Source organism: Artemia sp. Qi Xiang Cuo, chromosome 2 (genome assembly GCF_049724085.1).
Source record: "Artemia sp. Qi Xiang Cuo chromosome 2, ASM4972408v1, whole genome shotgun sequence".
Lineage (NCBI taxonomy): Eukaryota > Metazoa > Arthropoda > Branchiopoda > Anostraca > Artemiidae > Artemia > Artemia sp. Qi Xiang Cuo.
This window is the reverse complement of record NC_142795.1, coordinates 60,759,082-60,831,170: the sequence shown is the minus strand read 5'-3', so window position 1 is coordinate 60,831,170 and position 72,089 is coordinate 60,759,082. Positions and strand designations below refer to the sequence as shown.

General features: G+C 34.9%; 2 protein-coding genes across 2 annotated transcripts; both read left to right on the top strand.

Annotated features, from left to right (window-relative positions):
- Nucleotides 1-12,318: 12,318 nt before the first annotated feature.
- LOC148955465 (kinesin-like protein KIF18A) lies at nt 12,319-23,236 on the top strand. Its single transcript, XM_089107402.1, has 4 exons — nt 12,319-12,469; nt 17,202-17,395; nt 20,222-20,381; nt 23,058-23,236. The coding sequence occupies exons 1-4, from the start codon at nt 12,319-12,321 to the stop codon at nt 23,105-23,107; spliced, it is 555 nt and encodes a 184-aa protein (XP_088963528.1). The 3' UTR covers nt 23,108-23,236.
- Nucleotides 23,165-62,820, top strand: LOC148955464 (uncharacterized). The gene is made up of 11 exons (XM_089107399.1): nt 23,165-23,257; nt 24,515-24,709; nt 27,835-27,990; nt 29,739-29,936; nt 32,664-32,815; nt 35,001-35,611; nt 39,596-39,913; nt 49,476-49,553; nt 51,695-51,945; nt 55,164-55,291; nt 60,267-62,820. The coding sequence occupies exons 1-11, from the start codon at nt 23,165-23,167 to the stop codon at nt 60,313-60,315; spliced, it is 2,229 nt and encodes a 742-aa protein (XP_088963525.1). The 3' UTR covers nt 60,316-62,820.
- The last annotated feature ends 9,269 nt before the right edge of the window (nt 62,821-72,089 follow it).

Here is a 72,089-nt window from a genome sequence, read left to right as displayed (position 1 = left end):
CTATATATTGCTGAGATGTCTTATTGGCAACCATAAACACAATGCTTTTTATTTATTTTAAAGTAATATTTAGTTTTAAAGCATAATGGGCCAATTGTATAATTGGCGGAGGGGGGTTTACATGACTAATAACCCTAAGGAAATAGTAGCTGAATCATTCTACTATGCTGAACAAAATGGATGTCTCAAAATTTTAACTGGACGCGTTTGGAAAATCAAGGGGCTTGAAAGAAGAGCAGCTCACCAATCTCTTGTTACTCTTAAAAAGGGCACCGAAACTTTTGTTTGTGAATTGTATTAGCTCCTTTAAAAGTTTCACTGATACTTCTAGCTATTACAGAGTGTGTGCTGTCTATGATACTGCTTATATGCCCTTTTGAAAACCTGCAGGTATACAGTTTTTTCGTTTAATTGAAACTCCTAAACGTTCCCTATAAGTTTCATCTTAATACCTATAGCTTCATTAGTTACATTAACTGTAGGGGTGGAATTAAAAGTATATATATAGTGCCTCCTGGCTAGTTCAAAATCCCCCACAACTGACCCTTAAAGGTCTAGACTAATAATGTAAGCTATTCTTTATATATTGCTTTATCACCTTTTTGAAAGTCCACATGCTTTTTTTTTTTTTTTTTTTTTTTACTTAGTTCAAAATTCCGCCTAAATATTCCATAAAAGTTTCACCTTCATATCCTAAGCTTGCGCAGTAGCAGTAGTTGTAGCAGTATTAGTAGTAGTATGCGCATAGCACCTTTGGTTTCTTCAACACAAGCTGAAAGTATCAGCTTAATACATACCAATAACCATTCCTTAAGTCTATCTAATGCTTCCTGTTAATAACTTGAGCGGGCATAGTGTTTTTCGATGTGATTTCGAATACTTTCTATCTAACCCAAATTTATCGTCTAAACTCACAGGGTTTTAATAGCAGTAACAGCATTGGTAGCAGAATCAATTTTAAGAGCTTTGGACCTAGTGGCGGCAGTTGTGATAAAAGACCCTACACCAGTAACAATACTAGCAGCAGGAGTTGAAACAGAAGGATTAGGATGAAAATATTTTCTTTTGGTTAGCTCGGAACGCCTCACAACAAGCCCTGTTAGTTTCAACTTCACACACCAAACTCTTTCAAAGATTTTGCTGTTACACCTTTTCGACAGCCTGCATACAGAGGGCACGTTCTGAGTCAGTTCGTCTTTCACCCTCAAGATTTCTTAACAATTTCACCTTCCTGCCCATTGGCATAGTTGTAATAGTAGTCACTATAGTAGTATTGATATTACTAGCAATAGTATTGAATAGCGGTAGTACTAATAGCAGTAGTAGTATTAACCTATTGCATTTTGGTCAGTTGAAGATCCTTCTCAATCAAGTCCTGGAAGTTTCAACTTAATACAATTAGCCATTGCTGTGACATTACGGATATGTCCTTTTGATAACCAGTATGTTTATATACTTCTTTAAATTTTCATCTCAACGCTGTTAGCCCTACACGTATTTGCAATAGAAGTAGTAGTAGTAGTAAATTTAGCAGTAACAGTAGTATTAGCAGTAGTGTGCACATATTGCCTTTTGCTGACAGGATCTTCCCCTTTAAGTATTCTCTGAAACTACTACTACTACTACTAACAACTCACCGCAGCACCAAGCCGCCTGAGGCCAACACAGCTATTCTCTGAAAGTTTCATCTTAATACCCGAATCAATTCTTGAGATACGTTATTTTGACAATGTCTATGCATATAGCGTCTTTTGATATAGTTCAAATATCCCCTTAATACTGTAAATGGAGTAAGTAGTGTGATAGCAGTAGTGGTGGTAGTTGTAGTAGTAATGATAGCATGCAAATATTCCCTTTTTTATCATCTCCCTTATCATTTCCTGAATTTTCCAAATTAATATACTCAGCTATTCCTGTGCTGTACCAAAGTTCGAACCACTGCCCATAGTAACCAAAAACTTAAAAATCATTGAAAAAAACTGCATTGTAAGTAAACATTGCCATTTCTAGCTGATATAGGAATGGTAACTGTTATGTCGATTAGCCTCAATAATGAAGGTTCGTTATGAAATCTAATATATGCAAATTTTAGAAAATAGTCTTAAACCCCTTATAAATACCGTCGAATTAAAAAAAAATTCACCCCTAATTGTTTGCGTAATTTACAATATTTGGGTTCTTTGTACATTTATTTAATACATTTTGACAGAAACAAAAGAACAGAACATTTAATTTGAAATAGTTCATTCGACAGAATTTCGTTCTGGAGATAGACTCCTGTCATCAACATCAGCAAGTGTTTGGTGATAGTTTTGAAAATACTCCTTTTTAAAACCTTTAGTTCCATCTGGCCCTCTTGGCTGCCTAATTACAATGACTCTGGGACCAGTATACGGCTCTTCTTTTTTGTAGTTCGCACCTCTTCTACACGGTGGCACATATACATTTGAATTTGCCATTTCGTCTAGGTTATCATTATTGACAATTGATTTTTCCATTAAACTGTCCTTTTCTGTGACAGCATCTATTTTTACGTGATTTTTTGCATTTGAGCTGTTGGGCCCAGCACCTTTTTCACCACTGGAAGGAGGCTCTTTTTCTGAGCAAGGCTTTGTGCCCTGCCTCCACCAACTATCTGAAGATGAGCCTTGGGTAGAATTTTGTCGCGCTTTTGCTGAAATATTTCTTCTGCGTTTTTTTTATTTTGAGCTGCTGGCACTCTCATCATTTCCATCACTAGAAGAAGGCTCTTTCCTTGAGCACAGCCTTATACCATACTGCAACCAATTATCTGAAGGTGCTTCTTGATCCTGGCTCACTTTGTTCTGACTCCATGGGTCAATTTTATTCTGGCTTAAAGGTAAAACTTCTTCTAGAGCCTCATTTCTGTTGGAATTCTCGTACAAATTGTAGCCTTTGGTACACTTGAATTTCTTTATATTCAAGTTTGAGTTACCACCGTTATTTTTCTTGGCTTCATCAGAATTCTCTTTTTCTTGGGTTTCATTTTGTTCTTCCTGGCTAATTTCGTTCTTAAGAAGTTCTATGTCCGAAATCAACTTGTTCACTTTTGCTGCTTGCGAATCACGAAGTGTTGATAATGTCCTCAGAATATTATCAATCCTAATGTTGTAATTCAGGTCACTTCCAGCAGTCTCTTTCTGAGTATTATCATCCTTTTTAGAATTAGTCACTGTTTGCTCGGATTGAAACAAGTTTTTTGTTGGTACACATTCTTTTTGTTGCATCTTTTCTACTTCTTTTTCCATGTTGTTTATGGTTGAAATCAGTTTACCAACTTGAGTGTAAAAGCTGGATAAGACTCCATCTAAATCACGTTTTCCAATTCGGTTTTGGAATCTTTTCAATTTTTCAGTAAGTGAGTTTGTCCGTCGTATAGGATCCATGATTTCCTTCCGTACTCTGAATTTTTTCTTCACTTCTGGGTATCTATAAAACATGGATGGTCTTTCGGCAATTGTGGTAATCTCTTTGTCTAGTTTTCCGAACGGATCAGTCCATTTACTACCGGCCATGATGGCCTTTTTGTCCGTCTGACCTGAATTGTCATTTTCCAAGTCCACTTTTTTGTTATCAGATCCCAGTCTAGAAATTCTAGAAGATTTAAAGATTTTCACCTTCTTCACTATTGATCTTTTCTCTCCTGCAGGACAGCATACATTTTTTCTCTTCACAAAGTTTGCAGCTTTGCTAAGAACTTTAGTTGACATGATAGATTGTTTGCTTTTCAGTAATTTGATATAGATTAATTAATAAGAAAATCACTGGAAACAGTCACTTATATGAAAGAAGTGACGTCATTTATGACGTGTGGTATACAGCTAGGCTGATCTCATTCAATATCATTTTTCATTTTATCTATCAATTTAGAAAATTGATTTGTCATTACGTCATGTAAATTGAATTGCCAAAGGCCCCTGTCCATTTTTTTAATATCTCAAGTACACCCAATCTTTGATTTCTAAAGAAAACAGAAAAACTTTAGTTGTGAAATTTAATCTAACTGTTCGTGGTAACGAACTTTAAGTAAGGATTAACCCGGCTCAATAGTAACCGAAACAAAAAAAAACGGAATTTTGATGCCAATAATTATAGCAAAAGAATTTGTTTTTTTATCCTGATTCAAATATATAAGTTTCATTTAGTTTTGTTGTACCCATCAAAGGTTACGAGCCTGAGAAAATTTGCCTGATTTTCGAAAAAAGGGGCAAACACCCCCAAAACGTCATAGAATCTGAATAAAAATCACACCATCAGATTCAGCGTATCAGAGAACCTTACTGTAGAGGTTTCAAGGTCTATCTGCAAAAATGTGCAATTTTGTATTTTTTTTTGTCCGAAGAAAAATCACGGATGTGTATTTATTTGTTTGTTGTTTTTTTTTAGGGATGATCATATCCGACCCAATGGGTCTAGAAAATCGGGAGAGGGCTCATTCTAACGAAAATTAAAACTTCTAGTGCCCTTTTTAAATGACCAAAAAATTTGAAATAGGGTAACTACGCCGCCTCCCACGCCACTTTTTTCCCAAAAATCATCTGATCAAAATTTGTAGATAGCTATTTTGTTCAGCATAGTTGAAAGGCCCAATAACTATGTCTTTGAAGATAGTATGACCCCCCACAGCCCCTGGGGAAATGTCTTTAAGTTGTTTCCAGGCGGTGAACTTTTCAGGGGAAATTTTATACTGAGGGAATTCGCCAGAATTCTTATACGAAATTTCTTTATATGGCTTGCTTTCTCTTTAATGACTCAATTTTACGCGTGAATAAGTTAAGGGTATAGTCCGGGGTAAATTTTCACCAGGATTGAATTGTCCAGAGGATATTTCAATGGAGAGGGGGATTTTTTCCGCCAGATTTCCTGGCGTTATTTAAAACGATCAGAAATTGAATATAAAAAACAAGTTTTTCAGCTGAAAGTAAGGAATATTAAAACTTAAAACGAACAAAAATTATTACGGATATGAGGGGGGTTTCCCCCTCCTCAAGGCCACCGCCTGTTTACGCCACCGCCTCCCACGCCATTTTTTTTCCAAAATCATCTGATCAAAATTTTTAGATAGCTTTTTTGTTCAGCACAATCGGAAGGCCTAATAACTATGCCTTTGGAGATAACATGACCCCCCACAGCCCCTGGGGAAATGTCTAAGTTAAAAAATTTGCCTATTGTTTACGTATAGTATTTGTTATTCGAAAGTGTGCATGCATTTTTGAGGTGGGAAGCAGAGGATGAATTTTTTGCTGGGGGATTTCGCATGTGGGAAATTTACCAAGGAGATGGAAGTTCCGAGAGGGTGAACTTTTCAGGGGAAATTTTATAATGGGGGAATTCGCCAGAGTTCTTATACGAAATTTCTTTATATGTCTTGCTTTCTCTTTAACGACTTAATTTTACGCGTGGGTAAGTTAAGGGTAATTGTCCGGGGTAAATTTTCACCAGGATTTAATTGTCCAGAGGATATTTTCCTGGGAAGGGGAATTTTTCAACCAGATTTCCTGGCGTCATTTAAACCGATCGGAAATTAAATAGAGCAAACAAGTTTTTCAGCTCAAAGTAAGGAGCAACATTAAACCTTAAAACGGAAAAAAATTATAACGTATATGAGGGGGGTTTCCCGCTCCTCAAGGCCTTGCTCTTTACGCCAAAATTTAAATTTTCTTCCAATTCTTTAAAAACCACTCCTGAAAGCCAAGGGTCGTTTAATTAGAACAATAAGTAACTTTTTTAAAAGTGTTGACAAACTTTAGCGTAAATAGAGAAATGTTGAGGAGGGGAAACCCTCCCAATATACGTAATAATTTCTGTTCATTTTAAGTTTTAATGTTGCTCCTTACTTTGAGCTGGAATAACTTGTTTGTTTATTTAATAACATAATAGCAAGTCTTAAAAAATAGCAAACATAAACTATGTTTTCAGGTACTTGTAGCCACCGCATTATCCTATATGTTGTTTATGATAATTTAAAAAATGTTCTTAACAATTTTGCACAACCCTCAAATTACGTCTGATGAACATACTTCCAACAAAAAGGTGCAGCCAAAGGGGAGATGTAAAAATGGGGCACTCTACAGGAAACTACATCCATCTAGTGATGATTTGACGCTGACTTATATTTAACCTCATGGGGAATTTTTATAAGAAAAACACATTTTTACATTCCGAGTCCCATCTAAGCCACCAAAAATCCTTTCTACTTTCTGCTTGCTATTTTTTTAGGCTTGAAATGTACACGTCAATTGAAATTGTACATGTTTCTTTGTTTTGTTATTAAATTTCACAAGTAAAGTGTTTCTATCTTCTTTAGAAATTAAAGATTAGTCCTTTATAAACAGGGGTAATTATAATCTTATAAACATCTGCACATCCTTTAAGCATATTCTTAAGTTGCCTTAGGTATAATGTTTTAAGTAAATACTTGCCATTGTGTATTCGTTGAGCAGTCCTTTAAGTACATGATATTATTCTGCCAATGCCTTTATACCTGTTTCCAGTTTTTTTTCTTATTAGTTAATCTATATCAAGTTACTGAAAAGGAAACAATCTATCATGTCAACTAAATTTCTTAGCAAAGCTGAAAATTTTGAGAGGGTAAAAAATGTATGCTGTCCTGAAGGAGAGAAAAGATCAGTAGTGAAAAAGTTTAATATCTTTAAATATGCTAGAATTTCTAAACAGGGATGTGGTGCCAAAAAAGTGGACTTGAAAAATGACTATTCAGGTCAGATTGACAAAAAGGCCATCATGGCTGGTAGTAAACAGACTGATCCGTTCGGAAAACTGGACAAAAAGATTGCAACAATTGCCGGAAGGCTATGCATGTTTTATATATCCCCAGAAGTGAAGAAAAGATTTAGATTACGGAAGGAAATCATGGACTCTATACGACGGACATGCTCACTTACTGAAAAATTGACAAGATTCCAAAGCCGAATTGGAAAACGTGATTTAGATGGAATCTTATCCAGCTTTTACATTCAAGTTGATAAACTGATTTCAACCGTAAACAACTTGGAAAAAGAAGTGGAAAAGATGCAACAAATATAATGTGTAGCAACAAAAAACTTGTTTCAATCCGAGCAAACGGTGATTAATTCTAAAAAAGATGATAATACTCAGAAAGAGACTACTGGAAGTGACCTGAATTTCAACATTAGGATTGATACCATTCTTAGGACATTATCAACGCTTCGTGATTCGCAAGCAGCAAAAGTGAACAAGATGATTTCGGACGTAGAACGTCTCAAGAACGAAATGAGCCAGGAAGAACAAAATGAAACTCCACGAAAAGAGAATTCTGATGAAGCTAAGAAAAATAACGGTGGAAACTCAAACTTGAATATAAAGAAATTGAAGCATACCAAAAGCCACAATTTGTCAGAGAATTCCAACAGAAATGAGGCTCAAGGAGAAGGTTTACCTTTAAGCCAGAATAAAATTGACGACAGGGGTCAGAACACAGTGAGTCAGGATCAAGAAGCACCCTCATATCATTGGTTGTAGCATGGTACAAAGCTGTGCTCAAGGAAAGAGCCTTCTTCTAAGGATGAAAAGGATGAGAGTGCCAGCACCTCAAATTAAAAAAAACACAGAAGAAATATTTCAGGAAAAACACGAAAAGATTCTACCCAATGCTCATCTTCAGATAGTTGGTGGAGGCAGGGTACAAAGCCTTGCTAAGAAAAAGAACCTCCTTCCAGTGATGATAAAAGGTGTTGGGCCCAACAGTTCAATTGCAGAAAACCACGTAAAAATAGATGCTGTCACAAAAACAGACAGTTTAATGGAAAAATCAATCGTCAATAATGATAACCTAGACGAAATCGCAAATTCAAATGTATATGTGCCACCGTGTAGAAGAGGTGCGAACTACAAAAAAGAAGAGCCGTATACTGGTCCCAGAGTCATTGTAATTAGGCAGCCAAGAGGGCCAGATGGAACTAAAGGTTTTAAAAAGGAGTATTTTCAAAACTATCACCAAACACTTGCTGATGTTGATGACAGGAGTTTATCTCCAGAACGAAATTCTGTCGAATGAATTAGTTCCAATTAAATGTTCTGTTCTTTTGTTTCTGTCAAAATGTATTAAATAAATGTACTAAGAACCCAAATATTGTAAATTATACAAACAATGAGGGGTAGCAAGAGCGAGACTCATAAGAGTTAGAAGGTCAGATGTCAGGTGCTTCAAAGAAGCAAATTTTTCGGTAAAACTCAAGTCAATTCTTCGGTGCCTAGGTTGGGCCCCTTAGCGGTGGCCTTAATTTACGAATATTTAGGGAAGGACACACAAATGTTTAAAATCAAGGGGTTATTGTTTTGTTCAATCATTTTTGTTGTTCATTGTAAATACCAGACAAAACATTTTCCAATTAAAATACCCGAAAAAAGTATTTTTCAAAATCTAGGGCGGAGGGGGGAAAAATTGAGAGGTGGTAAAACTCATCCTATTCGCCGCCAAACTGGCGCCATTAATTAGGTAAATATCAGGGCGATAAACCTAATTAGAGGCAAAACATTCAAGGGGAGTCTTGCGTATAAAAGTCACCTGACATTTTATTTATTTATGGTGATCCGAGATGGCAGTAGAATCTCTGAAATAGAATTAATTTAACTGCCGTAGCTTAAGGTTTTCTTTTAATGACCAATATTTTCTTTGTATACTTAAGGTCTATTCATTTTTATTAGTTAACTAAAGTTGACATAATTTCTTAATAAAACCCTCTTATACTAGAAGCTATTAGGAAATATTCATCTAAAACCCTGTTTTAATGAAAAATCGGTATCCCACTTCATTTCTCATCTTCTATGTTTTATTAAGAAATTATGTTAACTTTAGTGCTATGATGTAGAACAGTTGCGCTTGCCTACGTTACGCAATGACGAATCCTCTAGAGTCTAGATCTGAAGAAGAACCCTTTCACCACTATACTGCAGGGTTGCCACATGTAGCACATACTCAGGGTTGCCGTCTAATGCACGAAATTGTTCTTTCAGCACTATTAAAGTCAATTCTTTTTTTACTTTAGCACCGAAAATTGCTATGTAGCACTTAATTTTGGGCAATTGTAGCACTTCAAGAACTGACCGTGGTGGCAACCCTGATGTACTGTAACAACTGATTAGATAAAAAATACCATTTAATTGATGGTATGTAGGATGTGGTATCCAACAGTTCGCAAGTAAGGAGCAACTCGGAACAATAGTAGGCCAAACTCTAAATAAAGGAATTTTGATAACAAATAATATACATATAAAGAATTGGCTTTTTATATTGACCCAAAATACATGAAATTCTTTAGTAAGTTCAATTTTACCCATCAAAAGCTACGAGCCTGAGAAAAATTTGTCTGATTTTTGAAAAAGGGAGGAAACACCCAAAAATCTGAGTGTCTTAATGAAAAAGAAAATTAACTTGTCGCTTGGGTAGCAATGGTGTCTTATTTTTAATTCTTCGCCCGTCTCTTCCTCTTCTCTGCTTTTTTCTGTCGCCACTAGTGGGGCACTGAAACATCATAGAGAGATGTTTAAGGGCTCATTCGAAAATAAATTGCTACATCCAGCGCCTTTTGTAAGTAATATATATCAAGCACAGCTGGATCTAGTAAAGAAAGTTCCCTAGGAAATCAGGCAGCAGAGTCACACAAATAAGATATCATAGCCCAGAGAAGCAACTTCTCAAAGTATAAGGGTTTTATATTTTCTTTATGATATCATGTTAATTATGATTCTTTACGATATCCTAAAAAACATAATTTCAGAATAAAGAAAATATATAGTTTTATTTCCTTGGTTGGCAGAAGAAAGACTATCCATCTTAGGAGTCAGAAATTTTCTTAAGAAAACCTTTGCGATTCTCTTTGCAATAATATCGATTAGCAAGATAATAACATGACGTCTACAAGTGATTAAACAAAAAAAAACAAGTTTTTTCAACTGAAAGTAAGTAGCAACATTAAAACTTAAAAACGAACAGAAATTATTACTTATATAAAGGGGATCGCCCCCTCTTCAACACCTCGCTCTTTACGCTAAATTTCTTTAGTACTTTTAAAAAAGCGTCTTATTGTTTTAAATAAATGGCCCTTGTGTTTCTGTAGTCATTCTTAAAGAATAGGGACAAAATTCAAACTTTAACGTAAAGAGCGAGGTTTTGAGGAGGGGGCAACCCCCTTTATATACGTTATAATGTCTGTTCGTTTTAAGTTTTAATGTTGCTCCTTACTTTCAGTTGAGCAAACTTTTTTTTAGTATTTAATTTCTGATTGTTTTTGAAATAATGCCGGGAAATCTGGCTCCACCTCTACGGTGAAGCCCCCTCCCCACAGAAATATCCTCTTGACAATTAAATCCCGGTGAAAATTTACCTCGGACAATTGCTCTTATCCACTCCGCGCGTAAAATTGAGACGGAAAAGAAAAAGCAAGACAAATAAAAAGAATTTTGTATAAGAATTCTGGCAAATTCTTCAAGTGTATAATTTCACCTGACAATTTCACTCCCTGGGAACTTCCCTCCCCATGGACGATTCCCCCGTGGAAAAGCCCCAGCAGAAAATTTGTCCCCCCCCCCACCTAAAAATGCAAGGCTACATTCGAACAACAAATACTATTCGCAACCAATGGGAAAATTTTATAACTTAAAGACCTTTCCCCTGGGGCTTGGGGAGGGGGGGGGGGTCATTTTATACCCAAAGGTATAGTTATTGGACCTTTCAACTATGATGAACAAAATGGCTATCGTAAAATTTTGATCAGATGATTTTGGGGAAAGGGGGGTGGGAGGTGGCCTAATGGCCCTCCAATTGTTTTGGTCAGTCACTTAAAAAGGGCACTAGAACTTTTAATTTCCGTGGCCGATATTCTGGGACCACTGGGACGATACGAGCACCCCTGGAAAAAAAACAACGAATAAATACGCATCCGGGGTCTTTCTTCTGGCAAAAAATACAAAATTCCACTTTTTTTGCAGATAGGAGCTTGAAACATGTACAGTAGGGTTCTCTGATACGCTGAATCTGATGGTGTGATTTTCATTAAGATCACTTGGCTTGTAGGAGCTGTTTTCCCCTTTTTAAAAATGACGGAAATTTTCTCAGACGTGTAACCCTTGATGGGTAAGACTAAGCCTAATGAAATATATATATATATTTGAAATCAGCATAGAAAGTCGATTCTTTTGATATATCTATTGGTGTAAAAATCAGGTCCTGGTTGAGTCCTGGTTGAACTTCGCTGAAGTAAGGATGCTAGGACTGCTTTGAAAAAAAAATTTCATTTTTGGTTTTATTGGTTGCATGTTGTACACGGCCCTTGGACATAGGGCCGAAATATTCATTAAAATTATCTCCACTGTCTTGCAGAAAGATTTCCCTTTGGTTCTTCGTGCTTTTGTTGTTTGAATGAGCCCTCAAAAATTCGTACAGTGAGCCCTCATAAATTTATGCAAATCAAAAACAAACGACAAAAATTAATTTAACAGACCATTTAAACAAAAACTTAATATAAGTTGGATAAATCAAACTTGAAACAAACAGAAATTACTATGAATGAATAAATGAAATGGAAAACGAACAGAAATTAAAATGAATAATCCAATCAAATTTATAAGGGACATAAATTTCTGCAAATAAGAGTAAGACTAACACCTCTTTAAACCCTCTAAAGGCCTCTAAACGCCATTTGCACTTGCTGAAAACGCAATATTTTAAACAGTTTCTCGCTCATTTTTGCAACATTGAGAAATCAGACACTGCTGAAACTTTCAAGAATTAGTATCATTGTATTTTAAACAATCAATCTAGTGACAAAAATAATGAAAAAACTTGATTTCCACATTGCCTTTAAGCTTTCAAAGATTGTTGCCTAGGATAGCGGACCACACATTTTTGTTTTGGACGTGGGGGGGGGTGCTAATGTGTCTGGAAATTTGCTAAAAAAAAAAACCGTGGCGAAGAGAAGCCTATCATAAAAAATTATTTTTGGGCAGGTTCCCCCCCCCCCCGAAATGGGGCACACAAAGGGCTAAAACCTTCATTCTGATCAGCCCAAAACTTATATCCTTAAATTGCTAGGCCAAGGGAACCCAAATGAACAAAGAAAACTAAAAAAATATAAAAAAAAATATTAGCTTCCCCGAAATTTTAGGGTATTTATTAGTAGTGGGGGCATAATTACTTACATTACACCCATAGCAGATTCCCATAGGATTTCCATGACACCCCTGTTTCCATGACACATCTGGCAAGATTCCCATAAGAGCCCCTGTCTCCTTGACACAAGGTGGCAAGATTCTCATATGATTCCACCGGCCAGTACCCCCGGAATACAACCAGTCCCTGTTTCTACCGGCCAGCTGGTCTTACGTCTCATGACATACCCCTGTTTTAAAGGGTCATGTGTAATATGGATGACGCAATCCTACTTCAGAATTAGAAGAAACAGAGCTGGCAAGATTCCCACATCACCCAGGATTTTAAAGGTGCTCTGCTTTTAAATGGTCAGCAGGTATTTAGTAATTGGAAATGACACAATCGTGCGTGGCAATGACACAATCGTGCGTGACTTCAGGAACCAGAGGGGAATCCCAAATTGTAACTGAGCACGGCACACACGTGGGTCTTTCTTAATGACAGCGCAAACGTGGGTATTACGTAAAGACAGCGCATACGTGGGTATTACGTAAGGACAGCGGATACATAGGGTATTATGCAATTGCAGGGCACATCTTACGTAATGATAGCGCAAATCTCACGCAATGACAGCGCACACATCACTGTCACATAATACTTTTTTGAGATTTCATTTCTCGTCGAGACGTTCAACGCATTTTTTTTCTTTCAAGCCGTTTTCTTTAAAGCGTTTCCCTTTTTTTAATTTAATTCTTGTGTAATGAGGAATGCTTATGAATGATGCATTCTCACGTGAACCGTTTCTTCAGAGTCCGTGGGGGAATCCCCCGCTTTTAATTGAGGAGGACACATACGCGGGTTGTTACATAATACTTAGTTTTTCTTTCAATGCTTTTTTCTCAAAGGATCATTATATCCTAATGATTCTTAACCCCGTTATGACTCGGAAAGACCATTTACATCCAACGGAACAACGCCCCAAAGGCCAGGACCAGCAGGCTATTTCTAAAATTCTCTATCGAGAAATACTTTCTACATGATAGCCAATTACACGGCAATAAGAATCTCCCATGTTTGTTTTGTCTCAATTCAGACAAAGGTACCAGGATTCGCATAATATGCCCTGTTTCCGTGACCAGATGTTACATCAATGTTTACCTAAAAAACACGACAAAACATGAAAGGGCTTACTTATAAAAGGATAAATTATAAACAAAAAGCATCCATAAATTAAAGAAAGATGGGGAGCTCCTAGATTGCAATTCCAGGGGGGTTAATATTAGAGGTAACTTTAAGTCTTATTAGGATACTTTAAGGCCTTTTAGCGAAAATGTCTCGTTTCTTTGGGCCAGGACTATGCACCCCCGGTTGACATGCGCACATTTGAATAATATTTTCTCTTCAAATTTCACATAATCTGGCTAGAGCTAAACTTAAGCTCTATTAAGATATTTTTGAGGCCTTTTAGCGAAAATATCCTGTTTCTAAGGGGCAAGACTATGCACCCCCACTTGACAAGCGCACATTTGAATAATATTTTCTCTTAGAATTTTACATAATCTCGATAGAGCTAAATTTAAGCCCTATTAAGATATTTTTTAGGCCTTTTAATGAAAATATACTGTTTATTTGGGGCAAGATAGTGCACCCCCACTTGACAAGCGCACATTTGAATAATATTTTCTCTTCAAATTTCACATAAGCTCGTTAGAGACAAATTTAAATTATACTAAGAGGTATTTCTGAAGGGCTTTTAATGAAAATGCATCGTTTCTTTGACTGAATGTTAGATTTTTCAACCCCCCCCCCTCCCTCCCTCCACGGAAAAAATTCTTTTAACACCTCCACCTTAATTTTAAGCCGTAGACCGTGTTACTCCAAACAATTCACACCACAGTGACATTATTTGACTCCCCTCTAACAGCCCCTTCATCATTCTTAAGACATTTTCAGACATTTCAAGTTAAAAATTACGCATTCAATCCGATGATTCAAGTTTTTGCAAGCCAAGCCTATCACGACGCTCCTCAAAACACCCCCACACCATCATGTCATTACGCACCTGCCCCTCTGTCATCCACGTGGCACCCCCTTCATCATCCCCAAGACATTTTCAGACATTTCATGTTAAAAATTACACATTCAATCCTGTGATTCAAGTTTTCGCAAGCCAAGTCTATCACGACGCTTTTCTTGTTAAAAATTACATTCAATCTGGTGGTTCAAGTTTTTGCAAGCCAAGCCTATCACGATGCTCCTCAAAACACATCACATCACCACGACATTAAGCGTCAGCCCCTCTGTCATTCACGTGGCACCCCCTCGTCACTCCCTAGGACATTTTTCTACCCTTTTCCTCTGAAAATAAGCTCATGAATCTAAATTAAACACTGTTTTTGATTGAGCAGCGGGAACTCGGCATTTCATTTTTAGAGTGTGATACTCAAAGCAATTCATGCCACAGTGCCACACTATTACCGCTGTGCGGTACCTTCTGACACTCCTCTCATCATTCCTAAGACATTTTCAGACATTTCTTGTTAAAAATTACACATTCAATCCGGTGATTCAAGTTTTTGCCAGCCAAACCTATCACGGCGCTCCTCAAAAACAGCCCCACAGTACCATGATCGTTACGTGCCTGCCCCTCTTTCATCCACGTGGCACCCCTTTCACTGCCCCCTAGGACATTTTTCAACCCTTTCCCTCCGAAAATAAGCTCATGAATCTAATTTCAACAGTGTTTTTATTTGAACAGCGGGAACTCGTCATTTCATTGCTAGATCGTGATACTCCAAGCAATTCACGTCACAGTGCCACACTATTACCGCTCTGCGGCTCCCTCTGACATCATATTATCATCCCCAAGATATTTTCAGACATTTTATGCTAAAAATCACACATTCAATCCGGTAATTTAAGCTTTGCAAGCCAAGCCTATCCCGACGCTACATTTCAACCCATTGATTGAAGTTCTCGCAAACCAACCCTCTCATTATGCCTCCAAGTTCCACCAACCCCAAGATTTCTGTATACGGCTGCCCCAGTGGTAATCCATGGCTTTTCGTCGATAATAGCTAGTTTATTATAAGTTTTCCATCAGTATCATTTGTAAATTGGAAGGATAAACATCTACATCATATATTAAAAAGTGACCTATAAACTTCACGACATTGTTCATCTAACAATAAGAATGCCGCTTCAAAAATGACACCCCATGATAAATGTTTCCATCCAATATACTCTGAGTCAATTACACCGAACATTATAATAGCTCTTGAAAAAAATCGATGTTGACACACTGAACTCATTTCTAATACTGAAGCAAGCGTATCGTAAGATCTATGAATTTACATGTCGTTGGCCTTCAAAACCTTTTTTTTATAAAGCCCCTTCAGAAACAAAACAAATCGTGCAAGATTATACCATCATGACAAGTGAATACTGAACCATCTAAACTAACCCCGGATACCTGCAGCCAACATTCAACTACCTTGAATTTTTTTTCAATGTCAGAAACAAATGAGCGTGAATTAAAGGGCAACTATTACCATTCATTCCACTATAGTTATAGATGGCAGGACATCTGAATACGTTAGGTTACATTATGTTAACTGTTATTAAGTTAGGTTACTTCAGGCTAGGTTAGCTTGGCCGATCACGCTAACTTAACCTGAAGGAACTTAACTTAAAAGTAGTTAACTTAATGTAACCTAACCTGTTCAGATATGCTGTCATCTATAACTATAGTAGAATGGATGGCAATAGTTGAGTTGTAATTCACACTCATGTGTCTCTGACATTGAAAAAAAAATCCAAGTTGGAGTTGAATGTTGACTGCAGGTACCCAGGGGTAGGTTAGATGGTCCAGTATTTACATGTCATGATGGTATAATCTGGCACCATTTGTTTTGGTTCCGGTATGATAATGGAGCAACCTGTTCCAAGTCTTTCTAGCATTGACCCATAATGACCCCTGCACTCGTGATTTTGGAAATGCTGGAACAGTATTTTGGCAATAACTGTTCTACTGCCTAATGTTAATAACCTACTCGTCTCATTTGGACCTTCAACACCTAAAGCCAAAATCCTTACACTAGAGTTATTGGGGTTAGTGGTGACAGGACTACTAACTGTCCTGTCAGTCATCACAAATAAAATAAATCCCAAAGGGTTAGAAATAAACAGGTAAATCAATCAAATCAAATCACAAAAAATAAATGAATTGTCAAATAAATAAAATAAGTAGGCTAAAAGCACCCTCAGTCAATAGTAAATTAACCAAGCAAAATAAATCAAAAGCATGCATACCACCAATTTTCAAAGCAGGGTAAAAAAAAAAGGGGGGGGGGGCTGATAAGCACTCTCAAGCAATTTGATAGTTGCAATATTCAGGAATCTGGGAAAATGTGCAGCAAGCACATTAACAGTCAAAGCAAGCCAAATGCCAAAAAATGCACAACAAAACGAGTGTACAGGGGTTAGGGACCCCTAGGGCAGAGCCCCTTGTGTTTTAATCAACAAACCATGGCACAGAGCTATCCCCACTACAGAAATAACAATTTTTTATGTATTTGGTTTATTTCAATTTCAGTTCCAAACAATAGTTAGGTGTTGTTCACATTCGTATATCCAATATGTCCCTAAGGTCTTTTTTAGTCAATGATAATTGCTTTTCATTTAGCTAAATTCCCTTTCAATTCAGTTTACACTGAATTGTATTGAGTGATCTTGTATTAACAATACCTGAATGTTTTTTCTTCTTTCTGACTATCATTTTTGTTTTACTTTCAGCCCTGATTTTATTACCAGTTATGATTTTTGTTTGTGCTAACCTTTGGGTTTAATAAATAGTGCTCAATCATTTAGAATAAACCGTCTTTGTTTTTTCAGGAGCTGGAAAAACATTGACAATGATGTGACCAGAAACAGGTCCTTGTATTGTCTACCTTACCGTAACTAATATTTGGGAAAAATGTAAGCTTTGAAATAAATACAAAATTATGACATAGCAGTTTAATATCTAGAAATTTATAATGAATTGGTTAAGATATCTTAGTACGAGAAGAACCATTGATTCTCTGTGAATATTCAACGGCTGGAGTAAAAATACAAGGATTGAGTTTAAAGAAACCTCAGAGCACTGACGAATTGCTTGAACTACTTCGCAGTGTCAACGAGAGAAGGACCCAGCATCCTACAGATGTGAACAAAGAATCCTCGAGATCACATGCAGTTTTTCAGGTAAGTCCAAATTACATTATATTAAATGCCATGCTATAATCTCCTTAAAACAATCAAATTGCCAATGATATACTGTCAAAGTTTGACTCTGGCCAAAGACTCACAGCTTTAAATCCATAATTTATAAGAAAAAATCAAGGACCAGATGAGATGACCATCTTCACTCGAATTATTACTTTTTACCAACAATTTTTCTCCTATTTGCCGTACCACAATATAATCTTTGATCTGAATATTATACCAAATCAGTCCGCTGAATTTCAGTAAATCAACTCGAAAACTCCTTTAAATTTGAACGTTCGGTATCGCTCATGCTTTCTTTACAGCCCTATGCTTAATTCAGCGTGGGGAGATTCTAGTATTTTATTCACGTTCAAAAATTAAACAAGCTTATTATTCTGCTTTTTGTCGTAATATCGGAATTTCATTATAATACCGTAACTATCAATTATTTATGCGGGCTACAGCCCACGGACTTTCTCTAGTGTAATTTTTATTGAGTATTGGTTTTTAATATAGGCTAGGCCATCAAATCTTAAATAAAAACAGTTTTATATTCGTGGGTGTTTTAGTACTGCTTATAGGATATTCTTTTATAGGCTAAACTTAGCCCAAGTTATCAGAAAACGGGGTTCAAAATGATGCCACCAATATTGGGGACCTGGGAACCACATCGCAGCTAATCTTACCGTTCGACGCTGTTTGGGCCCAAGTTAAGGAAGCCCATGCTTAATACGATAATTAAGAACGTACCCAAGAATATACTTCTTTTTATTTACTAAAATGGTGAATTAACCAGCCATCTATAAGCATAGGAAAACCAATACTCTAATACTCCGCCTCCCCCTTGGAATATCTTCAGTCAGGAGTGCAATTCGCACCTGGAGCAATTCGCTCTGACAAACTTCCCCGACCTATCTCGGGCTATGGAATAACTAGTTTCGTAATTTAAGAGAAAAAAAACAGCCTGATATCAGATATAGATTATCACAGAATTTAAACGAAAAATCACACTAGCTAGACCATGTAAAGTTGCTTTCTTTGGCAGACCAAGGAATGTGCGAACAAATGAGGGAAGAGTAACAATGAATTAGATTTTGTCACCCAATTCATTCATATTGGGGAAAGTAAATCAAAGAAATCCAGTTAAGACACTTAGCATAATGACTCGTTAATTCATTGCATTACGGTACGGCCTCTGAGACTAGGAGGCTATGAAAACACTATTTTAATAACTCGGAGTTTTTGTGATATATATATATATATATATATATATATATATATATATATATATATATATATATATATATATATATATATATATATATATATATATATATATATATATATATATATATATATATATATATATATAACAAAATCTACTTTTTGACAGGCAACATGCTGGAATATAGCAGTTTCGTTTGATGTGATATCATAAGTTATTTAAACAGATCTCCGTTGTCTTCAAATGCTCTTTTAAAGTAAACCTCTTTTAACTGTCTAGTACTACGTACTATGCAATATCACATGTGAGGCCATCTTTCTCTGGAAAATCGTTGATTTCATATTTTGTCGGTAGTGCCTCTTGGGTTTCTCATATGTATTGAATTTCAGGGCAAAGTTTCATATCCTATTAGCTCTTGATGAGGAATTTTAAAATTAATAGAATTCACGCATTTACGATTACCATAAATAATAAAAGTTTTTGTTTTTGCATATATTCTAATCAAAGCTAATTTTTGGGGTTTTGTTTTCTATATACAGGAATTGCTCTTCACTTACACTTTGTTTCTAAGAACTGTTTGATCCCGAGCTCTATTAAATGAGACAGATGCTACTACTCTCCCTAGAGCCTCCTTGAGCTTACCCCCCCCTCCCTTCTGACTCTCCATCTATCGTTATCAGAAGATCCCTACCCCTAGAAATCAAGAAGGCTTTCTAAAAATGTAGTATAAAAAGTAAATGGAATATGATCCAATTTAAATCTTGGTAAAAATAAAGCTTCTGGTACCACTTAACTAACACACACCTATCCCACTGGGAGGCGCTTCTGTCCCCCTTACGTCTCCTGCTTTGTATGATTTTAGTCTTTTATTTTATACGGAACAAATATTTCCGCAACTAAAAGAGAAGTAACACCCGCAAGACCCATGCTGCATATTTAGTCCAAAAACTTTTCCAGTAATAAAGGGATATTACAGATGAATCCCCCCCCCCGCCCCACAAAGTCCTTCTATTTTCATCTGAAAGGGTTTTGGGATTCGAAGAATTTGGGAATGTACTTTTCTGAGGTCTCAGCCATACTCTCCTGCCCATCTATACTAAGATTTACTGGTCGCCCTATTAGCTGATGCGTAAGTATTCACTACTGTGCATAATTTTATCAAGCATTAAAAATAAACGTCTAGTCTATAACGAACCAAAAAAGCCAACAAAACACCAATAAGAATAATTTTGAGCTGGTTAATAATGAATCAAAGTAAATAATTCGTGAATAATTCGGCAAGAACCTCCGTCAAAATGGAAAAAAACTAACCTTCCGAAGTTCTTGAGAATCAAATCCAAGCTTGAAGAAGAGAAGAAGGGTGCACATACAGAAAATGGGACCCAGCTAATGGTAATGAAAGACAAAGGGTGACTGAAAGTCAAAGAACTAAATGATCTGTGCTTTTAAAAGCGCCAAGGGCCAGAGCAGAATCCAAATCTTCGTTTTTACTCATAGACTTTAGAAATTTGCCTTTGGAAATTTTATGCTCATGTAAAGCTCAATATACAAATTTCTAATACTGAATTAGTTTAAATACTGTTTTTCTTCTTTTTAAGGTATGGCTGAAACAACGAGATCCAAAGACGAAATCAATTATATCCGTTTCTAAACTTTCGCTCATTGATCTTGCTGGCTCCGAGAGAGGGTCGGCAACTGGACACAGTGGTGCTCGCTTCAAAGAAGGAATGAATATTAACAAATCCTTATTAGCTCTTGGTAAAGTTTTGTTTTCTTTATGCATAGTGTCAAAGAATTCTGGAAACTGATTAGAGGGATCTATGCGTTGTGCATTTAATGGGAACAAGTGCCTCTGACAGGGCAACATTTCCCAGTAGAATTAGAAATATTTAAAACGAACCTAGCTTTAATTTGTTAAAATGTGGAATTCAACTAAAGTTTCAGTTAAAGTAGGACGGATCCTTTGTTTTAAACTTTTTTGATTATTAGATCTATACTTCTACGAAGAACATAGACTAGGCTAGTTTTTCTTTTACGCAGGCCTTGTAATTATACCTGTCATGCCCTCCTGACAAAATAGTTATTTTTATCCTTTGCCAAATGATAAGCAAAAGGAAAAAAGTACTAACAGTATCTTCCTTAGGTCTTTGTAATTTGACGCTTTGATTTTGCTGGGAACGGTGTTTTTTTTTTGTTTTTGTTTTTTGTTTTTGTTTTTTTCACTGACGAACTGAGTTTCTCCTCTTACCAGGTTTCCATACTCTTTGTCAAGCGTCCCTTAACTTAATTGGAACCTTATGTATTTGTCTAAACTATGACTTTTTTTTAACTTCTTTTTGTTTACAAATCTTCAGAAACGAGTTAAAAGACATAATTTTTCATTTTAGTAGGGTTGTTTTTGGAATATCTTGTATATAGCATAGCTTGGAAATGTACTTATCTCAGGGTGGAATAGCTTAAACAAAACTGATTTTTAAACGGACTTCTTTAATTCAAATTTATCCTTTTGTTGTTTTAAGTAACCTCTTCATTCGCTGCTGAACGTGATTTCATATTTACTTAAATGTTATTTCAAAATGAAAATTTTCCATGAGCAAGAAATTTTTTAAGAGGAGAAGGGTCCACCGGGGGGGGGGGGGATTTTCCAGGGAATTTTTTCATATACTGTTATATTTAAAAATAAAATTTTTATTAATAAAGGGGGGGGGTTGTGGGGAAGGCTGGGAGATTTTGCTGGTGGAATCTTCCTTGGGAAAATTATTCTTGAATATCCTTTCTTTTTAGATCGCAGCAATACGTGACGAGTAAGTCAGTTATAGATAAAACAATCGCTGTTGGTAGGCTTAAAAACTGAAGAAAAAAGGTAAAAAAAAATTCTAGAGAGGAAAAACGACTGCATGAAGTTTTGAAAGTAACGTGCAGCAGAATATAATATCCGGATTTATCTCCAGTAACGTGTTAACACAGTAATATCACCAAGAGATATTTATGTTAATGTCCAAAAAGAGTTCATTAACATATTACTTTTACTGCTGTTGTGAATTACCTATATTGCAAAGTCTGTTTTCACAAGCTTCAGGGTAGTTTTTCAGCATTGTAAAGCTGTGGCAATCAGGTAGATGGACAAAAACTAAAAATATATTGAAAAATACATTACCTAGCACGTTCCCAAACTCGATACTCATTCTTATGCAAATTCCTTTAGATCTTTTCTTATGACATTCCCTAACTTCATTCAAGGATGTCCTGCTTTTCGTTTGGCTGTAGCTGGTTTGCCAAGAGACGCGATTTTTGTAAATCGCGTAAATCACGATTTGTAAATCGCGTAATTTGTAAATCATCTATAAAGCGTGACATGAACATCTTAACCTTTTCGTCAGTATAGACTACACAGTGGGATTCAGTCACATATTTTATTCAGCTTATTTTCTCTATATACCGTAGACAAATTTGTATCGGAAACTATCGTTAGACAATTCTTATGGAAAACACATAGCATATTTTCTTCAACCTCTTGAAGAGCTCACGTTCCAAAGTCATATTTGATCTCTGTCTTCGCTCTGGCTTCTAGAATCCTATTGTTAGTTCTATTTGTTATTTTATCCATTATATTCCAATTTTATTACAACCATGTAACCCCCCCCCTCTCCCTCACACATACGCCTGGGGTATTCTACTTTTTCATCGTCACTGAATCCACCTTTCTTACTAAAAATGCTCCCATGGTAAATGAAGCCATTCATTTTAACAATTTTCTTGCTACGTAAGATTACCTCTTAATATTCATTTATTCCTAACTTTTGCGGGCTAGTTTATTTAGCCATTTCTTGCACCCTGAAATTTCAAATATGTTAGATTTGAATATGTTAGATTTAAAACATGAAATTTTATAAATGCAACACCTGACTAGGTAATTTCATGAAAATATCCGTTGATTTTTCCTCCCTCGGTTCCTGGGCGGTCTTTAACGTATCGACTTCCTTCTGTTAATTCTGAAAAAAAAAAAAAATCTATATTTAATGATCTGATTCTGTTAATTTCAATGCAGGTTGAAGGGTAGAATTATGATGGGACTGTCACGATACTCAGTTTAATTTAAAGAAGAAAATGTTAAAGTGGGACAATAATCTTAAAAACAATAAACGAGAATAATGTGCCTGTAAAATTACAGCAAGTCTATTGCCATTGCTATTTTTCTTCTCTACACCAAATAAGCCTAAATTAGGTTTTTCGTATATGTTCCTATATTATTCGTTTAATATGCATACTATGAGGTTTTTGACTTCCTCTCCTCCTCCCCCCTTCCCCGTCCACACACCATAAAAACTCCCGTGTATCTGGATGATACAGTTGCTGGGAGAAACAGCACAGCTATTGAGTAGGGATCTGTTGCTATCCCTTTACGTTTTTGATTCTCTTCAATCTTCATTCTAGGTAATTGCATTAGTGGTTTGGCCGAAGGGAAGACGCACATCCCGTTCTGAGACTCGAAGTTAACTTGAATTCTGAAAGATAGTCTTGGTGGAAACTGCAACACCGTAATGATCGCTGCCGTATCGTCCACGTCCAACCAGTTTGAAGACACGTATAACACGTTGAAATATGCCGACAGAGCGAAGAAGATAAAGCCAGCTGTAAATATGCAGAAATAATTTTGATAGAATATTTATAATAGAAATAATTCATGAGCATAGACGATATAAAATAACAAATGGTAAACAAATAAAATTGGGTGGATGTACTTAAAAGCAGTGATTTAATTTCAACATCTGGAATGGACATTTTCTTAAAGACTTTTGCACAGTTCTTTGAAAATTGGGGAATTTACTGAAATCATTAACGGTGTCTCCATTACTGATTACGTCAATAGAAAGAAAAAGAAAATAGAGCAACATTTTGGAACATGTGCACTGCGCTTTATCTCCATAGTCACAATAGTAGATACTATCGTCAATACGTCATAGAGATTATTTTTAAGTTTTGCAAATACTAGCACCCGTGACCGCACCAGGGAAAGAGGGAGGGGTATGGAGCATAATTTCAAGAATAAAAAGTGATCCGGCTGATGGCAAATTTAATTTATTTGTGTTTACAATTAAATCTATCTTGATGTTTGTACATTAGTAACTAGAAAAGCTTTTAGAAGTTTTGTGTTAAAGGTTTAGAATTGAGAGTTATGTATATGGGAGTGGTCCAAAAGTTAGAAAGTGCCTAAAATACAACTGAAATAGCCAAATAAAATTAAGATATTTAAATAAAAAAGCAAACGAATGTTCAAAATGAACTGAAAGCTGCAAATTAAACTGACCAAAATAAACTTTTGTTAGTGAGATTGCAATTAACGCAGGTCGAAACGGGTTTTTTCCCCAGTTGTATTGTAGCTCACGAGTGCCAACAGGTCGTTTTGTGGCACCGTTGAGTCAACATAATAGACTTGAAAATCTTTCAAAAAATTGGAAAATGATGGACATCCAAAGAAGGATCAATTAAATAAAAGAACCTAGTGACAGATCTTGGGACGCTCAGAAATCCTCAAGTTTCATGCAGTAAAACGGGCAAGGCAAACTTCAAAATTCAAAAAAAAAGAGCAAAAAATAAGAAATCGTGTCTAAGACCAGAGGAATTCACATAAGAAAAATATAATGTTGATATTTCGTCTATCTGACCAACTAACGTATTCTGCTAAAACATATGAAAACAATTATATATACAAAGTTCGGCTCGAAAGATCTGGCTCGAAATCGAATATACGGTAATCAAGTTCTTTGCCTCAAATTTGGTGTTTCAAAATAGCCTAATCCCTCAAAGCAATCTTAGAGATAAATACATTGAAGGAGTTATATGTTTCAAACATAGTTGAACAAAATGTCTAATAGTTTTTTTCCATTCAGCTCGTAAAAAAACTTCTGTCACCAGCTGACATCAAAATATTTCAACTTGAGGAAAAAGTGGCATCTTTGAGAGCCGCTAATGAAGAGCTCATTCTAAAGGTTAAAAAGTATGAATCCGGTGAGGTGAATCCAACTAAAATTGTGCCAAAAGAGGAAAAAGAACTGATAACTAAAGAAGACATAGAAACGTGTAAAGTGAGTATCTTTTTTTTCTTTTTTTTCTCATTATTGTATAGGTGCTTTTTGTTTGTTGAATTTTCCACACGTGATAGATATGATAGATCCAAACTGAGAGGAGGTAATGATATTTATGTTCAAGAATCGCTATCATAAGCCCCGAAGGGCCGAGTTGGAACTTTGACCCCAAGGGTAAAACAAAATAAAATCAAACAATTTCAAACAACAATAGATTTAAAACTATCTAACGAAGACGGAGTGAAATTGACGTATGAATAAATCATTTATATATATATATATATATATATATATATATATATATATATATATATATATATATATATATATATATATATATATATATATATATATATGTACAAGGCCTTATCCAGGGGGGGGGGGGGTTAAGGGGTTTGAGCCCCCCCCCCCAAAAAAAAAAAGAAGTTTGACTGACTCGTAAAAACGTAACAAAAATGGACATAAACAAATTTTGTATACGTTTTTTGAGTTTTTTTTGTGTAAATCCCCCCCTCCAATTTTTTGTCAGTAAATCCCTTCCGAAAAAAATCCTGGGTACGGCCCTTTATATATATATATATATATATATATATATATATATATATATATATATATATATATATATATATATATAAAGTGAGTAACTAGAGGAATGTTTCGTTAATGCTTTCTGTAATGTAAAGGGAAAAGAAAATTTTTTTTATGTCTGGAGGTAAAGCAGCAAGCAGTGGGACACGGTAGGAATGGGCTGAGAGAGAGCCCAAGTATTCGAAATCTGTTTGGGGAGTGTTTATGGGGGAGAAATAAATTTTCCGTGTGAGGGTCTGTCATTGCATTCTTTGAAAAAAAGGGATAGACAACGGATTGCTCTACTGCAATTAAGTGTTTCTAACCACTTGTTTATTTAGAAGAAGAGAGTATGGAACTTTACCTTCTTGAAAGTTATTTGCATTTTAGTTGATTCGATTACTTGCTCTTTATTTGGATTCGATTTTACTTGACTCCTCCTGGGAGATTGATTACTTTAGAACTGCAATTACTTTAGAACAACATTGCTCTACTGCAATTAAGTGTTTCTAACCATTTGTTTATTTAGAAGAAGAGAGTATAGAACTTTACCTTCTTGAAAGTTATTTGCATTTTAGTTGATTCGATTACTTGCTCTTTATTTGGATTCGATTTTACTTGACTCCTCCTGGGAGATTGATTACTTTAGAACTGCAATTACTTTAGAACAACATTGCTCTACTGCAATTAAGTGTTTCTAACCACTTGATTATTTAGAAGAAGAGAGTATAGAACTTTACCTTCTTGAAAGTTATTTGCATTTTAGTTGATTCGATTACTTGCTCTTTATTTGGATTCGATTTTACTTGACTCCTCCTGGGAGATTTCAGGGTGCCAAACGGAAAAGTATATTCAAGATGAGGATGGACAAAGTAAGTATAAATCCTTAAAGAATGGGAAGAGACGATGCCAGACTTTTTTAGTTTATTGAGGGAGATAGATCCATTAGCTCTATTCATGATATTATTAACATAGATACCTCAATTCAAATTTGAAGAAATTAACGCCAAGTATTTTAGGACGCAGAAATTTCAGGAGGGGCAGGATCTTGAAGATGGGGCGGTAATTTAATGTAAAGAAATGACATTATCATGGATTTAGAATATTTTACTATCCAATCATATCCAAGTATGAGGCGTATCATGTGCGGTGTCAGGGAGGGTTCTTACGGGGTTGCTCATAAAATTTCTAAGGTCCAAGCAGGTTTCTTGGACCATTAAGTCGTCCACAAATTTCCATCTGCCAAGAAGTTTCTTTATCAAGTTGTTATTCGTCACTGAGAAAAGGAGGGACCTAGGAGAGCATCTTGGCGTACTCTATTTTATGACAGGAAAAGGATTGGGTGGATTATTTTGATTTTGAACTACCGGTGATCTATTTGATCAAAAGGAACTAATTTCACTAGGAAATAGTTAATATTAAATGTTGAGAAAAAAGTTTCTGAACTTATATATATTGTGGCTAACAAGGTCAACTGCTCTTTGGTGATCGATAGAAATAAAATTTCGTCAAGCATTAGGCTCTTCAAGAATTTCTCAAATGGGGCTGATAAGATGAACAAGGTAAGAGGAAGTTGAAGTGGATATAAGGATCCAAATTTTTTTGGTCAGTAGAATGTTGTCAGTTTAGTTAGTCAATGGCCTTATTTATTTGTTTTTACGTAATATTTTGGGTAGTGTTTGTAGTCAGCATACATAAAACAATGACACTTCAAAAGCAGAAGCTTTTTTAGATGCAGAAACTATTGCTAAATTTACTAATGACAATGCAAAGACGATTAGTGTGCTTATGAAAAGTCATTTGCCAATTTTTGTTCGTTTTCTATTTCTTGTTAAAATTTACGGTTTAAAATTTAAATTTACTATCTTTTTTGCTTCATTTTATAATTAGACGAATTAGACTGACTAACTAGAATTCGTCATTACATTCTTCTAGGTATTGAAAATAAAGCAGTAACAGGAAGAAATCTACTCAATCAAAAGGCAATAATTTGTTTCTGCTAGGAAAGTTAATAATTTCTTTTGCTTTAGAAGATTATTTTGAGTTTAAGGAGGCTCGCCCAGAAAAGAATTGAAAAGATGTTTCGGTCTATGAAGCCCTTTTTGCTATAAAAAAAGGATAGCTGATGAAACTATATGCTAGTGTTACGAGGGGTGGGTTCATATCTTAAATAGCCAAATGGCAGAAAGTTTTTATTAAATTTATTTTATTATGGTATTACATCCTCCTTTTCTATTAACCGTTGACAAAGTTTGTTCTCTGTTTACTATCGTGGAATTCTCTTACTAATTACTCATCGCCACACTAAGCCGTCCGAGGCCAATGAACTGCGTTAGTTTCTTGGCTATATTTACCTTAAGGGTGGCCACTCCTTGAGAAAACCTTGTATGTGTATTTAAATCTCAAGAAAAGACTTCTTTATTTAGTTACTTTGAGTCTAACATTACTGAGCGAGTTTTTTGTTTATATTTTTTTACATTCTTTTATGTGTAGCATAAACTACTCTTTGTGATTTAGGCTTTTGAATACTTGAAAGTTACATTGTTTTACTTTTATAGAAGTCCCTAACGCATTTAAGTGATGCTCTAGTGGACGCAAGACTAAATATTTTGAAAATACAGTCTTTAGAGAAAGATATCAACTATCGAATGCAGAGCAGACAAAAATGGATAAAGAGATGCATGAAGTTTACTGTTAATACCCAACTTGGCAATGTACGTTTATGTTATCTTTTTTAAATGGTATTCTTAAGGATTTTTTCTCAGCTGTTCGTGGGCAAAGTCGGTCGAGTCTATGAAAAAAATTGATTAGATTTGATTAAATAAAAAGAAATAAGATTAATCCCAACAATGGATCCTCTATAAAAAAACATGTATTACTATCACTATTGGTAGGTAATCGGAATACCAAACCCCATAAGGTCAACACAGCCAAGCACGCTCCTCATCTGCCTACTGTTCAGAGCTTTACCAATTAGTCCTGCCTATGAAGTTCCTCCTTCCTTTAAACCTTATGACCTCTTCTTGTACTATTCGAGGACGCCTAACTATTTTTAGCTCCAACTGAATTTAGCTCCAACTGAGTTTTGTCAACATACAATCCTTCACCAGTAAAATGAAAAAAAAAACAGTTTTCTGACCAGGGTTACACACATAGGATTGGAAAAGGAACTAGAGTGCTGGAATTTAAAGATAAGAGTTCGCTATTTTGAAAGAATTAACATGTTATACCTAAAAAAAATTGTTTGTGACGATCCATTATTTATGATGTAGTCCATGGTAAATCATCAGATCTTCTCGAGAATTTCTAATTTTGTCGAACAAATTCCTAGGTGTAGAAACTTCTTGGGGTTGGCTTGCGAAGATCTTCCTAATTTGTAAAAAAAAAAATTATGAAAATTCCTTTTAAAAAAACTAATAGTTACGGCAAACCGTCTCACTATAACTGGCTAGAGGATCCCAAGGTAAAAAAAAGCATTGTCGTATTGTTAAGATTTTTAAAGATTCAACATCAATCATGCAGGTTTATAGTTATTATCTGATCAATATTTCAACTAGCTGTATTATCTAGTGTTTTGTTAAAATTTATTTACGAAGCATCGGTTTTATATGGGCTCTTTGCATAATTTGCAGCCTTAATCTCCGAGGCTCCACTTATATATCGTCCCTAAATACACATTTTTGCGCTCATTCTTTTTCTCTCTCCTCTTCTGTTTCTTTCTTTCTTTCTCCCGTACTCTTCTCCTAGGTATATATGAAATTTTATGGACAGATAAAAAGAAAATCTTGATGGTATTGTATGTTATTTTCTCAGTGTATTCTCAAACCAGGATTTTTTTTTGTTAAATTGGGCATTAAGTTTCTGGGAAGTCTTAGTATAGTATAGCCTACAGGACCAAAATAGAGTGCTTACGGAATTTTCAAAAATTTGTTTTTATATCAAAATGTCAATTTTCAGATCAGTTCTAATGGATTATTTTTTTTTCTGGACTGACCTAGAAAGACAACATTAAGAAAAAAATTTTATTAGAGTTTTAATTTTATCTTTTTTGCATGAAATTAGCGAAAATTTAATTTCTAATTATTAGTAAATTTATATAAAAAAAATAACACTACTATTACTTTTCAAACAGTCTCTTTAAACTTTTCAAACAAGGCAAAAACAGAACTTTCGTTGGGACCCCGCCAATGTAGCAGATTTTGAAAAGAATTTGAAGAAATTCACAAAGACTTGTCATTTTTGGAAGGATTCTGGCCTGGTGATCTCTCCCTACCTTCCCCTTTAGCGGGACAGGCTTTTGATCTCCGTAAGTCTAAAGAAGACTGTAGAATACTGCATTTGTTGAAGCACATTATATGTCCATCTTTTTTACTTCTTCTTGTTTCATTGGTGGTTATGAACTACGTAAATAATCTTATTTCTTTGTCTATACGACTAGAAATAATAATTCTGTTCAATTTAGGTTGCGAAAACATCGGAGAAACTTGAATCTATGCAAGTTCGTAAGATTGAGGGCCTAGAAGTTAGCATAGAGGACGGAAAAAAGCGTTTGAGCTCAATCCAGTCATCATTACTGAAGTATAAGCAAAAGATGACTACAAAATTTGGTGAAGAATGCCCTGAAGAAATAATGCCATTTTCTAAGCTTCTCAAAGTGGAGGTAAAAAATAGACCATCTTTCAGTAATAGCTTTCATTCTGTCTTTTTTTTCCGATAAATGACAGATTATTAAGTTTTTTCAATACTTTTTTACTTTCTTTTTTTCCTTTGAATCTTTCATGTGAACCGGGGAAGAAAATTGCCAAGTCTTTTTTTCATTCTTTTTTTTTTAGATAGAGAATTCTTAATTTGAAAGCAGAAACGTTACAGAACAGCCTACTTGTTACATAGCCTGTGGGGCTATTACTGATATCCCTTGTAGTTCATTAAATGACCATGAACATTAAATGAATTGTAAAAGACTGTAAAAACTTGTAAAAACTGAACGAAAAGTTAACTTATGAATCTTGAAAAAAGAGAACAATGTATTTTGAACTTATTACAGCACTGCAATAACAGGCCCATTATAACACACCTTGGTTTTATATCCTGTATTTTACTATTTTTTGGTTTTTAACCTTTTTTTTTCCTTTTAATGGTTGTGGGCAAAGTCAAGGAGGTATGACAGTGCCTCCTAAAAGAGGAGGCAGGAGGTAATCTCAAGCAATTTTTGTCTGTAGTGGTCGCATAAGCATTGGAAAACCGATGAAAATCATATATGAAATTGTCTAGATATCTAGCCTTTCTGATTTCCTTAATGGGAATCATAAGCCACAAGTTTAGACCCGGCAGTCTTAGTCTGATAGTCTCCCTCTTTTTAAATTGACCAAGCACACTAAAGAGTATCCATGCTAGGATCCCCAAAGGGTTCAGAACCTCTAAAAATTTCAACCTCATCCTGCTTCTCAATTTTTTAATTCTGGTCTCTGCTTCTCAATTTTTTAAGAACTACGCGAAGTAATTTGTTTTTAATAATTTTTTTCGAGTTTCCCCAAATCACCCATTCCCAAAGATTTTTTTACCCCTCCCCCCCCCCCACTAAATTTTGAAAAATACTTTGGTACTTCCACTAAACAGTAGCTTTTTCCGGTACTTCTAGTGAAGAAGAAAATTAAAAGACGAGTAATATACCTCATTTTAACTGATTTAGACGTGTAAGGAATAATTTGACGTACAAAGTTCCTAGAAAGTTTCTATGTGAAACTTGAAGGGGTTAGTCATTTATCTAAGAAAAACAAAATATACCTTTGATTTCCTTAAAGAACTTATGTTTAGCCTTCTTTTTACATGGGCTATTTTAAATTTTCAAATGTAACAAAATCAACTATTAACTTTTTGTCGAACCTGGGACGTAACCTCTGCTAGTCGTAAAATGACACTGAAAAGTGGCGCTCACTTTTGATAGATGCCACACTGTGTGGGAGGCTCTCCATCAGTTATTGTTATATCTATGTTATATCTTAAGGTTTAAACTATGGTAACATCTTTCTACTCTTTAAGAAAGCTAAGGTCTGGCCGTATAATTTAAAAGTAAAGCTCAATTATCGTTAAACAGAGTATTGGAATAGATATGCATGTATGACATTTTTTCTTGGAGGAGAGGTATACTTGTCATAAAAAAAATTACGAGTATCGTAAAAGTATCGTAAAAGATATATTTAAAATAATATAAAGTATATATTTACGATACAGAGCATCGTAAAAAATGTATTTATAAATTTTAGGAAATTTTGCGGTCAAATTGCCAAGAACTGCGTTCCAGTGACACATAAATGTACTTATGACATTTTCTATTTAAAAAACGAAAACTATTAAATAAAACGTACTTGAGGAAAAACACATGAAAACACATCGTTTTATAAAATCTTGTTGTAAAATAAAACCAAGATTGTCAGTTTTGTGATTCAGCACAATTTATAAGAAATTGCTAAACACAAAAAAAGTATTAATAATAACGGGGTTTACCAAATGTATGAATTTATCGTGAAGATTTGGAATCGAGTCTTCCTTCGACTTATTTACAATACCTGCTTTTGAAATGGGAACTTCTTGGGAGGGTGTGAAAAGGGAAGCTAAGAATAGATTGGGATGGAAGAGGAGCGTGCGTAGCTGTGTTGGCCTCAGACGGCTTGATGCTGCAGTGAGTTGTTAGTAATAGCAGTTGTAATATTTTCTTGGACATTTCTTTCATTTCTGCTCATTTCTCTCTCAGCCTTGACTAACAACCTACTGCACAAAAAAAAACTTTCTGAAGGGACTGAAACTCATTATTTGGAAATTTATGAGGCCCTGGTGTGTTAAAATTACAGACTGATAATGTCAGTAGAATCCTTTTTAAGTTGTTTGTGTGGTCTCCGTCCCTTAGGCAGATTTTCAGGGCCAGTTCTAGGCCACTGCCCCACGAATTTGGTGTTTTTTATTAGACTTCGTACGTACTTTACATTTTGTGATCATTTTCAAATCAGATTAAGTTAGAGTGATGAGAGGGGAGGGGTTAAATTTGATAGCGTTTTTTACAATGAAAGCAATAAAAATTGACAAAAGAAGCGTTAATATGTTTCTAGACTTGCAAATTAATATTTTTAGCCAAATATTAAAAATCAATTTGTATTACTGCTCGTCTCTGTGGATGTTTCCTTCTCTCCTTGTATCTGTTTACCAACTTCAAGAGAACGCAGCTAGAGTCCTCTAGCTAGAGTCAACTACAGGCGCTTCATGTTGATCTCCTGAAGATGAAGAATACCCGTAGTTTTATCCGTGTCTTCGCTGGCATATCAATACTACCATGGAGAGCTCCCATTGTGCTTTTATGGACTACTTCAATTACCGAGGGAAGATTCATTTGCAGTTCGTAATCGGGATTATGGTTCCAGCAACTCCCTTGGCTCGTCCAGACTTCAGTCTGGCCGCGACTGTAGTGCGGGCTTGGAACACTATTCCTGCTGAGATCCGGCAGTCGCGGACGCTTGGTTCTTGTAAGAAACACATGGAAATTTTTTGGTAAGAGCACACGTTGTACAAGATTTAGTTATATGTTATCATATGTTTTAATTCATTTGTGGGGTACTATAAAATTAGCGTTAGTTCCTCGATGAAACGGAAAATTTCGGTATGCTTTGGCTGTTGGGTGATGGGGAGATTGTCATAATCATGGAAACAGCCTGTGAGCTGATTTCTTATTCTTGGTTCATTTTTTTTTCAGCCGTAGTTCTTTGTGAATATGTTTAGTATTATTATTGATCAGGTATTATGAGTTGTTTTCCAAATAATGGGCCATATAGCTCTTTGGGATATCGTCTTGTAATTGTTAGCTTAATAAAATGAATTGAACTTGAACTAATCCCATTGTTTTATCATGGAATATGGGCTTTAGTATGAAACGTAGTGCCCCTCTGAATTTACAATATTGCCTTTAAACATTGTCTTCTAAATTCATTGTCTTATAATATGCCAATGCCCTCTACATGGGTTATATGAAATAAGCATCTGGCTGCTAAGCACCTAAGCCGTCTACACATTCTTTTTCAGTGTCGCCTTACTAAATACCATGATAAGGTCAAACACCTTGAGAAATGGCTAAAACTTCAGGAACACTTGGGGGCTGAAGATCACGAACACATATTAAATGCGTTAGAGATGACCCAAACGTATTATCTTCTTTTGCGGACTGAGGGGCATGTTAACCAATATCAAGAAGCCAAGTTTGAGGTAGGTTCAAAAATATGCACCTCTCTTTGTGTTTCACTTGTCTTTGACTTCTTGCTTACAAAAATCTGTGCACTTCCTCTAATGCAGATTCGTTCTGGAAGGGCTACAATTCTACACTTGGCTAGGAAAAAATACACAAAACTTTAAAATAAAAGATACAAGTCTTAATAATGAAATAATGAAAACTGTTTTTCTCCAATTGTTTTAAGACTAATAGTATTATTTTCCTGTCTATCAGGGAAATTGATCTCTTTTTGAAGGATTATGAACGTACTCCTGACATAAAATCGTCATTGGATATTTACGAAATGTCACTCCACTCCACATTCTGTTTAATCACATTAAGTTCTCTAAGCTAAATTCGCGAAATGGTACATTATATGCCTAAGCTTCTTGTTTAGCAAAATCTAATTACTTTTTTTTTACAGACAGTAACCTTCCAGAGCGGCTACAATTCTTTAGTTGCCCAGAAATTTAAAAAATCATAATAAAATTAAGAAAAAACGATAATAAAAAAAAATAAGACTTTGAAGACTGAAAACAAGGATGTTGGCCGGCCATGGCATAAATTGTTTCCTTAAATATTAATAAAGTGTTATTAACATCCTATGCTTTGCTGAATTTTATCTTGTTCTTTGAGCCATGTTTCATTTATGATTTCATTTGGTTTTATCCCTGCTATTAATATTAGTACTCGTGTTACGAGGACGCATCGAAATGAGCTAGCCAATAAGGATTGGAATACAGAGTTTTCAGTCTTTGCGGATATTGACTCTAAGTTTAGAGTCTTTTGCCAAATAATTAAGCAATCCCTGGAAAAATGCTCTTTGAAGTTATTTCTCCGATTTTTTCTCCGAGTTTATTGAGATCGATAAATAAGAAGAATAATTTGTATAAGAAAAAATACGTCATCCCTGCGATATAGATGAGCAAATTTATAAGAGCTATCGTAATGCCCTAAATAGACTCCTGAGAAGGGTTAGACCAGATTATTATAAAATAGAATTTGAAAAAGCATCTGGAAGTCCGTCGAAAACATGGAATGTAATAAAAAGCACATTAGGACAATCATCTGGAGGAATCCCTCAGGAAATATTCCGTAAAGATGGAACCAGTCTTACAAATCCAGAGGAAATTTGTGAAGAATTTGCAAACCAATTTTCGACATTTGGATGGAGAGTGAAAGAGTCGATTATAAGCAAACCAGGCGACCAGACTTTTCAAAATTACCTGCGTAAGGACAGGGAAGTCTCTTTAAATCTACTCCCAGTTCAGGAATCTTAAGTTCGAAAAATTGTTAATGGTATGAAAGGTACCGCTTCTGGCTCTGATTTTATTTCAATTAGAGTAATGAAAACATTTTGGGAAGTGATTGCTCAAAATTTAAATCACCGAAAGTGATACCAATACATAAAGGAGGGAATACTGGTGATGTTGAAAATTGTAGACCAATTTCGATTTTACCCATTATGTCTAGGATACTAGAAAAATGCTTTTCGGTCAGAATTTATCAGTACCTGGAAGACCAGAGAATATTTACTCCTACACAATTTGGATTCCGTCGAGATCGCCCTACTGAGCAAGCAAGCATATATTTGACTAGCATTATTAATATGGCGTTAGATAATGGATATAAAGTGGCAACTGTATTTTTAGATATTGTAAAGTCTTTTGATGCGGTCAGTCATGATATTCTGTTAATGAAGTGTGAAATTTATGGGATTGGCGGTACAGCTCTTTGGTTTTTAGGTTCTTTTTTGTCTTGTACAAAACAATATGTTCAAATTGGTAATATGAGTTCTGATGAAAATTGTATTGAGTGTGGAGTTCCACAGGGTTTGGTACTTGGACCCTTATTATTTTTAATTTTTGTGAATTATATTCCACAGTCTGTAAGTAAACTGGAAACAAGAATGAGTGGGATCGTCAAGAAGGATAGCGCGGCTAAAGTCCCTTTGTTTGCTGATGATACTTCTTTGTTGGTGATCGTAAAGTCAGAGAGATTGCTCTTAGAGAGTGTACGAGAATCGCTAAATGAGGTTTCAAGATGGCTGAGAGTGAATCAGCTAAAGTTGAACCCCTCTAAGAGTAATTTTCTTTTATTTTTGAGGACATCGAATTATTATCCATGGATACAGCATATGAAGATGGTATGATTGCTCGTCAAAAGGCAGTAAAGTATATTGGCATTATTATAGATGAGACTCTCAGTTTTCGATCCCATATTGAAACTTTATCCCGGATTCTATCGCGTAATTTGGATGATGATTCTTGGATGATGATTCTTTAACTCAAATATATGTTTCCAACTAGTATACTTCGGCTTTTCTATTTTTCGTTAATCCATCCCTATATTTTGTATTGTTCTTCTGTATGCTTGCGTACATTTTCTTCAATTGTTAATCCTGTGGGAATTATCCAAAATAAGTCTATTAGAGTATTATCAGGAAAATCAGAGAGAATCAGTTCGAGAAGTCTATAGGTTTTTTAGGATATTGCCAGCGGCGGGTCTTCATCATTTTTATATATTAGTGTTTATGTATAGATACAATATGAAGCAGCTGCCGGAGTGTTTTAACGGTTGGTTTTACAGCCGATGGAATATAAATAACCGAAATACTAGGGGTAAAAATGATTATTATACTCCACCTATAGTGTCTGCCAGGTCCACGTTTTCTTTTGTTATAAAGGCTATAAATTTATGGAATAATTTGGATAATGATTTAAAGAAACTAGAAAATTTCAGTGGTTTTAAAGCAAAATTGAAAGAAAAATTATTAAGTAAGTATGAATTCTAGTTTTGTTTGTTTTGGAGGTGACTTGATTTGATTTAATTTAAATTAAGTTGTAATTGCTTGTTGGTTTGTAGAGTGCAACCCCACAACATGAATATGGTATATAGTTGCTGTCCCTGTAGTATTATTATTATTCTTTATTTATTTTATTTTTTTCTATCTCTTTTTTTTTCTTCCTTTCTTATTATAGTGAATTTAAATGATGTTATATGTATGTATTTTTTTTACCTGATTCATTCCGCATCAGCCGTTTGGTTTTGGGTGAATCATATTGATTTTTGTATTTAAATTTTTTGTTAAAGTTAATTAAATACATCACTAAATATAAAAAAAAATTATAAATAAATCACATAGCCCGCCGATGAAATACGACGCCTCTATTCTTCTAATGATTTTGTGAAGAGTCTCATAAGATTCGACAACTATTAAGCCGATCTTTGTTTTGAACACTGAATTGTTAAGTGTGGAATAGAATTCTTACGCAAAAACTTTTCCATATAAACAAAAATTTAGTGCTTTAAACATTAAGAAAGTTGCCAATAAGTAGTTATAACTCGTAAGAATAAAAATTGGTGCAAGTGTTAAAAATAAAGAATAACCAGTGCCATCTAGCGTTTGGCGTCTCTTGGCACTTTGTCAATGTAATAATAACGTAGAATTTTCAATTTGTGTAATTGGTGAAATTAGCATATAATAAGTGTCTGATTACAGTTTCTAAAAAAAATAACGCGAAACTTGAAATAATAGAAGCCTTTTTTTTTCTAAAGTTGCGCCAGTTTTCACTCTAGTACGTTACTCATGCACCTTATATTTTAATTTATTTTACTTTATTTAACTATATTTACTCTAGTTCCTATTTTATATTCATATTTTATTTTTATTTTTAATTACTTTATTAACTATACCCATTTACTTTATTTAAGGAGAAATCTGGTACTTAACGGAACTTGTCATTTTTATAATACAATTTCACCTCTGATCAAGTCATTTTTATCAGACTTGATAAAACTCTTAGGAAATACACTTGATAAAACTCTTTTTTGTCAATACTGAAGGTGCTTCCTGGCATGCATTCCCTGAATGTTTTTTTTAATGCTGTTTATATGCAGACAAGTCAATTATATTTGTTGTTCGTAATCGAAACAGTTAAGGAAAGCAGGTTGCTTCACTGTGGTTGAAGGTTGCTTCACCAGTAGGTTGCTTCACTGTTGCTTCACCGCAAAGGCTTTTTTGGTGCTTTTCATGTGGTCTCTCAGTCCTGCAGAATTAAGGGGTCAAACATTATCGGGCCTGAAAGCTAGTAAAGTGGTAATGTTTTTCAGTAGAATTATAGAACCATTCAAACGAAACGCTAATTAGATGGTTTAATTTTTTTGGTCGTTTTCAAATTCAAAAGCATCTTCGTATCAAAAGATTAAGCCAGATTTAATGATGAAAGAAAGATAGCTCTAAAGCAACTATATATCGAACTCAATACAGTGTCTTCAAAGCGAAAAAGTGCGTAATGGGACAATAATGGTAAAAAAACATTCCAACTTTGTTTTATCTCCCATTTCTCTTTCTATTCTAAGACCGTTTTAGAAGTGTGGAGCTAACGTTCCTACTTAAATATCATTTGAACTGTAAATGATCGTAAATTGCTCTAAGTATTACTACACACGACATAGACTTAGGGGACGAATAACAAGAGATAATACAACGAGGAATTGTTTAATACAGTGACATTTTATTAAACAAGTATTTAGAGTATATCTAAGAGCAAAATAATTAGATAAAATATAGAGTCTTGGCTGAACTTGCTTCAAGTAATGGGGTCAGGATTGTTCTAATTTTGGTTTTAGTTTTAATTGTCACATATTTTTGGCGTGCCTATTTATATTTTAATCTATTTATTTTACTGTCGGTGGTACTTAGATATAGAGCCGAAATATTTATTTAATAAAATTTTACTCTCATAAATAATCCCTCGTTGTTGGACCTTTTGTAATTTGTACAATGGGAAGGTAGTGTGGTCTCGTCGTTCGTAACATCAATGGGGGCTCACCCCAGGGTTCCCGTGAAAATTTGGCTTTAAATGCGCTTTTTGAAGCAGCATATGGACCGCTGTCCAACTTCAATTCGTCCTTAGGGGCTCCACTTTAGGAGAGAAATTAAGAGGGTGGCAGAAGGCCTTCGAAATTTCAAGTAACATCTCCTCTAAGATGTTGAGCATTTAGTAAAATTAAATAAACAAAATGAAACTACTTCACTTGAAATTTATGAACAATCCGCGATATTCTTATTCCGACGTAAGCTTCACTTGTAGGAAAGCTAAAAGTGCCTTTACAAACATTAGCTCGTGGATATTTCATCCCCTTATAACAAAAATACACATTTTAGTAGCCATCTCAATACTGGTAAACAGCCCCCCCTCCCTACTGAAAATACCCATTCGACGTTTAGATTGGGCCTTGTAATCACTTTTGATCGTCAACTCTGAGTCAGAGTTTCAAGGAGTAAAATATGCATGCAAATACTCTCCCCTTTGAACTAATGTTGGTTCGAAGGTAGTGCCTGTTGATATTTATTCTTGTGAGAATACAAGTGAATGTAGTGACCGAAGTATGTAGTGAAGCATTTCTCAATTTAAGTAATTTGACTCTTCTCGCTCGCTTCTACTTCGTCTCGTTTTGGAGAGGAGTCATATAGACTCCTCTCAGTAAATTGTAAATGAGCTCCATTTAACGAGATTTCAAATCCATTCTACAGCAAATAGGCTTAAATTAAATAACAAATTTAAGCATCTGAACAGCCAATTTCTTTTCAAGAAAAATTTAGCAGAATATATTATTTCCCCTTGATTAAAGGGACTTTTCATTCTATCAATTTTTGTTTTGAATTATTATACTGTGAATTTTCCACGCCGGGTAGCCTCCTTATTCCCTTTGTCCTCCTCCTGCTCTAAGTTGTCATTTTGTTTCTCATTGTTTCATTTTATTTGTTTCTTTTAGTGGATCACAAAGTCTATTTTGATAATAGATAACCTTCGATTGGAGCTTAGCTCTCTGTTGGTTCTATTTGTTTGTTTGTTTTTTTTTTGTTTTTTTCTTTTTTTATATGTTGTGGGTTAAATAAAAATCTTGAATGTTGATGGTTTTCGTTTCCTTTGAGGAATTCATGCATTTGTTTGAAAAAGACCAGGGTATTATCCGTGAAGCGGATTATAACAATTATTCAGAAACAGTAAGACTTTCAGTGGAGAAACCACAAATTCCTGCAAATGTTTTCCCACAGTAAGTTGAAAAGAAGAATGAACCTTTGACAATTAAGCCAATACTGAATGAACTTGAAGATACAAATATGAGCAATATCCCTTTTCCTATTCCTGTCAGATTTGCGGCAGTTAACGACAGTATTTCTATCAGAAATGCTCCTAGAATAAATCTCCCACGTGATGAACCCTTACAAAATGATAATTGTGAAGCTACTGGCAGTAGGGATCATCAATTCGACATGTCATCAAAACACAGTCCTGTTAAGAGTGAAAGAGTCGTTGATGATGCTACGTATGCGATACTACCCAAAATTACGATTGAAGAATGCCCTGAGGCGAAAGGTAGATTTATATAATAATAATAATGTTATGTAATATAATATATATAACATATAATAATGTATTATATTGTGTACATATAATAATAAAATAATAATAATATTATTATATAATATTTAGTAACAAAATATAATAATATGATATGTAATAATATGCAACATAATTGTAATATAATAATAAAATATAATAATGACAGAAATTTTAAAGTTAGGCAATTTTGATTGATATCGACGTGCTAAGAACTTTTATCTTGGCTGCTTGGACTTAAAACTATTGGTTGTGTGTGCTTAGATTGTTTGTTTGGGTTCTTTCTGTTGCTTTACTGTCACGAAACGCTAAATTTTGTTCGTGGTTTATCTTTCCCATGGAATTCATGAATTCAGCTCACCTGACAAACTGTTTTAATAAATATTAAATTAGTAAGGTAAAATACCAGATATTGGCAGGTTAAAACGTTATTAGACAAAGATAGTTTGATATAGGGCCTATTAGAATTAAAAAAATATTTGCCATTGCCAAATTCAAAATCTGGGGATTTTGAAAATTCTCACTTCCACATAAATCAGGTTGAGATGTAATTTTCAGCTGCCTCGAAGTAAAGCTCGTTCTTGGGCCAAACAAGTGACTACTCAAAAAAGTGGGCGTAAGCAGTAAAAATATGCCAGAAAATTGCAAAAGAATTATATTAAGTATGAACCATTCATTTATAAATTTCTTAAATAATGCTACATAACATTAAATAATTATTCTTTTATAATAGATAGAGTTCGGAATTGCCGCGAGTTGTCTGACAAGGAATTCATCAGTTTGTGTGGCTAAAGGAAACCCTTGACAAAGAATTAAAGAACGGTATCAATGGGGGGGGGGGTAGCATGTGATTCTGGTTTTTTATCCCCCCCCCCCCTGGATTATAAACAATAAATTTTTGCATTTTCTTAGAAAAATGTCCTTCTTTTTTGATAAAAACCAAATTCTCCTGGATTTAAAAAAAAAAAAAAAAAAAAAAAACACATTTTCTAGTTATCCGTCAGACTTGAAGATCCAGTTCTGTTAAAACAGTATTAAACGGTAAAAGTGAACATCATTAAAAATTGTAAAGGTGTTCAGCTTACTTTGTGTACAGAAGGAAGTACCTTTTGGGCGGGCTCATGATTTTTCTTTTTTTTTCCCCTTTTTTTAGTGAATCAAATGAAAAACATATTGAAAAATTCGTAATAAAGAAAACATAGTTTAACTTATGGCTGGTTGAATGCTATTATTTCAATGGATAGATTGATTATTATAATTTTTTGAATGAGATTTGAATTTTTATTTATCCGGTTGTCATTTACCGCAATATCAGGATCAACATAATGCAGAATTGCAAGTAAAAAATAATACATCACATAAAACCAGATATCTCAGATAAAAGAAATGAAAATGAAGTTGTCCAATAAAAAAGTATGCAGCCTCGTTTTTAAAGTAGTAAACGCCAATGCATGTACTAAAGCATATTCAAGTCTAAAATACGATGAAAAAATATACGTAGAAAAAACTAGAAAGTATTTCGTTGGGCAGGACTAGAAATTCCATCTTTCTCCCCATGCATCTACTAGAACTAACTTTAATTTTATTACTAGTATTGCTAGCATTACTTATTACTAGATCTTATTACTAATATTAGAAGTAGCTTTAATGTTATATGTACTACTCTCCGGGGAACATTAAAAAAACCTGTACTGTAGATTTAAATTGGTCTAGGTGTGTAAACAATACTTTTTTCTTTTATGTGAAAATTTGATCGGCTGCTAAATGTCAAACTTGACCCAACGAAATAAATAATTGTAACTTTAGATTGCATTTTTTTTTTTTTTATGTCACTTTATACAAAGACACCAAACGGAGGGAGACAAAAAAGAAATAACTAATTGTAACTTTAGGCTGTTTTTCGTTTTGTTTCACTTAATACAAAGAATATTTGAGTACATCCAAAAGAATATTGGCCTTTATTTTTTGTCAAAAGTATTTGAATTTATCTTTTAAGGAATTGTAATATTTTTCATCACGAAAAGGATCTTTTTTTTTTTTTTTTTTTTTTTTTTTTTTTTTTTTTTTTTTTTTAGTGCAGCACAAATGTTAGAAAAAAAATTGAAGCGACCAACAATTAAGTGATGACAGTCCTTTAAATTTGGATCTTTGGATCTATCTTCCTTTTTTATCGAAAGCTAATAATTTTTTACTTTTCGTTCAATTAGGTTCTCTCGATATACTTTTTTGACGTGTTTTTCACTGTAATTTATTTATTATGGCAGAATATTCCTTTATATCATAAGGGCACACATTCTAAAGTCCGGTGGCTTCGCCATCGGGCCCTGGCACTCGGCATGCGGCAGGCTTCATATATGGATTCTCGCAGTCACTTGTCTTCTAAACACAGACAATTTGAGCCTTTTCTTGATGTCATGACGTTCAAATGGACCTTAAATTAGAAGTAGTGTCTTTGTAAAATCATGTTTCTTTTATTGGACCTTTAACTTTTTTTTCGGCTTGTCTTTTGTCATTATGAAAGACATATCGCCAAACCTTTGTTTCTTTTAATTATTCAGGTGGGGGAGGGGGGGCAAAACTTCTTCTTTTGCCTTGGGTTGTCTTTCGGCATTATGAAAGACATATTGCCGAACCTTTGTTTCTTTAATAGTTCAGGTGGTGGGACAAAAACTTCTTTTTCTTCAAAGGATTTATCTAGTGCAGGTTTTTGATTTTCAAAGGTATGGTAGGCTTTGATGACCACCTGTGTTTCTTTTAATTGTTCCTGAACTGGGTGGGACAAACTTCTTCTTTCGCCTCGGCTTGTCTTTTGTCGTTATGAAAGACATATCGCCGAACCTTTTTTTTTTTTTTTTTTTACAAAGGTTGGTAGGCATTAATGACCTTATCCAAGTCAGAATACATAACCCAATCATCATCACTATCATTTTCAATTTTCTAACCGTGTGTGTTTTTGCTCTTCATTTTCAATTTTGACACGGCGCTGTTTTTCTTCTAACCTCGTGTCTTTGCCCTTTATTTTCATTTTTGACTCACTCACATTTTCGTTGTCATATGTCTTCTAACCGCATGTGTCTGCTCTTCATTTTCGTTTTGAAACGCTGCTGCTTTTCTTCTAACCGCGTTTGTCTGCACTTCTTTTTCATTTTTGACTCGCTCACTAGCTCGGTGTCGCATGTCTTCTAACCGCGTATATCTTTGCTCTTCATTTTCATTTTTGACTCTTTCTAATTGCCGTTTTTGCATATCCTCTAACCGCGCGTGTCTTTGCTCTTAATTTCTATTTTTTATGCGTTTTTTTAAACTACTTCAGACAAATTAGCAATGGTCTTTGGTTTAGCTACCCGTATCGGTGTTGTCGCAATTGATGGTCCAGGTTGTCGATTTTCACATCTTATCAGCTTTGATAGTTCAGATGTTGGTTCCAAAGAATCATCATTTATAATAATTGCAACAGCAAATTTCTGTTTTTTCGACCTTCCAACAAACGTTGTATTATATAAATAATTGATGCGTTGGAAACTCAACAATCTTCTTTATGCTATGCATGACATGATATAAGAAAATGGTTATATGATTTCATAAGAAATGCTTGTATTATGTACTAACATAGTGCATGACCTCATTTGCAAAAACCTATATATATATATATATATATATATATATATATATATATATATATATATATATATATATATATATATATATATATATATATATATGTATGCGTTTACCCCACCGGTGATCACCCTCCCCCCCCGGAATTTTTTATATTTTACGTAGGGAGAAGGAATATTGGTACTTACGTATTATACGTCAGTCACTCAACTTTGTTAGTTTCTTTCAGCTTAGCGCGAGACAAGACAAGTGACAGAAGTAAATTATTTGGACAGTTTGAAGTCAGAATACAATTCTTACTCAATAATATACAGAATAATTGTACCTAACACATTTTGCATGCAGATCAGCTATACTTTACCCCCCCCCCCCCCCCCTAATGTGTGAATATATAATCCAATTTTTCTAAAGTGATGAAGAAACTAACGAAGAAACCGGTTTGTTCTCGAATTTTAAACATCGTAAACTTGAGTGAGTGGCGTATAATTTTTTCATGGAGAGAGAGCCATCGGATTTCCCGGTATTATTTAAAAGAGATCAGAAATTAAATTTTAAAAAATAAGTTTTTTCATCTGAAAGTAAGGAGTAACATCAAAACTTAAAACGAACAGAAACTATTACGTATATTAAAGGAGTTGCCCCTTCCACAAGTCCTTGCTCTTTACGCTGCTCTGCTGCTCTTTACCCTTTGCGAACAATGCTAAGGAACGGAAAAAAGAGGAATTTACACACCAGAAGTATCTTAAAAACTTAGGGGAAAAAAATGCAAATTCATTTCTGGTGAAAAGACTTCCATCTGAACTTCTGCAATTTTTGGCTGTAGCGGGAATTTTGGCTTTGGCAACCAACAAATTCTAAATTGTTTAAGTTTTTACGGACGAAAGCGTTGTCAAATTCTACGAGTTTGTTTTTCTTATCTTCTAAGTGTAAAACTACCAAAAATTACCATTAACAAATAAATGAAACCCATCCAAACTAACAGAAATTACAATAAATAGCCTAGTCAAAATCAAAACGAGCAAAAATTAAAAGGAGTTTGGCTGACAACACCCATGTCTTCTTCAGACAAGAAAATAATTTGCCACTTTACTTTAAGAAAAAACAACAAATAACCGTTTATTATCAGTTTGATATACATATTCTGATATCCATTCCTTATAGTCTTAATACTTCTTTATTTGTTACAGTCAAAAAAGTGAAAATACTTAAAATGTATTTTGTTTTCAGTAAAGTGCAAATTATGTTCTGGTCTTGAGGAGGTGTGGGGTTCGTCAGCCCTACTCATACTAATTGTTGCTATATTGAGTTTGAATCGGTAATTTATTGTAGATAATTAAGAAAAACCTTTTTCCACAAAATAAGTTTTTCCAAAAAGTAAAGAACTTCATTAAACCAAAAATGAATAAAAATAGAATCAAATAATCTACCAAGCATAAAATTACCATAAATCAGTATCAATAAATAAGTTAAACCCAAAACGAACAGAAATTGAAATAAATAACAGGGTCAAACTCAAAACGAGCAGAAATTAATATGAGTATGTTTCTAAACCCCTATGCTTTCTAAAAGCCAGAATATAATTTGTACTTTACTAAAAAAAAAAATAAAACGAATTTACTAAAAAAAAATGTGCATTGTCAATTTAATATACATATGCTGATATTTATTCCTCAAAACCTTAATTAATTTTTATTTACAAATTTTACAAGATACCCTTTGGAAAATAAAATATCCCTCAAATACGATAATTCGCTATTAAATTACTCCGGGGAACAAATTTTAAAAATTATCAACCAATGATATGACTGTTCCCTTTTTTACTGTAATTGGGTGAGATGAACGAAAATTAAATACCTGTCATTATGAGTTGGAGATGGTCGAAAATTAAATACCTGTCATTATGAGTTGGTTTTCTATAAATTCAAAAAAGTAAACCATTATCGCTTTTTATTAATAAAATGTCTAAAAAGGGCAGCCTTTTTTGTTTTTTCCAGCTCTGGTGTAAATTTTATATTTTTGTCAAACCTGTTTAAATGGCCAAGAAACAAATTTAAGGAATCCAAGCCATGCTTTTGGGAGCATGGCTCGGGTTCCTTAGATAATAGCTTGATCTAAAAATAGTCAGATCAAAACAAGAAGTACACTGTCAAAACCGCCTTGACCGAAACCCCTATATAGAAAACTTACCGTCCCTTGGCTTGAACAACAAGTGAAATACATTGGCTTGAAAATCAAGAAAAGTGGTTGAAACCACAATATTCTGCCTATACGGCATCTTTTTTTCTTTCTCTCTTCTTTCTTTTCCACTTCAGATAGTTTGACATTGGAACATCATAGAGAGCTGTTTAATAGCTCATTTTAAAGGAAATTGATGGGATTGAAAAGTTTTTGTAATTAAACAAAGATATTTTTTTAATATATAAATTCTTTACGAAAAACTGCATTTTCAATAACACTAGTAGCTTTTCTTATTATAACATCAAGAAATTTTATATAAAGGATCGATGTGGTGTATTATAAATGAAGACTATGGAAGTTTTATCACACAGCTGGAGAACAAAACTCGGCACATAGTAACTAAAAATTAAGATAATACAAGCCTCTTCTGAAAAGTTGCTCGTTTGGGGCATAGTGCCATACTTAGGATCGTCTCCTACTATTCCAACTAAGAAAAAGCAATAGGCTTTTTTCTGTTTGTAATTTCACAGTAAATTTGTAATAATCCGGGTTCCAGCGGTAGCTATCAACCTAGTAAGAGGCGATCATTATATTAAAAGACGATCATTAGAAGAACAAACTATTGCATATGTTGGACTTAGCTGCCTGATTATTCCAGCCAGCCAGCAAGTATCTTAGCAACAATAATTCTACTTTTAGAATTGATCTTAAAAGTTATCTACAGCTGCAACCGTAATGACATCAAATGAGTTTCAAATATTTAATATTTTGCTGTACAGGTTTTACAAACAGGAAAAAGCCTGTGGTTTTTTTCTTATTTGAATAAAAGATCGATGTAGAACTGTTGCCCATAGTAAATGGCAGTTGTAGCTATTTTATGGTAAAGAACGACTCTAACCCATAGTAATTTTTTTTATTTTGATTGGTGGTAGAAATAATCTTTTCTTTGACAAATTGTTATCTTCTTTCTGGCAAACAAAAAACAAATTTAGCAAAATGCTGTTGAATCACATGAAAATTAAACATCTGGATGTTGTTTTCCAAACTATATGGATTAAAATATACAAAAAAAATTTTTATGAAATTAAATTTTTTTTGTAAAGAAACAGAAGATATGGCAGGAACGCAAAATAATGTTCAACAGGACATAAACATTCTTAGTGAAATATATTGTACAAAATTCTGAGAATTTTAACGAACAGCGCAACGACGCAAGCAAGTCTGCAGCAAAAGAAGGGGAAACTCGTGTTTTTGTATGAGCACAATATGTTATTGAACAGGATATAAACACTCTTGGTGAAGTAACTAGTGTACAAATTTCTGAGAATGTTGACGAAGAGCACACCGACGCAAGCCAGTCTGCAGCAAATGATGGCAAAACTCGTATTTTTGTGCGCATTTGGAATTTATCTTGCCATTTTAATTGCTGTAATGTGAGGGCTACAATTAGTCTTGGGTTAACATTAAATAGGTCTTGGCTCATTTGTTTTGTGCTAAGTGGACAATGAGCTGCAGGAACTACAAAGAGAGACTGGAAACCAAAAAAATTTGCAAAATGTTTTACTTCTAAATTATATATGGACCTTTCCCGTTCTTCGACAGCAATTTTTGCTAGGGGCTCTTATTAAATTTTCTCAGCAGTTTCCTGGCATTAACACAGTATTGCAAAAAGTTACTGCAGACATGTTTTCGAAAAAATATTCAATCCACAGAACTTTGCTGTCTTTATAGGAGCTATAAAAATTTTTTGAAAATTATTCTCATGTTTTCGGATCGAAGAATGTGGACGAAGAACTTTGTTATGGCTGAGAAATTATATAATTATTCTTGTTGCAATTTTGATTTGTGTGCTACTTATGATTAAGTATAAAGATGCCCAGTTTTTCCCTTGCGACAAGTGGGATTGAACTTGCCAACGTCGATCAGGATACGCAGCTTTATCCAAATCGTCATCGCAAGGTTAATTCTTCTATAACCTTATTAATTTACTTTAATCAGTAAATTTTAATGGCTAATATACATAGTTTAACTAGGATGAAAGTGAATACATAACATGATGCTTTTTTTTATCATCTTTCGTAATTTAATAATTGTTTTTGGAGGAAATTAAATTTTGAGCCCCCTAATGAGGCCCAAACGGTAAAACAGTTCATAGTAACCAAAAGTTTAAAATATATTCGAGAAAAAAAGGAATTTATAACCGATTCGGAATTGTAATTATTATTTCAAGTACTTTCAATATTGCAATGCTACTATGGAAACAAGTTTGTAGAAATTTTAAAGAACCAGAATCCCCTCAATGGTGTTCGCCTCACCATCGGAGAAATCGCTAGCTACCGCTGCAACCCAGATTCAAAAGATGGTTTATTATCTTAACTTTTAGTTACTATATGCCGTCCTTTGTTCTCTACTAGCTTTCAGCTATGCCTGACGAAATTTGCATAGTCCCCATTTATAATGAACTGTGTCGATCCTTTATGTAACTTTTTAATTACAAAACCACGTAGAGGTGACAAATTCCCGATGTTATAAAGCTACTACAGTGTTATAGAAAAATACAGTTTTTGTACAAAATTGATTATATTAAATAAAAATTAATTACAAAAGGTTTTTACACCATCAATTTTCTTTAAAATGAGCCATTAAACAACTCTCTACGATGTTCTAGTGCCAAACTATCTGAAGAGGAAAAGAAAAAGAGAAAGAAAAAGATGCCATATATGCAAAATATCATGATAGCAGCCACTTTTATTGATTTTCAACCCAATATATTTCCCTTGTTGTTCAAGCCAAGGGGCGGTAAGTTTCGTATATAGGTTTTCGGCCAAGGCGGTTCTAATAGTGTACTTCTTGTTTTGATCTGACTATATTTTTAAAAGTTATGGGTTATTATATTCCTTAGTATTGGATGTGATCGTCTCTTACTAGGTTGCTAGCTACCGCTTCAACCCGGATTGCTAGCTACCACTGCAACCCGGATTATTTTAAAAAATGAACCCATATTCAAAAATAAAGTATTGCAAAATATACAAGGGATTAGCTCAAGTAACAAACCTATATATATATATATATATATATATATATATATATATATATATATATATATATATATATATATATATATATATATATATATATATATATATATATATATATATATATATATATATATATATATATATATATATATATATATATATATATATATATATATATATATATATATATATATATATATATATATATATATATATGTATATAATTACATTAATAATTTTACTTATATACTCTATTATTTATACTATCGTATAATATCATTTATTTATATCTTATATATAATAATCTTACTTATAATAAGAATTTATTTTAATATATATTTTTATTCATATTAATATATTCAATATCTCTGTGACCTTAACTTATTAACGTGAGGCATGGTGGTTGTCGGAATTTTTTTTAATTTGTTTTAGATACTTTTCTTTTCTGGGGATGGGCGTTACTTCAAAATGTAGGACTTCTGGCACGAATGACTAGATTTTCATGGATTTTGACGGGTTTTCTTCTGTGAGAGAAAGGGGAATTTGACATGTTATTTCTGGGAAAAAAACCTAGAGGCTTCTGCTTTTGGAGTTATGCTACTACAGTTCTTCAATCTCCGCTTTGTACAGCATGTAGTAAACGCAAAAGCGATAAGTTTTCAATTTCTCCCTTTTTATAAATTACTGAGGTATTCCAATTTCAGATTTGGCGAACGCAACCTTTAGCATGGAGTCCAGGGATGACGAGACGAAAGTTATTATGAAGTCGGGTGAGGAAAAAGGTGAGACTCGTGTCCTCTTTTGGATGTTTGTTCTTTTTAAAACAGAGATCTCCTATTATTAGTATGATGACAGTAAAACAACTCCCTATTTGACATAGATCTTTGGATTTGTATGCCAGATATGCCGCAAATAATAGGCAAAAATGTATGATGAAAATAAAAAAACTGTAAAAGAAACAAACATTTAAGTTTAAAAGAAATAAAACGTTGTTTGATTATCAACCATTTCTTAGAATTAGCGAGTATGTATCATCTGTCAAAATTACTTTACGTCAGTCTATGGGGTTCTGAATTTTTTTATTTTTTTTTTGTGTGGTTGTGTGTGACAAGTATTATTTTCCGAATGTTGTAGTCGCGCTTGACTATCAAGTATTGAAAGTTCTGTTTTAATGTTAAATGTTAAATTTTATCTTTTAATGTTTATTCTATAATTTTAGTATATCATATGATAATATAAATCGTATATTATATAAAAGATGTGTCAAGAATTTGTCAATGTTTGCTTATATGTGTGAGCTTAGAGAAGTTCACATAACTATGTTTCAGTAGAGTTATGTTCACTTGCCTTTCTAAAATTAGTTTTTGGCTGAGTTAGGATGTTCTTTTTTGTAATTTGGTTTTGACCTTTATCTCTAAGAAAAATTGTTGTTATTTTGTAAGTTTAAGAGTCAATTAAGTGATTTGACGCTAAAAACCTTCAGATTTGGCATCCGATAGATTAAAATATCGAAAAAAAAACAAGTGTTAGGCTCTCGAAAGAATATCGTCAAATACTGCTGCGTCGTGATTAATGTCTGTCAAAATAATTTCTTTATTACTAAGAGTACCTTGGGTTACCCTTTTTAATTTCATTGTTAATTTTGTTGGTCAATAACATCTACAGAAGAATGAATCCAAACTTTTTTTTTCATTTTGTTTTACCTTTGATGATTAGTGTTTCTTATTTTCTTTCTATACTTTATAGACTACCACTGGACTTACTAAATTTTTTAATTGTACAAAAATTGGCCGTTGACTAAATTTTCAGAGTGCACCAGATTTCAGAAACATTTTTGGGTGCTGGCCGCAATCTGTACCAGCCATTCATTGAAATTGAACACCAGCCATTATGCGCTGACGACACCAACGATATGGCTGAAATACCTGATGGTTTACAATGCTTAAAACGCCAGCAGGAAGAAGCTACGGCAACGTCGTTAGCCCGGTCACCGTACATCGCCAAGGGATGAGTCATTCTTGTCTCTAGAAAACCATCTTGGAAGGTCAAATTAATGGTCTTCACCCTTTTGGTCGTTCCCAAAAGAGGTTGAAGGCTAACTTCGTGCTACACTACCTCTTTGAGGTTCTTCGAGTAGCAGATAACAACGAGGCATACAGAAGATACATTCACAGCATTATGAATAAAGAGGTGAAAGACAGCCGTCAAGGTTGGACAGGACTTAATTCAAGTCAGGTGTACAAAGACCCCAAAATTTTAGCGTATTTTGTCTGCATAGTACCGCTAGATAAAAGCTTGCGAACACTAGTTCTTTTAATATCAATGGACAAATGTTAGTCACGAAGTTTTTTAATTTCGAATGGGCGACTGTTTAATGATTCTTAGTTTCATTGCTATCATAAACTCTACTGAATGACTAAAAAGGTCATCTGCTAGAAAAGGTCTGCAGAAAATGGGTATATTGGACACTGTAAGCTGCCCCTCTTGATTGGATCATTTTGACAGCGTCGTCTGTAGACGCCATTGCCTATATACTGTTCAATATAAGGACACTGATGAGGAAGACTTAAAAAAGGAGAAGTTTAATCCTATGTGAATATATTATAGCGATGTGGCAAAATACACCTCTACATTTTATGGAGAAAGATAACACTAAAATACGGGAATTCCCAAGGGTTTCTGTCTCTAATAAGAAACAGAGGAAGTAAGCTTCAGACGGTTGAATTACTCGAATGTAAGTTAATACATGTGTAAAAAAGAGCTATACAACTAGTTTACTTTCATTCATAGATTATTCAATGGAAATCAGGTCTCCGGACAGCGTACTATTTTTCAATATTGCAATATAGGACTTGTCATATCTTCTTACAGGCTTCAAATTCATCGATTCGTATTTTCGAGATAACTGTTTCTTATCTTGTAGATGTAGTCAATTTGACTCCGCCAATAGAGGATTTAAATGGCGACCCGAACCCTTTGAATGAAACAATTACAATAAGTGTGTCAAATGATGGTCCTGCTGGTTCAAATCAGGATGTTGACAACAGTGTAGTATCATTACTGAATTCTAAGAAGGCCATTCCTTTCCCGGTGCGACCATCTTCAAATTTGTTTAAAAAGACAGACCAGGAAAACATATTTCGTGTTCCTACTGTGAAAACTGTTAAAACTAAGGTATAGTAACTATTAAAAAGGGTCTAAGTTGAAGTGCGTCTCTTTTTTCTTTCCTTTTTTTAATGTGTGTAATACATTTTTCTTCTTGGAAAAGTTGTTGGAAAATAGACTTTTAATATCGTAGATTGAAATCAAAGTTTGAAATTAGTTGAAAAATGGATCTTTTGATATCATAACTGTCGTCTAAGTTGATGTGTATCGTTTTTATTATTATTATTATTCGTTTTATCCACTTTTCTTGTGGAAGAAGCTTTTTTTTTAAATGGACTTTATGATGTCGGACCTAAAAAAAAAAGAAAAAAATTGTTTGTAAAATCCAGAAAATCAATATGAATTCTTGAGTATGTCTGCTCTCCTGTGTTGGAGAGGAGAGATAATCAGGAATTGCCCACTTGAAGAAAACACGAAAGAATGAAGTAAGATAAAGATGAAGTAAAAAATGAAACCTAACATGCAACACTACAATGCTAACGCTAAAAGTCCTAGAGTCAAAAAAAAAATAAAGGAATAAGGAAAATAAAATTACACTATGCACAGTAAGTAAGGGATTAAGTAGGAGACTAAGGGGGACAAATGAGTCACATGTTTTAATGTTTCTGATGTTTTTCAAATAATCTTTTCTAAGTGGCAAACTAATTCCAATTCCGTATCATTACTAGAAAAAGCGCTGACTAGATATAGATTACGGGCTCTTCGAAATTATACGGAACTCTTAAAATTGCGCGTCATTAATAGAAAAAGTGCTCATGTGATATAGATGGTGGGCTATTTTAAAAAATACGGAAATCTTCAAATTGCGCGTCATTAATAGAAAAAGTGTTAATTAGATATAGGTTACGGGCTCTTCGAAAAAATACGGAACTCTTCAAATTGCGCATCATTATTAGAAAAAGTGCTGATTAGATATAGATTGCGGGCTATTTGAAAAAATACGACTCTTAAAATTGCGCATCATTAATAGAAAAAGTGCTGATTAAATACAGATTACGGGCTCTTAAAAAAATACAAAACTCTTCAAATTGCGCATCATTATTAGAAAAAGTTCTGATTAGATATAGATTGCGGGCTATTTGAAAAAATACGAACTCTTAAAATTGCGCATCATTTTTAGAAAAGTGCTGATTAGATATAGATTGCGGGCTATTTGAAAAAATACGAACTTAAAATTGCGCATCATTAATAGAAAAAGTGCTGATTAGATATAGATTATGGGCTCTTAAAAAATACGGAACTCTTCAAATTGCGCATCATTATTAGAAAAAGTGCTGATTAGATATAGATTACGGGCTCTTCGAAAAAATACGGAACTTCAAATTGCGCATCATTATTAGAAACAATGCTGATTAGATATAGATTACGGGCTCTTCAAAAAAATCCGGAACTCTTAAAATTGCGCATCATTAATAGAAAAAGTCTTAAATAGATATAGATTACGGGCTCTTCAAAAAATACGGAACACTTCAAATTGCGCATCATTATTAGAAAAAGTGCTGATTAGATATAGATTACGGGCTCTTCAAAAAAATACGATACTCCTCAAATTGCGCATCATTATTAGAAACAATGCCGATTAGATATAGATTACGGGCTCTTAAAAAAAATACGGAACTCTTAAAATTGCCCATCATTAATAGAAAAAGTCCTGAATAGATATAGATTACGGGCTCTTCAAAAATACGGAGTCCTTCAAATTGTGCATCATTATTAGAAAAAGTGCTGATTGGATATAGATTGCGGGCTATTTGAAAAAATGCGAACTCTTAAAATTGTGCATCATTATTAGAAAAAGTGCTGAATAGATATAGATTACGGGCTCTTCGAAAAAATACGGAACTTCAAATTGCGCATCATTATTAGAAACAATGCTGATTAGATATAGATTATGGGCTCTTCGAAAAAACACGGAACTCTCAAAATTGCGCATCATTGATAGAAAAAGGGCTGATTAGATATAGATTACGGACTTTTTGAGAAAGGTACAGAAGAAACTAGGCGTATTTGAAATTATTAATCCTCAAACCTTGTCGACCATTTCTCTTAAAGAGATTACAAAATTCACTCACCTAAAATACTAGAGGAAGAAAAAAAGTAGTATAGAGGTGTCGTAGAGCCCGAAGGTCAAATCGAATGGTGTTAGGAGAGACCTGGGCGTAAACCGTTTGAAGATAATGCAAACATTCACTAACAATTAAACAGAATTTAGCGGACTAAAGCTGCTAGAACCCAATTAATTCATTAAAGGAGAAAATAGAGAAAATTGACAAAGAACTACGTAATTGATTTTGATTATTAATTACCAATTTATGTTTTTATGCATACATCTTTGTTTACAGTAGAATTTTCAGAAAATTCTAGCGAATAGTGCCATGCGTCTAATTAATGGCAAAACTCAAAATTTAGTAACTAATAGAGAATGCATGTTGCTGAAAATATGCTACTTTGATATTGAATCCAAATAAGTAACATCTATCAAGATTGGAACCATCCATCAAGAGTTATATAAACAATTGGGATCTACATTTCATTAAGATTATTCGTATGGCTGTCCAAGAGCTCGAAATTCTTCAACAAAATACTAAACACATAAATGGCTTGGTAGCTTTCGAAACTGGTCGTACATTTTTAGCCTTGTTATTTTATTTATTCTATTTCCTACACGTCAGGGAGACTGTCTGATAGTAAAAGAAATAAAAAAGAAAAAGAACCATAGGTCTGCTCTCTTAGTAGGATCCGAAAAATTTTCACCCCTTTCCCTCAAGCAAAAAGCTTTAATTCTCCTTAATCCACCCCCCCCCCCAAAAAAAAAGAAACCTGAAAGTTTCGGATCAATTCCGCAGCTGTGAGACAAAACAGATTATGCTCTCTCGTGGTGATTTGAAACGAACTGGACACTGATTATAAAAATATCCCGGAGAAGTATTGGCTTCAGCTACCCGTCGTATAACCTCATGTGATTTGTTATGTGTTGTCGCCAATTACTAAAAGTAAGAAGAATTATATTGGAGCAACCACTAAAGGTTGACAGCCCCTGTATATTGAACAGTTTGTTGAATTCCATGTGTTCATCTTAATTTCCTCGAGTTTCTCCTGAATTCTCTTTTTTCATAATGCCTTTATGGTGATATTTACCCTTTTATTTCTTATTTAACTCTGAAACTTCCTAGTGAGGTTGTGTCTCAGTTGTTTATTTTTAAATCCAGTTCAAACCATCATTTTAGGATAGCATAATACAGCCCAATCGAGGGTTAAGGCGGGTCCCTTCGATAAATCAAAGTACCTCTGATTTGCGTTCTCCACTGTCATCTTCAAGCAACTTAAGAAAAGAAGGCACGCCATCTAATTTATGGTAAGTTTTTCTTCATATTTGACAATCATATGTGCTTGAGCTCTTTTATCTTTCCTGTTTTTCTAGCTTGCGTTTTTCGTGCCGTTAATAAGTGAAAATATTAATAATAATTGACGCACATGCTTCTTGCAAATCTCCCCCCCCCCAAAAAAAAAAAAGAAAAACACATGGATAAGATAGGTAACGCTCAGTAGTACTTAAAAGGACATTCTGTAAATGGGGAAAATGATGTTTGCACCTTAAGGTACTAAAAGGTAAAATAACCGGACACATTCTGTGTTGGAACTCTACCACAGGCTCTGACTCTTGAAGGGGGAGGGTAGGGAGAGGGGGTCAAAATACGATTCAATTATAATTTGATGCTCTTTATTAGTTTTATATGCCTGAGACTGAAGTCTTATCTGCTAATGGTAACACGGCAAACCTTACTGATTATTTTATTTTAAATTGAAGACCGGTGCAGGATCGGTACAAGATACTAGGGTGTATAGGAACGCCGTTATTGATGTTAAAAGTAAAGACCATCTTCTAGTAGTGTCTAGGGCTAATCTAAAGCTGAGATTTAACGAGGGTAACTACCTTCCGGGAAGTTGAGATGTTGATAAACTACAGAATGAGAATTTGAGAGAAACTTTCGAAAATTAGAAACGCAGCTAAAAATATTAGTGAAAACGCTTTAAGCTTGGTAGAAAAGAAAAGGGGTTTGTTAAAGAATTTTTTCAGTTATAGATCATATAAAAATGAGAGAAAGGTAGGGGAAGTAGAGGAGGCCTTGAAGTAGCATCTAAAGAGGTAGGAAATGGCTCTCATGGATAAAATTGCCGAGGATTTGGAAGATATCCTCGATCCAGATTTGATCAGTGGAAAATAGTGTATTGGTATTTTTGGAAATTAAGAGAAAACTTGTCCCAGTCAAAGATAGGAACTGGGCTTCAACTAATAATGGGAAAAAAGTTAAAGAAAGATGGAATATATCAAATCGCGGTAGTTTTTGGAAATACTGTTGTAGGAAGTAATTTAGAAGAGAAGCCGACATCCTTGGGCAATTTGGTAGTAAAGGAAGATTTTTTTTTTGGAAAGAGGAGTTAGAGACAGTACGAAAAGGATCAATTATAATAAGGCCTCAGGTCCTGATAGTACGGTAAATGAGTTTTGAATTATTTTTGCTCCGAAGTTAGAGATAAATTGTCATAAATTATGAATGTGATTTTGAAAAGGGTGAAGGAATACTTTAATTAAACCCCATTGTAAGAAAGGTGACAAGAGTGTGAATGTGGTAATTATAGAGGCATTAGCTTCCTTTCTGAAGGAAGAAAACTACTTAGCACATTAATACTTACTAGGCTAAGAGACGTTATAGATAATATTTCAATTATTAAAGAAGAGGCTTTAGAAAGGGGAGAGAACGCGTTGACTAGATTCTCACTGTTAGATTAATAATTGAGAAGTGCCTAAGTCATCAAACGCCTTTAGTCCTCAGTATTGTAGATTATGAGCAAGAGTTGGATTCAGCCGACAGAAGAGGGGATGAAGGTCTCATCCTTGTACCGTGTACCAGATCAATAAATAAAAGTACTTTGATTAGTACTTTGTACGAGGACAATATTGCTCCTCTTCAAATAAGAAGCCATGGTTATTGGTTATTTGCTGGTTTGGTGTTAAATAAAAATATTATCAAGAAGAATGTAACTTGGGATGCTTTGAGAGTTCATGGTGCAAGAATAAGTTTATAAATTAATGTTAAGAAGAATAAGTTGGTTAGAACACGAATAAGTGAAGGTGAAGAGGTGATGTTGGTTAGGAAGAAGATGGTCAAGTAGATAGGTTCTGTTACCTGAGTCATTGTTGGTAAAGATGATGGATACAGTGAAAGCGTAAAAGTAGAATATTCAAGGCCCAAGGTGTTTTTCCATAGTTGAAACAAATTTTGAAGGAAAAGAAGATAAGTCTGGGAACCAAGATTCGAATATTGGAAGCTGTGGTAATGACTGTGATATAGTTCCGAAACGTGAGCTCTTCAAAAGGCAGAGGAAAACTTCTTGAACGTTTCTCATGGGCATTGTCTACGAATAGTTTGGGTTGCCTTTTTGACTGATCGTATATCAAACAGTAAGCTGTACGAAAAATGTGGTTCAGGCAAATTTTCTAGGATTATAATGAGAGAAAGGTTGTGATGGCTAGGGCACGTTTTGTAGATAAAGAGTGACAAGATTGTCTTTTTATTCATACTTCTGGGGCTCAACGAAAAATGCAAGTCGTCCCTGAATTGGGCGGTAAGAGGTCCTAAGGAAAGGTTTAAAGGAAACTGAAACTTTAAGGGAGTGGGTAAGACCCTTAAATAGGTTGGGGGAGGAGGAGCGTGTGCAACTGTTTTGATCTAAGGCAACTTGGTGCTGCAGTAGGCTGTTAGTAGTAGTCGTTGTAGTGGTATATTTTTAATACACTTGTTTTGTGTGTTTGTTTTTTTGTTTTGTTTTTTTACTTTATCTTCTTCTTTTTTTTACTTTCATTTTTAGTCAAATCTGTGTTTACTTGAGCTATGGACTAGCTTTCCTGAAAATTTTTCAGTGCAGTTATCCTCTGGGAAATCTAGTGTCTATACAAAAGTCCATTTCCGAGTTGAGGATGGACCCCCTCCCCTCCTATAAATCTCGACACAGTGAGTCCCATGGCAAAGTCAGAACTACAAAATCTAATATGTACGTCCAGTAGAAGCGAACGGACGAGAATGGGAAGAAAGCTGGGTTTGGAAAATCTATCGACAAAACTATCTTTTAATCTATTCCTCCCGTCCCAAATATGAAAAAAATCTCCAGTTTTGCGATTTCTTCAAAACTTGGAATATGCAGGTACTATAATAAGTTTTGGAAGAGGACAGCCGAGTGGGAACACTATTTATCCCGAATAGTCAAAATAAATCATTGTCGAATATGAATCTGGATTTTATTTTTTTTTTTTTTTTTTGCTCAATGCCTTTTGAATTTACCCGTGGCTTTAGAAAATGAATCATGGCTTAATTATGCTTCTCAGAAAAATTATCTGATACGCAAATACTATTAAAGACAGATTATAGATATCATTAAGATGGCTTTATAAAGCTTTACTAAAAAAAAAAAACATATGGGCTCCCTCGATGCAAAATTTAAAAGGGAGATATCGGAGCCTTGATGGGAAATCAGATAATTTAATGTAATTTGTTCTGTCCATCCTCCAGGGTTTATGCTTAATCCCTTTGATGGATTATGCGCTAAACCACTTAAAATGATATCCATTATTATTTGACTACTGAAATTGTGTTCCTTGTTATGGTTCCATGCATTTTTAATGCATGGAACTTTTGACAATTTAACTAAGCCATTTGTTTCACAATTTTCATTGCAACAATTTTCCCTTCATCAAAAGCTCAAAACGAAGCTGCTTATTGTTCTAGATTTGTGTTTCTTGAATAATAATAAAGAAGGATTTCAAACGTAAAACGTTTAATGTCCTTGACCAAAGGGCTTTTTTTTATTTCTTTAACTTTCCCAAGACACATTATTTTAGCTATCTTGTGACTCACAAACTATTCCATGCAGAATATTTTGCTAACATTCCTATGCTAGTTTTCAGGAAAATATTATTTTCCATTTGATGTAAACGATATCTTTCTGTAAGAACATTGTCGAATTTGTCTCTTCGATTTGAATGCAAGTAAAGAACTCCATTTTAAGAGCGTGGTTTATGCCTAAAAAGGACTTTTGAAACAAATGAGAGTGAAGTTGTCCACGGACATTATAATCCTCGGGAACCTCAAGATTTCCAAGCTAAGTCACTTCTTTAACAATTTTTCTCTCAAGGTATGTTTCTGGAAGAGCAGTTCAGTTCAGTTTTTTTTTTTTTTTTTTTTTTTTTTTTTTTTTTTTTTTTGAGGATAGCGACTAACTTAGGTCATCCCTCACACTATATGAGACATTTGTGACAAAATGATAGAATTGAGTTTCGAGCTTGTCCTTAGGTGTCAATTGTTTTTCCTCATTAAAGGTTCTGTTTGGAGTTCTTCAGCTATGAAACCTGTATTCGGATCGAAGAATGAAACGGTGACTAAACTGTCATCATTATTTCATGCTAAATTTTCTTAGTTTTTTGTGGTACACCAGACTAGAGAGAAAATTGCCTGTGCATGCTGTCTTTAACACTGGGTTTGAACAATAAGAGACATCTATTCGCTTCAGCGGCAATTAAAAGGTAGAAGTCACTTTATTGAGTTGACCAATCGATTCAGAGTGGATAAAACCGTAGATACTTCGTTTAGCTCAAAACAGGGTAAAGATTGTGGAGAACACGTTATGAAATGGGAGGGCGGGACTAAATAGGATATAGATGCGTGACGCTAAAAGAGGAAAAGGAGAAGGTGCGATATAAATTTAACTTCTTATGAACTTTATTTCCAGCCCACTTCGTATGTGTATCATAAAAGAACAACTAAGATAGTCTGCCTAAATGTCTCCTCAAGATGTGAGAAAAACGAGATGAAACGATAGTTTCAGTGGCAAAACCCTAGCGTTGCCTTAGTTAAGAGTCTAGTAAAACTAGCTCCCAGGGAGGAAAGAAAGAGAAAGGATCCATTAGATTTGGCTTCAGTAAGTGCGTGAAATTGGTTTAGCACTTTTGTGAATTTCGCGGGATGTCCACAACGCAGAAGCAATAAACATGGTGGGTAGTGGACAAGAGTGCCACAAGGAATTTTCCTATGGAAGGGGAATATTAAAACGATTTTTTATTCCGTTCGAGTATTTATGTGGGAGTTTCTTTTCCTTTTCCTCCTTTGATGCATTTTCTATGTGTTCTTCTTTGCTAGAGGGTCTTTGCCTCTTTGGTGGTAACAATGATAGTGGGGAATACAGAACCTTTTTTCTTCCTTTTTTCTTCTTCTTGATTTTTATTGCCAATTAGTATACCCAGTTAGTGAATTATTTTTTACTACTTCTTTTTATAGGTACCGTGGAAGGTCAGCCTCTACATCCAACTTGGCGAAAAAGAACTAGTATTTTACAATTGTGTGACCGAGAAAAACTAAGTACGAGTATAAGGGTGTTTGTTTTTTAATCATTTTTGATCACCCACTGATTTTCCTTCTTATTAACTATACAAAAAACGCTGAAATCAAAGGATTTGTTGTTTGCAATAAGTGTTTCTAGATATCTTTAGAACCCTTTTTAAGGGATATTCTTTACTATTGCCAAAATTGAGGTGATTGTTTGCTAAGTGATTTGCTTTGAAGTGAAATTTGGGTGGCTAGTGTAGCTAACATAATTTGGAGAGTAAGTGGCTTAATTTAAGTTAGGCTCTTTTTTACGTATAATTCTCTTTGTGTTGTTTTATTAAAATTTTAAGTTTCTTTGTTTTACTTCAAAAAGTGTATTATTATTTACGAATGTTCTTTCCATGTCCATTGCAGCACTATATTCTTGAGCAACCATGTTTTATCCTTGAATTGGAGGCATGATTTTTTAAGCGTAGTTTTAAAATGTTCTATTAAAAAACATGTACGCGGTATGATTCATATCAATAAAACTTTTGACAAGTACCGAAATATAAATTTTTGTCAATATTACTAAGTACTAAAACATGTTTTTATGAAAAAAAGTAAACACCCATTTCATTGAACCATGCCTACAGCAGTAAACAATGCAATTTTTACATTATTAATCCTGGCCCTAATAAAATAGCCCAAGTAACATTTTTTTTTATTACTGACATAACTTCATTTTTTGTTGCCCTTAAAGTTATTTGAATTAAGACCTTGTTTAAGAGGTTGAAATCGGTTTCAAATTTTTTTTTTGCATTGACTTTTCTACTTATTTTGCTTTTCAAACATGTCGCGAATAACTTCAGCTGTCGTTGTAAAAGAAAAATGGCAGACTTTGAAAAAGCAAACGGACAAGGGAAAAATTCTAAATAATCTTGCAGAAACTCTTGAAATTTAAATTGGACTAAATTGATGATGTCTGTAAAAGAACTTAACGAAGCGTAGCTAAGTTATGCTCATTTAGAAAGAAGTTAGAGCTCGGCTGTTTTTGTAGCTATTTTGGGCTGGGAGGGATAACTTACAATTGCCAAATTTAATAATGAAACTAAGAATTAAAGCGTATAATAAATTATTTATAATCGGATTTTCTCAAAACTGCACTATTCTAAAGGTTTATATAGGATCAAATGAACTCTTCTTTGTACCTTCCTGTTTAATATAACAGAATGGCGCTTTGGGATTGTATTCCCTAGAAAGGAGTTTTCTGGCACATCTTCCAATAATACCAACATTTTCACTAATTGACTAGTTTTAAGTGGTGTATTTCATAAACTCTAACGCTGATAGAAATCCTGTTACGCCCAGTAAGTTTTCCTCCGTAAGTTTTGATTTGGGATCTTAAAGCTAAACTTTGTTTAATTTGCCTTGGTTCTTTCCAAATGTAATTTCAATTTTGGAATTCTAATTTCAGTATCTTATCATCAGAAATTTTTTTTTTTTAGATTTTACTATTACAAAAGTGAGGAGCTCAGTTTTACTCGAACGATGGGATTTTACAAATGATGGATTTAATTTCTTGTTGAAAAATGTCATTTAAAGGCGTTTTCATCCCGTCAAAAGCAGTGCTTAATCATAACAATTAGGGATCTAGGTGTTTTGTCGTTATAAGAAGTTCGTAAATAAAAGGCACCAGTTTTGTCAGCCAGTCATTGAAATCCAGCATATTTAAATTTGCAAACCTAAGGCATTTAAGACTATGTCCAACCAACCGTATGCTTCTTTTCTTGCACACATGCACGTATCTATTAATTCCTAGATGGATCAACTGGCCACATATTTGATTGCCGAACATTACTGATCCAAAGCTGATATTCAGGACCTAAGTTTTCAAGGAAGGATTTTGTCCTAGTTATATGAAAACCAGCAGTTTTAACGCCAAATCGGTATTTTCAGACGCGTTGTCTAAATTAGAAACCCCGTTTAGAAACATTTTTCTTTTTTAACTTACTATATTTATCAATTAAACCAACCGGAATAAAAATTGTCTTTACCTTCGAATAACCATTTCGACTTTTCTCTCTTCTCCCAGTTCCCTCTTTTTTTATCAAGCTATCAACCTCTTATCTGCTACCACTTCTAAAATTTTATTTGGTGATATTTTGAAGACTCATTGGCATATAATTACGATGCATCACCTTTTCTTTTGCTTTTATTTTATACAGCTCTTCGTCTTTTTCTTGTAAGGAAGACCCTCCGTAATATAACTCAAGCAGTGCTATATCTTCTTCCATTTAACCGTTGAAAGAATGTAAATTTGCTATCTAGTTCCTCAAAATAAGATGTTCATGATTTAAAACTAATAGAATCTTGCTGTTACTGAATTTGACTGTTAAGTTTATTAATTCGCTTCTCAATCCTTCCAAAATTCTCTCTTCTAACTGCTTTGAGAAACTTTTTTTCTGTCTTCTTGTATACAAGATTGTAATTTGTCCTATATATATGAAAATAAAGTATATTTGTATGATCGTTTCATATTCCTTTCGTTGTGCTTTTTCTAGTCGTCATCCTAAATATTCACACACAGCCTCCAAAATTGGCTCCCTCCAAGTTTATGTTTTTATGAATGAGGAACGCGATTTTATTTGAGAAACAAAACAAAATTTTATTGTAATTTCATCGGCTCAGCTGCTGTTTTATTCAATACTTTCTTGGATCTTATAATTTTCAGTCTTAATAGCGAAGAAATTGTCAGAACGCTCTTAGTAGAGTACTTAAATAATCAATGATCTTCAGCATTTTACCCTCAGATAATTTTTTTTCAAAAGGCGTTGTTGAATTTTCGGTTACTATGGGCTAGAGCTCTTCTTTCCGAAGTTGCGTCAAACGCCGCAACCATGATAAGATAAACGTATTAGGAATGTTATAAATAAGACAAAATAATTAAATTAAACACGCACACACCCTAAAAGGCTTAGTTAACGGTAGTACAGATATGCGGGGGCGGGGGACATTTACTCATTTATTTGAAACATCTTTCACCATGAAATGACAGCAACATCAAACAGTTGGCATAGAGAAAAAAATATAAAATAAAAAAGGGGAGAGGTCCCAGCCAGATGGTATAGTATTCGAGCCGGTTCAGGCAGACTCCTCATAATCTGAGAGATATTGGAAAGAGCAAGAAGATCTGTGTTATCGATGGAAAGGGAGGAATTTGAATAATGCTTGAGTTATGAAGGTGATCATTAGACCAAGCAAGGACGAACAACGGAATGCAACTAAGGGCCTTGGGATTCTAGATCAAGTGACGGATTAGAGGCGGAAGGATTACAATTTTGTAGCCAGCTTTTCAGCCACGCATCATGTGGAACCATTGAGAGTGGCTTCAAGAAAGATGACACAGTTGCCACCTGGAATATGGTCAGGCAATAAGAGACATGCGATTAATTGGAGAATGAATTAGTATTCTTAAAATCCAATGAGGGAAAATATGGCTAAGCTTTCTTAGACTATCAATATCGTGCAAACCTTCATCGTGTCAAGATATATTTTAACCAAGAAAAATATATAAAACTCTTACATAAAACCCTAATATTACCTATTCACATATATGCAGCAAATTTGAACGAGCCAGTGACTATTCGCTCGGAAATGCCAATAACGCTGTCATCAACAAAAGCACCAAGAATACGTATTGAGGGTGAATTATTATTATGGGAACTGAACAAATAACGATGACAAAGACTAACACGAATTGCAGGTTTATCTGTTTTTACTTCAAAATAAGGTCAGTTACGCATATAAAAACAGCACTGCCCATAGAATTCACTCCTGAAGGACACCATAGCTAAGTTGAGAATGTGAACGGAAAAGCAAATGAACAGTGGCCCTCTTATCACACAAATGAGACAAACCAAGACTGTAGAATAACTTCGACAGAAGAGTTAAAACAGTCCAATTTTTTAGGAACGTCCAAGAATAAACCAGAACCTAATACTAAATTATAAAAAAATTTTAGAAATTTGAAAAGCATTAAGACGAGAGTCCTTCGCCTTCTCAAAAATATTATTAGACACAAGTAATAGAGACAGTGGCCAATAATTAGCTGGATCATTGCGTGACCCAGCCATGATAACACGATAACTTGAGGATGCCTAAGATAATTTGAAAAATAAAGATGACGAAATAAAAGGTTAATAAGTTTAGTTAGTGGGAAAATAGAATAAACTACCTTGCAAGAGTTAGTATCAGGGCCAGACGAACAGTTCTTTAAATCTAGGACGATCTTCGTTATTCTAGCGTCAGATACTGGTTCCAAAAAATTGAGTTAAGGTAAGACGGATCAACACAAAATATAGAACTAGATTGTGACGGGGAAGAATTAGCAGAAAAAGCAGTCTGTTTACCAGAACGTCAACTGAACATTTAGCCCATCCTCGATAATTATCGATTAGATGCTAATCGTATCATCAAAACAAGACTTAAAGGGACAGATAAAAACTGATGACGAATAGGAGAAGGGGGATGTGGCTAAAGACTGCATTTTTTGCCTGTGTCGCATAGTAACGCAGCGCAGCGCGTAGAATATTAAGATGTGTGCAATACTTAAGCATCGTTGTTTAGTACATGTCATATAGTAACGTTACTCAGGAGGTGGCAAATTAAAACATGCGGTGCTTTTAAGCATATATTTTGTTACAAGGTCAATGTGATCTTGTAAATTTTAACAGAGGAAAATGACCATAGGTTTTAATCGGTATTTAAGGCAAACAAAAGATATTTTCTTCTCTGGGCTACACCATTAACATTAATCTTATCTCATTAATATTTTTCTTATTTTTTGATACGATGGGCTCCAACCCCCCATCCCCCATCATTAGGTATAAAACACAATAAAAAGTTAGCATGGACACCAATGGTACCCCTTTTTTCTTTCGAAATTTTCACTGTAAAAGGTTTCCAAAACCACAAATATTAACAGTTTTACAGATAAAGCTGGTTGGTCAACTCTATTATTCAAATCTTTTTTGTACACATAAATTATTTCAGAAGCAGAATAAATGTATGACTGAGAGCCAAATTCCTTTCAACAGCAAAAGCAGGTGACTTATATTACAATTATAAGCAGTTCCTGTGGGGAGAGAATGCAAAACATTAAAAGAGTTTCTTGGAGGGGGAATGGACCTCGGTCAATCCCCTTCTTGGGGACGGGCTAATTCATAAAAAGTATGTATTTGTGGATTTTATTATTCCTCACACGCTCCTGTTCGAAACTGCTGTTTTAGTATTGTCATCTCGAAAAAAGGTTCTTAGTAACAGAATAGTTGCAAAAGAGCGGGCATTCGAATTTGTCTTGAGACTTTTGGGGCAGAAATACTTACACGTAAAAGTATCCTGTTTCGTGGGGGCGAGAATAACTTGGGAAAAGTTCCCGAAATACGTAAGTTATGAGGAAAATGCATTAGTTTCGGCTTAGAGCAGGATTGCAAATTGCCGATGTATCGAACGAGGGAAAATTGAGGCCCAAACGGGGTGATTTTCAGAGACAACGCTATAGCGTTGCCTATAGTAAAGGCCATGCGGCTCCAATGTTTTATTATTGTTTTTTCCCCAGAGACACTTCATATGGAAGGGGTCGTCGTATAAACTTCAAAGAGGGTTCATTCGATTGGAAATCGAGAGTTCTAGTGCCCTTTTTTAATGTCAAAAGTGATTGGAAGCCAACTAACACCCCTTCCACGCCCACCACTTCCCCAAACACATCCAATAAAAATTTTGAGATAGCCATTTTGTTCCACGCAGTTGATTTCCTCATACAAATTATGTTTTTGAGGAGAACACTCCCCCAACAGCCCTCGGGGCACGGATTGTAAGTTATACCCTGGGGTTATATAAGGTTTTTATAAAAAGCTTTGTCGTAGAAACTTCAAAAAGGACTCATTCAATTGGAAATTCAAAGGGCTAGTGCAATTTTCAATAGTCGAAAATGATTGAAGGGCAACTAACCCCCTTCTCACGCCTACATTTTCCCAAAACACATCCAGTCAAGTTGATTTCCAAATAGAAATTATGTTTTTGAGGAGGACACTTCCGCCACAGCCCTCAGGGCAATGGTTGTAAGTTATGCCCTGGGGGCACATAAGGTTTTGTAGAAACCGTTGTCGCAGAAACTTCAAAAAAGGCTCATTTGATTGGAAATTTAAATGGCCAATCCACTTTTTAATAGCTAGAGGTAATCGGAAGGCATGGGACAGCTCTTCACAACTCACTCATCCCCCAACCAGACCTAACCAAATTTTTGAAAAAATCATTTTGTTCAACGTAGTTGAAAGTTCTGGAAATTTTATCTTTGAGCATAACACTCCCCCCACAGTCTTCGGGGCAAGGGTTATAATTTATGCCCTGGGCATATATTGTTTCTATGGAAGGGATGCTCCTACAAAACTTCAGAGAGGGCTCATTTGATTGAACATTGAAAGTTCTAGTTTGCTTTTTAAGCGTCAAAGATATCGGAGGGTAACCACCCCCCCCCCAGGCCCTTTTTTGCCAAATGCATCCGATAAAAATTTTGAGAATGCTATTTTGTTAAAAACATTTCAAAGGTCAGATAACAAAAACTCCGGTGTCGAAACAACCCCCAGGGACCGGGGGTAGGCGTTGCAAGTTATGCCCTGGGGGCATATATGGTTCTTATGGAAGGGATGCTCGTATAACTTCAAAGAGGGCTCATTTGATCGGATATTGAAAGTCTTAGTTTAATTTTTAAGAGTCAAAAGAAATAGGAGGGCATCTAGCCCCCCCCCCCCTCCACTCCCTTTTTTCCTCAAACCAAGCTTGAATCCAAATCAAGCTTGAAACGAACAAAAATCACTACAAACAAGAGTTTGGGTATCGCCTCCTTCTGTTACTGTAAAAGTTTAAAACCTACTGCGTCATTGGCACTTTACTGAAAACTATATTCGTCTTGAACAGTCTTGGTATTGGAAAATTGAATATTTGATGTATAATGATATTAATTGTTGAAAGATCCATCAGTTCAAGAATTTATTTCACTCTAAATTCATTTTTATTTTCAATGCTGTAAGAACTGGAAAAGAAAATATTTGTAATATAATTCGTTTTCAGTGAACAGTTAAGGAAGGGGACAGTATCCAAACTCTTGTTTGTAGTGAAACTATATTCCTCTTGAACAACTGTTGAAAGAACTAATAAATTAAACTGAATATTTGATGTATAATGATATTAATTGCTGAAAGCTCATCAGTTCAAAATTTTACTGTATTTTTGATGTTTATTTTCAATATTAAGTACAAAAGAAAATATTTGTAATAAAATCGGTTTTCAGTAAAACGCCAATGACGCAGTAGGTTTTAGACTTTAGACGTAGGTTTTAGGTAGTGATTTTTGTTCGTTTCAAGCTTGATTTGCATATTCAATTTAAGTTTCACTCGTTTTAAGATTTATTTATTCATTTACATTAATATCTGTTGTATGTTTGTTTGCTTTGATTATTTAGTTAATTTCTGTTCGTTTTAAGTTTCATTTATGCTTCAATAGAAAAATATTTTTTTCGTTCAAAGATTTTCATATTCAATCTAAGCATTACTCGCTTTCAGATATGTTTATTCATTTATATTATTAATTGTTGCATGTTTTTTGCTATGATTGTTAATTTAGTTTCTGTTCATTTTGGGTTTCATTTATTCTTTAATAGTATTTTCTGGTCGTTTTGAGTTTGAATTTTAACAGGTATTTGTATCTCCTGAGCTCAAGTTTAACATGGCTTTTGCTTTTCTTTGAAAAACTTATTTTTCGGAAAGTTTTTTTTTTAATTAATCGCACAAAAGAGTTAGGTCAAAATGTGAACCATAACGGCTGATACATCTGCGCAGCCACTCTCACTGTTCTTATCACTCTCACGGCATTTAGGAATTCTACATAAGCTATCCTATGACCGTTAAACACACCTATTGCCCATAAATTTTTGAAATATGCTTAGGATCAAAAGTTATGAAGGTTACCTTCCTAAGTGAACCTCTAAATAATGAATTAGATAATAAATCTCAATCTGTGTATACTTAATAGGTAATACTATGCTAAAAGTTTGCATGCGTTAACTTATATAGTTCGGACTTTTAACTTAATTACAGTCAGAATTACCATTCATACATCAGAATACCATACTTTTGGGTCCGAACACAGGACTAGGTTCCTGACATATTTAATTTTGGACGGCCTTGACCAAAAAAACCTGATGAAAGTAACTTTTTATCGACTTTTCGGCCGAAGTCGAAAAAAATCTTCATTGCACAAGGGAAAATATTCATCTTCCTCTAGGATGTGCCTTTTGTATGCTTCACGGTCTTCTGCTAGGCGAAGAAGGTCCGAGAGGCGGTGAGGTGCAGTTTTCCTTCCACCTTTTTTGGGGGACGAGCACGAGGACGAGAACCGTGAATTAGGCCTTCGAAGGTGATTTTTGGGAGACGGGACCGACTCATCCGTTGTACGTGACCGAACCATCGAAGTTGCTGGAGCTGGATCTTCATGAGAATTGTTTGTTGTACTTTAAGGTGCTCGAGAAGTTCGACATTTGAGATTCTATCAAGGTAAGTGATCCCGGCGATGCGGCGGAGGCATTTAGTTTCAAGTGCTGCAAGTCGACGGTTGTCATTTACCTTCAGCGTCCATGTTTCACATGAGTATATTGCAATGGGGATGATCAGGGTTTCGAAAAGTTGTGTCTTAAGCCGCAGAGACAAATCCTTGCTTCGCCATATGGGCGTAAGGGCCCTGAAACTGGAACTCGCTCGGGTGAGACGTCTTTTAATGTCTTTTGATAGACTGTTGTCGCTGGTTATCAGACTACCGAGGTAAGGGAACTCGTCGACCCACTGGATACTCTCTCCATTAAGTTTCAGGTCTGGCTTAAAAGTTTCCTGCGGCTTTCGTGAGCAGCACATAGCCTTTGTTTTTTATTCATTTATGATCATTTCAAAAGAACTAGTGGCTTCGAGGACGTCGTTAGCAATGGCTTGTAGATCCTCGGGTGTTTCAGCCATTTCGTCGATATAGTCGGTGTAGGCTAGCTTATCTGTGTGAACACCCCCTATATGTGCGCCGCAAGCTGTTTCCACCAGGGATAAGACTGTTATGAGGAAAAGGTTGAACAGCTCTGGAGACAAGAGAAATCATTGAAGGACACCTGCGGAAGTCTGGAAACTGTCAGGAGGCCATCATTAGTCATGACGCGACTCCCAAGTTTGGAGTACATAACTTTGATACGATCTACTAGATTTCGTGGGATTCTGTAATGGAGGAGGATATGCCATAGGCCATTTCTCCAAATAAGGTCAAATGCTTGCCTAAAGTCGACTAAGAGGTGATGCAGGTCACGACTGAATTCTAGATGTTTCTTGAAAATCTGGTGAATAGTGAAAATTTGGTCAACGCTCGATCTGCCAGTGTGCAAAACCGGCTTGGTATTCTTGGATGACTAGGGATGACACAGCTCTGATCCGTTGGAGTATAATTCGGGTGAAGATCTTAGCAATTTGACTTGTTAGGCGAATAGAACGGTAATTACAACATATCGCCTTTGAACTCGTCATGTGTAGTGGAACAAATGTGACTATGCACTAATAGGCTGGGAAATGACCCTCTTACCAGACAGCGGATACAATCTTGCGAAAAGATCTATAAGTGGTTCACACCAGACTTTCAGCAGTTCTGCCTGAATTCCGTCCGGCCCAGAGGCCTTGTTAGTCTTCAGCGCTTGGATGACATCCTCGACCTCAGAACGGAGAGGAGGTGGGCTGGGGTCTGAGACAGTAACGGAAAACAGGTCCAGGACAGCAGGGTTTGGAAGGATATCAGGATTAAGCTTTTCTTTGAAGTGCTGCTCCCCGCTCTCTCTGTCTGACCTGTTATCGTGTTTTTGTTTCTCAGCACATAATAAAATGATTTCGTTGGTTATCCAAGGCTTTTTATCACCATTTTTGGATCTTAGGGCGGACATCGCTACTTTTCTGATGATCCTAGAGGAGTCTGTCACCAGTTTATCGATATCCTCTTTAGATAGAGTTATAGGAAAATTAGAAAGAAGGTCCGATATTTGAGTAGACAGTTCATCGGTGTAGGTCTGGAGGGTTTGAGGGTCTTTGAAAAGATGTATGTTGAAACGAGCGGGTCTATTATTCAGCTTTGCGGAAGATTTCAGGCGTATCTTTAGTGCAGACATGACCAGGGAATTGTCGCTGTCGAGATCGCCATCTGTGAGGGTGACAGTATCTAGCACAGAAGATTTCCACCACCTAGAGATGATGAAGTCGTCAATAAGATTTCGGGTTTTTCCGTTCGGTGGGATTCATTTCGCCTTATACAATTCTCTGTTTTTAAAGAGAGTGTTGGTAACAGCTAGATCGCTGTCTCTAAAGAATTTAATAAGGTGTTCTCCCCTTTTGTTAAGTCATCCAAAGTCGAACTTACCCATAGCATCTTCATTTACAGTAGAAGCTTTGCCAGCAATTGCATTGAAGTTGCCAATTACCACAACACGGTCTTTTTTGGGAGTTACGTCAAATAGGTTTTGCAGTTGAAGGTATGAATTTCCAGACTCTTCATCTGGTTTGTTGCATTCAGGAGCGTAGACTTATATGGTTGTGATGTTGATCACCGATCCTTTCATTCGTATCATAATCAACCGTTCTGACACAAGCGTTACGGAAATCAGGGATCTTCATGCCTTACTTGACATCAAAAAGCCAACACCTTGGCGATGGATGCCATCGGTTCTCCCAGAAAGTATCAGACTAGTGTTACCAATCCTTTCTTTGCCGGTGCTAGGTAGGTGTGTTTCTGAAAGTCCCACAATATCCCATTTATGTCGGTTTAGTTCATTTAGGACAAGATCTATTTTACCTTGTTTAGCAAGCGTCCTAACGTTCAGGGTTCCAATAGATAAAATCAATTTAGGGGAAAGCATAGCCTCCGGGTTCGGAGTTGTCAACATTGTTAAAGGGTCTCTATTCACAAGATTCTCGGTTGCCAGATCGTTGGTTGCCCCAGACACGTTGACTTCGTCGGTTGCCCTGGACTCGATAACCTCGTCGGTTGCCTTGGACGCGGTAGTATTGGTTCTTATTCCTGATTGTTTGCACTTCATAATTTTTAATAAGAAAGAAAGTTTCTTCGCTAAAATCAGGATGGCGGTAAACTACTCCTCTCCATCCTTAGCAGGGGCTGGCTTTATCTACTACTGATAATGCGCCCTTCTGGCGTCCTGCATCACCTGCAATTTCTCATTGCTGGGAGAAGGTTTGCGACTGGTGGGACGCATCCATACGCCGATGGGCCCTACCCAGTGCACATCAGAGGGGCCTTTCACCTCCTCTGTCTGAACTTATGACCCCCAGACGTGGGTGCTCCAGCTATATTTCAAGACCTCCAGAGACCGGGTCCTCCCTTGGTCCGCGCCTCCCTACCGGGAGGTGCCCTACATATCTACAGGACGTTCCCCTATCCGCCACCTGGGAACGCGCTGAGTGGCCTGGGAGAGTCACTTCAGTGTCACCAGTCATTAAATTGCATAGACAGATATAGCAAAAGCAGAGGCCCACCTTAAACCTCACAAAAATTCTTGTGTTTCATTAACCTAATAAAATTATCGATTAATAATAAACTGTGAGCATGTTACTGCCACTTCCTGTGTCCTTTTTTGTCATTTCGATAGTACGGGTCAAACCAAAAACCAATTCTTGGGTATGTGCTGGCTATAACTAGTCTTATTAGATA

Excerpts from the sequence above, each read along its gene's own strand:
- LOC148955465 (XM_089107402.1), top strand. The coding sequence starts at position 12,319 with ATGATTCCACCGGCCAGTACCCCCGGAATACAACCAGTCCCTGTTTCT. Across the intron at positions 17,396-20,221 it reads GATCACATGCAGTTTTTCAG|GTATGGCTGAAACAACGAGA; the intron begins GTAAGTCCAAAT and ends CTTCTTTTTAAG. Across the intron at positions 20,382-23,057 it reads CAAATCCTTATTAGCTCTTG|GTAATTGCATTAGTGGTTTG; the intron begins GTAAAGTTTTGT and ends TCTTCATTCTAG.
- LOC148955464 (XM_089107399.1), top strand. The coding sequence starts at position 23,165 with ATGATCGCTGCCGTATCGTCCACGTCCAACCAGTTTGAAGACACGTAT. Across the intron at positions 32,816-35,000 it reads AAACACATGGAAATTTTTTG|GATACTAGAAAAATGCTTTT; the intron begins GTAAGAGCACAC and ends CATTATGTCTAG. Across the intron at positions 39,914-49,475 it reads AGAATGCCCTGAGGCGAAAG|ATTTGGCGAACGCAACCTTT; the intron begins GTAGATTTATAT and ends TTCCAATTTCAG.